This window comes from Hordeum vulgare, chromosome 1H (assembly GCF_904849725.1).
Source record: "Hordeum vulgare subsp. vulgare chromosome 1H, MorexV3_pseudomolecules_assembly, whole genome shotgun sequence".
Taxonomy (NCBI): Eukaryota; Viridiplantae; Streptophyta; class Magnoliopsida; order Poales; family Poaceae; genus Hordeum; species Hordeum vulgare.
The window spans coordinates 454965986-455032360 of NC_058518.1; the positions used below are offsets into that span (position 1 = coordinate 454965986).

The 66375-nt window shown below is 43.6% G+C and overlaps 1 protein-coding gene across 1 annotated transcript; it reads left to right on the top strand.

The window, feature by feature from the left end:
- Nucleotides 1–24091: 24091 nt before the first annotated feature.
- LOC123414084 lies at nt 24092–25400 on the top strand. The gene has a single exon (XM_045106637.1). It carries the CDS (start codon nt 24189–24191, stop codon nt 24873–24875), a length of 687 nt encoding a protein of 228 aa, XP_044962572.1. The 5' UTR covers nt 24092–24188; the 3' UTR covers nt 24876–25400.
- Nucleotides 25401–66375: the final 40975 nt, after the last annotated feature.

Below are 66375 nucleotides of genomic sequence, written 5' to 3' on the forward strand. Positions count from 1 at the left end.
TCTACTATAGCTTGCAACCCAGAGAGTTGAAAATAAGCGGAAGTGTTACGGTAGAGGGGAGCGGAAGTACCACCTAAGGGGTATTACCACTCGTGGGAGAGGTACTACCGCTTGAGGGATACTACCTCTTAAAGCAGTACTTCACGCCAAGCAAAACCGAAACCGTCTTAGCTTTTCCATATGGACTCTAAAATGAGGAAACTAAAGCTTGTTGGATAGATGACGACAAGTACTATCAAGCAATGGAGAATAAATGCCAATAGGATAAGGAAGATGACCTTCCAAGAATTATGCGGCAAAATCTCCAACATCGAAAACACAAACATGCTACATACGAAAACCGTTTTTGATGAGCTTGAGCTTATCACGATGAAGACCATAACCTCCCAAACTCCCAAAGTGAAAAGTTAAACAAGAACCAATAAAGTTGATGCAAGGATGCAAATGGTTTGAGCTCTCAAGGAACGATACGATCAAGCTTCTCACTTGAGATCCCCCCTTGATAGTACGACAATCAATCCTAAAACCCGATTTACCAATTACCACCATGAGACAGTTAAAAAACCCTATCAAGAGCAAGCCTTTGCCTTGCGCATAGTCAACTTGAGCTAGATGATGATGATATTGTCCTCCTCAAGATGGACCATCTTTCTTGATTGCGCCGGCTCGATGAAGAGTAGTAGATTTCTCCCTCATACTCCACTATGGTGAGCCACTCTTCGGCACATCTTAACACGTCCATTGTCACCCCAATGGACGACAATCTTCAAGCATGATCTCTTCGTGATGCTCCACTTGAACTTGCACACCGCAATCTTGATGACGATCACCACTTGATGTCATCCTCCATGGGTTGTATGACATCTTCCTATTGATGCAAGCCCATGGAAACATACCTAACCCCATATAGAACTCTCACGTAGACCATGGGTTAGTACACAAAATGTAATGGACAATGCTTACCATACCATGGGATCACTTGATCTCTCTCGGTACATCTTGTACGCTTTGTGTGTTTATCAATTTGATTCACTCTTTGACTTAGTCTTGATCAACCTAGTATCTTATCTTACCTCTCCATAAAGATGATATCTTGAAGGTAAACATGAATGCTCACACCATATTCTTCTTCAAGACATGCTTCAATAAGCTCAACTCTCACATGACCAATATTTGGATAAACATTGAATACCGCCTTCGTCACCATATAAACTTTTTGAAACCAACACATGGACTTCAAGAAGTGCATATGAACAAATCCTTCGAATATAACTCAAGGCAACCATTAGTGCATAGGGATTGTCATCAATTACCAAAACCACACATGAAGAAATGTGCTCTTAGAGAGGGGCATGAACTTGGAGTTCTCCTATGACAATGTCGGTAGCTGTGTGAAGCCTGGTAGAGGACCTGGTAGCATACAAGCATTCCTTCAGACATACCGAGAGATTGAGGATGCTAACACCCACTGTGTTTTCATTCATTTCACTTAATTCATCTGTGTTGAATTCATAACAATTCACTTCATTTGTATCATTGTTGTATTCACAACAATTTGTGTATTGAATTAATATTTTAATTCGGTAATTTTAAATTATTGTAATATATGATTTGGATAATTAAAAGATATTTATTTGATGTTATGTTTAATTCATAATTTTGTGTTCTATATGACATATGTATCAATTTCAGCAAATATCAATTGTTTCGCAGGCTGGCGCGGGCCACGGTACAACAGATCCCGCATCACAGAATTATAGAATATTCTCTTTTACAGTTCCGTCAAGCGGGGTCCGTTCTACCGTGGCCTGTGCGAGCCCGTAAAACACATTTTTTGGAAACTGTAAACGTACGGTACGGTTTCGCGATATAAGGGGTCTGCTCGAGTTGCTCTAAAGCTCTCCTAGAAAAGATGGGAATATAGTATGAATGCAAATATGGTTTGGTGTACGTGTTTTGATTTCACCCATAACTTTGACCCCCTCTTAGGCCCTCTTTCATTTGCAAGATTTCCAGAACGTGGAAATAATAAAAATACAAGATTTGAGTGATATGTTCATTTGAATTCAATAGGGTCAGCATAGGGTGTTTGATGCCAGAAAAAAGGAACTATTAAATGATGTTGGAGTGGATGCTTGATTTTTAATGAAATGTGTACACTTGATTCCGTAGTAAAAAGTTCTATAGGATTCAATTCTGTGAATCAGACGACCGATGTCAGAAAAATCCTAAGAATTCCATCCTTGTAAAATTCCTATTAGATTCTTTTGAACCAAAGAAGCCATTAATAGTACATTCTTCTTGCGACCCAACAAAAATGAAATCAACGGAAACACCATCTTGGTGCTTATCCTTTTACAGGGGAACAAAACACATACTCCATTCATTTGTAAATATAATACCTTTAATAAATCTCAATACAGTCTATATACAGATGTATATAAACACCTTTTAGAGTATCTATTTGGGCATTTTATTTCGTCTCTAGTTTATACTAAAATCTCTAAAAAGTCTTATATTTAGAAACGAAGGAAATACAATTTAGAGCATTGGTTATCAAGTTCAAGAAAGCATAAGTAGTTATTTATATTTCCAGCAAAAAAGTAATTATTTATATATAAAATATGGAGTAATCTCCAAACTATCTATTGTAATTGCTCCCTGGGAATAACTGAATTGAGTCAACCCTATCTAAGAACACTTGGATCTAAACATCTAGACTCATACGACCAAACATACATGAGATTTTTTTAATGGAATAGCTATCTATATCGACTGTTTGTTAAAAACAATCTAGTAATATTGACCAAGAAACAACTTATTTTTGGACAATCAATACAATGATATATTTACAGTAGCTAATTGTACATGATGAAAATACATGAGTTGACAAAAACAAATATAAAATAAAGTCAAAGAAACGAGCAAATCTTCGAGATCTTCAAACTCTTTCTTTTTTCATCACACAATCTTGTACTTTTCTGATGTTAGCTGTAGAAAAATAACAAAGATATCAAACCACAGGTTTGTAAATATCAACGAGGGTTCTTCCATAGTTTTAATTTGAGCTGCAATGTTAAGGCTGCGATGCACGCATGCAACCATTAAAAAGTAATCAACCAACATCGACAGGAGTATCAACACCGGTATTTCTGGTACTAAAAACCAAACAACCATATCGATATCGATCAGAGCCGAGAGTACAAGTCATCATTGTCGATGACATAACAACCGGGACAGATATTGCTAGGACAATCCTCCTCGTGGCGACCATGTGAAAAAAGTATCCAGAACCGATCGGGCGAAACAAGATCTAAAGAACAATACCTAAACAAATTTATTCTTCCAACAACATCATTGATGTCGGGAAGATCTCATGTCAAAATAAGGACCGAATATTACTTATTGTAGACGATGCCATCTTTGAAGAATAAGAAGACGACTACCAACACCCTGAACCAAGCTAATGGAAACACTATTATTATTAAAAAAACACCGCTCCCGACATCGACAAGGCCAGCTGGAGGAGGGGGGAACGATCTATGGTGGAGGCGGAGGTGGTGATGGCGATGAATAGGTTTTCTTCAGGGGGACCTTTCGTGGATTCCTAAACTTGCTGCGACTAAGAAACAACTGAATTCTAAATACATCGAGGCATATATGTCTCTTCTAATGCAAAGGTGCTTACATGGGGTGCTAAGCATATTAAATAGTAGGGTTATTTATATGTGTGTCCCTAACTCAAACCGACTACTTAAATTTGCCCCTAAATTCGAAGCCTGCTCAGATTTGCCCCTATGTCGTCAAGTGCACTTATAGAATTATCCTTCTATGCCATTCCCGTCCGGTCAACGGGCTTTGAGCATCTCGACAAACAGTAACTCAATTAATAGTAAATTCAAGAAAACAACAAAATAATTCAAATAAATCTAAAATTTTGAGGGATCAAAGATACTCGGGTGCGCAACGTGCTTGGAAATTATCGTGCTATTTGGACATTTAGTACCAAAGGAAAAATTACAACTATACGAATATGAATAGTAAATTTGAAAAAATAGGAGGAAAATTAAGAAAGAACTAAATTTTTTTGGCGCCCAAGATGCTCGGGTGCGCAAGGTGTGTGTAATTTTTTGTTGTGTTTGGACATTATAGGAGCTCGTGGAGAAAAAAAAATTGGCACGACAAAAAACTTAAAAAAAATGCATTATTTTGTTTATTTGCTAGAGCTCCTCGCATGCCATTTGATCACAAAAAAAATGCATGCACCTTGCGCACCCAAAAATCTTGGATGCCAAAATTTTTCAGATTTTTTGAATTTTCTTGCTATTTTTTTTGAATTTATTGTTCACAGGCGTACAATTTTAATTATTTTTCTTTTGATACGAGCTCCTGGAATGTCCAAATAGCATGAAAATTTGCGCGTACCTTGCGCACACCGAGTATCTTTGATCCCTCAAAATTTTAGATTTATTTGAATTATTTTGTCAGTTTTTTTGAATTTACTGTTTACCGAATTACTGTTTGCCGAGATGGTCAAAGCCCGTTGACGGGACAATAACGGCATTTATATAAAGGGACTTGATGGCAGAGGCAAATTTAAACATAGCTGAATATTAAGGATAAATCTGAATAGATGGTTCGACTTAGGGACAGAAATGCAAATGACCCTAAATAGTAAAGCAACTAAAGCCCTTAACGCATTGGTGCTTAACTTGATTGTTGCTAAACATCCTTCATTTAATAATTTTACTAGTTGCTTGCCCGTGCGTTGCCACGGAATAAAGAATACAATAATAATATACAATATTTTTTAGTTGAGGAACTACTGAATAACTAGACAAAGAAATGGATTAAGAGGTCGTTTCACCTCCACTTTGCAAAAAGATAAACATGTTCCACTCTTATTTTTGTAGACCGATATCCACCCTCTTCATCACCCTAGTGACATTATTGACAATGGTCGGCTTAACCTCCTTCCACTTGTTTTGACACAAGCACATGATTCGGAAATAATAGTCATCCTATTTCGTGAACACATTAGTCGAATGGCATACTACACATGTCCTCCCTCTAGTGATCTAAAACATCTTCTATTAGTTTGCAGAGGAAGTACTTTATAATTGTCATGCCTTGGCCGCACACATATGTCTTTGTTTACAAGGGGTCATCCTCCCTTTCAAAAAACAAGAAGCAAATAATGTGGTATGATTCATGGGTAATGGGTATCCATTGCCATCCCTTGGTATTAAGTCTCGTTAGATGACATGTAACACGTGACATGTTTAATCACATCAGCAATAGCATATATCATAAGCTAATTAATTTCTTTTTGTTATAATGAATAAGAAAAGTGATAGTAGAAACATATGATATTCAATAAAAAATACCATGTCCAGTGTTGTATATTTACATGGAAATTTTGTAGGAATATCCGTTCTAATAAAAAATTACTTAGAGCACTCACTACGAGTTACATTAGCCTACCCCAACTTGTTTGGAACTAAAGGCTTTGTTGTTGTTCTTGTTGTTGTACTGACTACGAGTTACATGAAAGTCGGTGCATGCCCTTTTAAATAACTCACCACCAAGTCCTAATCAGCAATGGAGTTTATTCCTTCCAACCAAAGAAGTGGTTTATGATCTGAAAAATAGAACCATAAACATTTAGTGAAGAGTAACCTAAAGTAGTAGCGAATGACAAGAGCATCCATATGTCCGAATATATGTGCAACACTACATGAACTGTAAATCATAGATATATGAACATCATGGTTTCCACTTTCCAAAAAAAAAAATCAAACACAAATTCAACCTGATTAGTACAGGCCGAGGTCTTTCATTTTTTCTTGAATTTATCTTACCTATTTTTATGTTCACTAATCATCTCAGATCTATTGGAACAACATACATTACTGGATTGTGTTCGTCTCCAATATAGTTACAGTGGAACAATCATAAGCACTCATCTGATGGGAAATAAGCCAAGCTTGAGAGGCATGAGACATATTTTACATATTGGGAAAAGCTTAGCTGATCACAAGGCACATCTGATACTTGCAAGTGGCACTACCTCACTGTAAAATGCTACAAATAGGCATATGCCAATATGCATTGGTTTACCGAAGAAAATCTAAAAATGCTTAGTTTTATTGTATTCAACATATTTTTTCAAACCCTTAAAATACTCCATCGATAATTATTATGATCAACTATATTTATGATGATCATTCTAAAATACATTTAAGAATTTTCTAGAACTAACGTATTATATAAATTTGAGAGCAACATCTTAATGATGGAATTACCAAGAAGGCGTGTACTACGTTGAGCATCATCTTAACTTTAGTGATCTAAAAGATCTTATATTATTTTACAGAGGGAGTAACATATAGATATTTATCTACTCTTAACTATTAGGTAGGTGTGTATAGAAAGCTCTCGACTAAAATATTTTAGTACATCATAGTACAAAAGGTTCAGCGATGTGGAGCTTACAAAGTCTTCCACCTTAGTTTATCCTACATTGCTACAACCTACATCTATTTACTTGCAAGAGTCCCGACAGAATTGTTGTTACATCACACAAATATGGCTATCAAAGAAAAACAGAAAGCAAGCTGCATTCTGTTGCAAAACCAGGGAATATCGCGTGACGTAGGAGTATTTTCAGCAAGAACCGTGTGTTGGGGAACGTAGTAATTTAAAAAATAATCCTACGCCACACAAGATCTATCTATGGAGAAACCAGCAAACGAGCAAAGGAGTAGAGCATCTTCATACCTTTGAAGAGCGCTAAGCGGAAGCGTTGCTAGAACGCGGTTGATGGAGTCGTACTCGCAGCGATTTAGATCGTGGTGGATTATGATCTATGCGTCGAACGACGGCGCCTTCGCGTTCAACACACGTGCAGCCCGGTGACGTCTCCAATGCCTTGATCCAGCAAGGAGGGAGGAGAGGTTGAGGGAGAGGTCCGGCAGCACGACAACATGGTGACGGTGGAGCTACGTGGCACTCCGACAAGGCTTCGCCAAGCACTACGGAGGAGGAGGAGGAGGAGAAGGGTTGCGTCATGGAGAGAGGCAATTGTGTCTCAAAACAGCCCCAAACCCTCCACTATATATATAGGAGGAGATGGAGGAGGGTGCCCACCCTTAGGGTTTCCACCCTAAGGCATGCAGCAGCCCATCTAGGGCAAGGGGCGGCGGCCAAGGGTGGAGGAGGCGCCCTACGGTGGGCCTTGGGCCCAAAGGTGCCCCTCCACGCCTAGGGTTTTGCCCCTCTCCACCCCTTGTGAGCCTTGGCCCCTTAGTAGTGGTGTACCAACCCACCTAGGGGCTGGTTCCCATCCACTTTTGGCCCATGTAGCACTTTGGGGCTGGTTGCCCTTCCTGGTGGACCCCCGGAACCCTTCTGGTGGTCCCGGTACATTACCGGTGTCGCCCAAAACACTCCGGCGATCAAATCCTCACTTCCTATATATGAATCCTTACTTCCAGACCATTTCGGAACTGCTCGTGATGCCCAAGATCTCATCCGGGACTCCAAACAACCTTCGGTAACCATGTACACTATTCCCATATAACCCTAGCGTCATCGAACCTTAAGTGTGTAGACCCTACGTGTTCGGGAAGCATGCAGACATGATCGAGACACCTCTCCGGTCAATAACCAACAACGGGGTCTGGATATCCATGTTGGTTCCAACATGTTCCACGATAATCTCATCGGATGAACCACGATGTCGGGGATTCGATCAATCCCGTATGCAATTCCCTTTGTCTATCGGTATGATACTTGACCGAGACTCGATCGTCGGTATACCTATACCTTGTTCAATGTCGTTACCGGCAAGTCTGTTTACTCGTTCCGTCACACATCATCCCATGCCTAACTCCTTAGTCACATTGAGCTCAATATGATGATGGATTACCGAGTGGGCCCAAAGATACCTCTCCGTCACACGGAGTGACAAATCCGAGTCTCGATTCGTACAACCCAACACATGCTTTCGAAGATACTTGTTGTTGAAAGTGCGTTATATCGATTAGAGGGGGGTGAATAGGCGATTTTTAAAATTTCATCACTGAGGAAATTCCTTTTGAGGAAATTCCTCACTAATGAATAACTTGCAGCGGAAACAACAACGGATAAAAAGTGCAAAGACTACAACAACAGTTTTCTCGATGAGGATTATGAAAAACAGTTTGCACAGTACGTAGGCATAGAGTAAGCAGGTGAGGATTAACGGGTGTGAAGAATTTGGGTTGAGGAAATTCAGAGAAAATTTTCAGCAAATTCTTCAAACAAAGACAATGAAAGTCTTCAACATACAATATTGAGAAATTGAAAGAGTTGAAGAAATAGAACCTGTATCACAGTGAAGACAATTGTTGATGACCGAGTTCCAACTGTTGTGATAGTCGTACGTCTCATTTGGAGCGGCTTGGTATTGAAGCCAAAGGACACACCGTCACTACCGTATTCTCCTTGAGCTAAAGACACACAGTCCTCGCCCCACACTCATGGTAAGTCTTCAGGGCAGACTTCCAAACCCTCACAAACTTGGTCACCCGGCGATCCACAATTGACTGCTGGATTGCTCTAGACCATGACATCTAACCGTCTGGAGGATGCACAGTCCTCAAAGGTAAAAGGCTTCAGTTCCACACATGAACAAATTCTTCAGTGATGCTCAACCACTTGGTTTTTGGTTTGTGGTTTGGTGTTTGGGGTATTTCCTCACTGATGATTTACTCTCGAAGACTCTCAGGAATTTGGGTTGCTCTAAATGACAAGTGTCAGTTTCTCGTGGAGCAGCGAACCAACTGATGGTTGTGGGGGTAGCTATTTATAGCGTGGGAGCATCCCGACATGATTTGACATAAATGCCCTTAAATATTATGACCGTTGATGTGGATAAGATCGGTTATGTGGCGCGAATCGCGACAACGGTCGGGACTCTCAACTGTGAGAGTCCTCATGTCTACAAAACGGAGGACTAACGCCCCATGAAGACTTTCACTTCTTGGCTGATGACGATGCGTGAGGATTCTTGGCGTCGGGCTTCTTCCTTGGTCCAGTAGCGGTGTCTTCTGGTTCTTCATCAGACTCTGCAGTGCGGAATGAAGAAAAAGAACCGTGGTCAGGAACTGGAATTGGCTTGAATTTCTTCTTGGGAGTCCACGACCAGTCAAAGTCCTGAGTAAACTCCGATTCATCAAGTTCCTCTTGAGTCTTCAAATGAGCCAAGGTGGCCCAGGTACGATCAAACACCTCATGAAGATAATAGTGATTTTTCCTCACTGCATCTGAGTCTTGTTGAGGGTTTTCACAATGGCACTGAATTGACGTTTTACCCATTTGTGATTGCGATCGACCTTCTGATGAAGACTGAGGAGTAGCTCTCTGTTATTCATCACTCTTGGGGCAACAGGGCTTGGTGGATCTTGGGTAGCAGTGTCATGATATGAAGAATATGACTCTGCTTCACGGAACTGGCCATCAAGGGGCCTTTTTCCTTCATCAATGCTAGATTTTCCTTTGCCTTCAACTGACTCAAATGTCTTCTTGATGACTCTGACACGCGGAGATACCCAACGTGGTTAGTAAAATCAGCAAGGTAGTTGATGCCTGACCTGCTTCTAATGAATCTCATGATCCAAGGAGCATAAATCTTCATGTCGAAGGGCGACATAGCATTATCAGCCAAAGTCCTCAGGAAGAAGTCATGAAGGTTTATTGGTATGCCATGGATGATGTTGAAGAGGATATTCTTCATGATGCCTACAACATCTTCTTCATCATCATGGCCTTTGATAGGGGCGATGACATTGCACAGGATTATGTAGACGGTTCGTGGTTCATACTTCAAGTCTTGAACCAGAAAGCTAGTCCTTGGAGGTTGATCCTTGGCCAAAGGCTTCATGAGGACTTCCATCAGCCTGTTGGGCAACTCCCGTTCATCATACATTAGCACTGCATTTTCTGAGGAAATTGAGACTGGCAGCGCACGAAGCAATTCAGTGGCAGGTGCTTTGTAGTGCATGTGCTGAGTCATCCAGTCCAACACCCAAGTGTTGACATCCTTCGGGTCTCCAGAGATATGCAAAGTAGCGTAAAACTTAAGAGCTAATGAATTATGTGCAGTCTCTGTCCTGGCAGTTTCCTCAGTTGAAGCATTTTCTTCAGCTGGAGCATTTTCATCAGCTGGAGCAGATTCATCAGCTGGAGTTTCTTGAGGCGTTTCCTCAACAACAGGTTCATCAACTTCATCTTCTTTAGTCAGCTAAACTGAATAGCTGGACTTAGGTAGCTTTTGCTGCACAGGAGGAGCAACCTTCTTGTTGTATTCATCAACTGCATCGGTTGCAAATTTGATGAAATTCACCTTGAGACTTTGACGATCAGATAGGTTCGTGTACTTGTGTGTCATAGTCTTCAGTTCAGCCTGGGTGGACACAAGAGCTTCACACGTCAGATTGAGGAGATTATGTCTGAGGAATTTCTCCTTCTTCAGTTTTGCAGCCTTTGCTTGCTTGGCTTGCTGCTCTTTCCATTTTGCCTCGTTGATGAATGTGGCAACCATGTGACTGAGACCAGGGGGAAGCTTCAAGTCATCAATGGGAGTGTTTGGGTGTTCATACCAGACATTGATGAAATCCAGCAGAACCTTGGGGTCCATGGCAAGAGGAATAGAGCTGCCTGAGGCTTTTGCAACTCATTCCTGCTTGTTTCTGATGATGGCTTGAAGAGTTTCATCATCATATTCCTCACTCCCTTCTGATGCAGAAGGGATGTTGATGACTTTGCGTGGGCTGGGCCTGATGCCTCTTCCAGCAGTCATTTTAGTCTTCAAAAGAGTTGGTGAAGACTTTGTTGCAGAGCTTGTGGCAGAAGGCACAGAGGAGCTAGAATGAGCAGGCTGATGCTTTTGTTCAGGCTTTGAGGCCTGTGGTGCTGTTGAAGGTTTTGGCGCTGGTGCAGCCTTCTGAAGCAATTGCTCTTTAGGCACTGAGGAATTTGGTTTCTTTGGCACAATCTTCATTTGAGGAATAACTGTACCAGAAGCTTCAACAGCAGAAGAGGTGGCTGGAGTGGCAGCAGCAGATTCCTCATTGAATTTCTTCACTGCAGCTTTTGCTTTCCTCTTCAGTTTAGACAAGTGTTTGTCTTTCTCCTCGGGGTAATCCTCAGCTGTTTTGACGCTTGAGGGATGTGCATCCTATTGATTACCAAGAGGAGGCCTCTTGCAAGGTGGCTTGAGGGCAAATTTCTTCGCATACTTTGGAGTGACATAGCGATATTCCTTCCACTCCTTAGTCCACCTGCGCTCTATTTTCTTAAGCCTTATTTTGCGCTTCGGCATGGGTTCTTTGCCATATATTTCCTCATTAGGTGCGCAGTAGTCAGCGTATATGTCATCAGGAATATCAACTGCAGTGTTCTGTTCAAGTTTCTTTCCTCCTTTCTTCTTTCTGTCATCTTCCATTTTCTTCAACTAAGGCTTTTGCTGAGGAATTTGCACTCTTGAAGATTCTGATGACCCTGGTAAAGTTTCTTCGAGGAACGCTGCAAATGATTTAAGTTGATGAGAACCTAGTGATTCATCAACTGAAATTTTGTTCCTGTGAACAGAGTATGGGTGCGAGGAAATTTGGATAGGTCATATGCGTTCTCAGAGTTGAAGAAATTGAAATTTTAGAAGTTGAGGAATTTGAGCAGTGGGTTGAGGAATTTGACTAACCATTCTGATCTTGGGTTCCACAGTTGTGCAGATTCGAGAATTTACACAATTGAGGAATCTCATGAAGAATTTTAGTGGCTTAGTGAAATTCATCAAGTGTTTGAGGAATTGAGTGTGCGAGGCTGACAGACACTGAGGAAAAACAGGTTTCACGAATCTAAAGTGAAATAGAAGATCAACATGGGCAGTAAAATAAGATTTAATTACCCTGAATGACGAACACGAAGAATAGAGGCAGTAAAAGTGAGAAGCTCTTTGGTTCAGGTCTGCTGCGCCCTAACTTGGCGGTAGAAGACAACTACGGTGGCGGTGGAGGAAGATATTCCGCTTCCGGCGTGAGTTCGGCGACGGTGAGGGCGAGGCAGTGAAGCTGTTCCTCACGGGCGACGAGATTGCTAGCGGTGGCGCTAGGTTTGAGATCGAGCGGAGAGATGATGAGAGGACGAAACTTTTTAACTAAGGGGGTAAGGACCTATTTATAGCTGAGGTGGAAAAACTGTTCGAGAGAATACTTCGGACTGAACTACCCTTGCATGTTCGTCTTCGCACGATGCGTGGAGCCTGAGATTAAAACGGTGGAGATCGTGCTTATCAGATCATGGAAGTGGGGTTCAGTTACTGTGTAACAATATAAAATTCATTTTTGAAGATTTGAGGATTTCGTTGCAAAATTCTCAACTCACAAGGACAGAGTGAGGATTTTGAACAAGTTTCAAGTAGAACGCATATGAAGAATTGAATAGACTCGGTTGAGTATAGCATAGAGGGGAGTCGGGTCTGATCACATTCACTTAGATGAAATATCAAATTGAAGAAATAGCTATAAGTGAATGATGTTGAGGACTTGAAATTTCAGTCTATATATATATATATATATATATATATATATATATATATATATATATATATATATATATATATATATATATAGGAAAATGAAAATCATCAAGTGTTTTGAAGATTTTGAAAAACTTGAGGATTTTGTGACAAAGCGTCAGGTTGATGACTTTCAACTTTGAAGAAAAAGAGCTTGAAGAATTTCAAAGTTGGGTGGTGGCGTAACCCACCGTATAAGAATGATGATTTCAGGCGCCGCGTACAATTGTCGTAAGGCCGTGAGAACCAAATTCTTCATTAATTGAAGAAAATCCTCACAATAAGAGTGATATTCTTCATTAATTTCCTCACAATAAGAGTGATATTCTTCATTGATTGAAGAAAATCGATTCTTCGTGTGTTGCACATCTAAGTCATCAATTTTGCATAAGTGTTAGGACGTGTGCATGTTTTCACAAAACATTTGAAGACTCTAAGATATTTAGTTCACACCTCAACTTGCAAAACCTCTTCTCATCCAAGGGCTTAGTGAAAATATCTGCGAGTTGATCGTCAGTCTTCACATGGTCGATGATGATATTGCCCTTGAGGACATGTTTGAGAAGACAATGATGACGAATCTGGATGTGCTTAGTCTTCGAGTGTTGTACTGGGTTGTATGGGATCTTGATTGCACTCTCATTGTCGCAGTAGAGAGGCACATTCTTAATGTTGATGCCGTAGTCCTTGAGGGTTTGCTTCATCCACAGTAGTTGAGCACAGCAGAATCCAACATCAATGTACTGAGCTTCGGCAGTGGAGAGAGAAACACAATTTTGCTTCATTGAGGACCAGCACACTAATGATCTTCCGAGGAAATGACAAGTGCGAGAAGTTGACTTCCGATCCACACGGTCACCAGCATAGTCAGAATCAGAATATCCCACGAGATGAAGATTTGAGCCCTTGGGGTACCATAATCCTAGTGTTGGTGTGTGAGCTAAGTATCGAAGAATATGCTTCACTCCCTTACGGTGTGATTCCTTCGGTTTTGCTTGAAAACGAGCACACATGCAAACACTAAGCATTATATATGTCCTAGATGCACATAGATACAATAAAGAACCAATCATCAAGCGATATACCTGTTGATCGAATTCTTTACCATTTTTTGTCAGTGCAGAGGTGGCCGTTGGTAGGCATGGGAGTCTTGGCGCCTTTGCATTCATGCATGTCGAATTTCCTCAGAACATCCTTGAGGTATTTCTCCTGTGATATGAACATGCCATTGTGTTGTTGACAAATTTGAAGACATAAGAAGAATTTCAACTCTCCCATCATAGACATCTGATATTCTTCACTCATCATGTAAGCAAATTCATCACTGTGACGTTTGTCAGTACAACCAAATATGATGTCATTGACATATATTTGGCACACAAATAGTTCCTTGTCATAGGATTTTGTGAAAAGAGTTGGATCAAGTGAACCAGGTTTGAAGCCTTTCTTCATGAGGAATTCCTTCAATGTATGATACCACGCCCGAGGACCTTGCTTGAGGCCATAGAGTGCCTTTTTGAGTCTGAAGACTTTGTCTCGATTCTTCGGATCCTCAAAACCTGGGGGCTGAGCAACATATACTTCTTCCTCAAGCTTACCATTGAGGAATGCACTTTTCACATCCATTTGATATAAAGTAATGTTATGATGATTAGCATAGGCAAGTAGAATTTGAATAGCTTCAAGTCTAGCAACAGGTGCAAAAGTTTTATCGAAATCAATTCCTTCAACCTAGGTGTAGCCTTGGGCTACAAGTTGTGCCTTATTCCTCACCACTTGACCATCCTCATCTTGCTTGTGTCGGAAAATGCACTTGGTGCCGATAATATTGTGCTTGCGAGGATATGGTCGTTTGACGAGCTCCCATACGTCATTTAGCTTGAATTGAAGAAGTTCATCTTGCATGAATTGAATCCACTCAGGTTCCATGAAAGCCTCAGTAACTTTTGAAGGTTCTGTGATAGACACAAAAGAGGAATGCCCATAAAAGTTAAATAAGTGTGAAGCTTTTGAGCGAGTGAGAGGACCTGGCGCGTTGATGTCATCGAGGATTTTGTCAAGTTCTACTTCATTTGCAATCCTCGGATGAGCTAGTTGAGGATTTCTTCTGGGCTGAGAAATTTGTTCTGGAGCAATTTCCTCAGGAGCATCTTCTTGAATTTCATCAGTGATGGGGATGATTTCTTCATCAATTTCCTCAGTAGGAACAATGTCTTTAGTAGCTTTGAACTTGATTGCTTCCTCAGGAGATAATTTATCTGGATCAGGAGGCAATTGCTCTCTTTGCGAGCCATTAGTTTCGTCAAACCACACATCTACAGTTTCAACAACCTTGTTGTGATAGGTGTTGAAGACTCTGTAGGTGTGCGAGTCCTTTCCGTAACCGAGCATAAAACCCTCATGTGCTTTAGGTGCAAGTTTTGAGCTATGGTGAGGATCTCTAATCCAGCATTTTGCACCGAAGACTTTGAAATAACTTACATTGGGTTTCTTGTCAGTGATGAGTTCATATGAGGTTTTCTTGAGGAATTTGTGAAGATATACCATGTTGATGATGTGGCAAGCAGTGTTGATTGCTTCAGGCCAGAAACGACGATGAGTCTGATATTCTTCAAGCATAGTCCATGCCATTTCAACCAGAGTCCTGTTCTTTCTTTCGACGATGACATTCTGTTGAGGAGTATAAGGAGCAGATAATTCGTGAGTAATACCAAGTTCATCAAGATAAGTATCAAGACCAGTGTTTTTGAATTATGTCCCATTATCACTCCTGATGTGTTTGATCTTGACGCCGAAGTTCGTCGAGTCCCTTGAGGAAAATCGTTTGAAGACTTCCTTCACTTCAATTTTATACAGAATGATATGCACCCAAGTATATCTGGAATAATCATCAACTATGACAAAGCCATATAAGGATGTTGCATTGGTTAGAGTAGCATAATGAGTTGGTCCAAATAGATCCATGTGAAGCAATTCAAATGGACGGGTAGTAGTCATGATAGTCTTCGAGGGGTGTTTGGATCTAGTCATTTTTCCAGACTCAAAAGCACCGCAGAGGTGGTCCTTGAGGAATTTGACTGATTCGATGCCAATGACATGCTTCTTCTTCGCTAGCGTGTGCAAGTTCCTCATGCCTGCATGACCAAGTCTTCGATGCCATAGCCAACCTTCTGAGGTTTTTGCTAGTAAGCATGTGGTTGGTTGAGGACCTGTAGAAAAGTCAACAATGTACAAATCTCCTCTTCTAACACCTTCGAAGACTTTGGATCTTTCACATTCCATGATGACTACACATCTATATTTTCCAAAGATAATAACCATATCAAGATCACAAAGCATTGAGACTGACATGAGGTTAAACCCAAGGGATTCGACAAGCATCACTTTGTCCATGTGCCTGTCCTTGGAAATAGCCACTTTGCCAAGTCCCAATACCTTGCTTTCACCTTTGTGTGCATAGGTGATTTGCTTCAGTGGTGATGGAGTCAGTGGCATATTCATGAGCAAGCTTTTATCACCAGTCATGTGTGTGTGCAGTCACTATCAAGAACCCACTCAGTACTCTTGGGTTTGTTATCCTACAGATGAATTAGTACAACTTACCATCCCATATGCTTCAGACTCGAAGAATATGATATCAATTTCATCAGATAGGAATTTCATCATAAACAGTAAATTTTAGGATGTGTGAAATGTTATCATTTCATCAATGTTAGCTTGCTTCCAATCAAGCATTTTCCTCAGGTCTCTAGGAAATTCTTTAGATGATGATTTTCACGTGGAGACGTGACCTGCAGAAGTGATTAGTTCAATTTCTTCACCACCGACATCTGAAGCGATGGCAAGAGTTCATCATCATGCGAGCACCATATGAGAAAGGAGGCATTGAAGCTAATGCACTTCTTTTCACAGTAGGGGGGTTAGAGTACTCAAATGAATAGGCAGAGAAATTCTTTGAGGATTTAGGAACATAATGATTTGAGGTATAATGCTCATATTCATATCCCTTATAATTTCCCTGCATATCAGAAGCATTGGCACGAGTACTAGCATAGTTTTGACCAGTTGAGGATTTTGATCCTCTTGAAGACTTTGGTTCTCCTGAGGAATTTGATATGGGGTTCAGATTCTTCACAGGTGGTGTCATGAGGACATTCACCTAAAGATTTTCAAGGCAACTTTTGGGGACTTAGATTTTCCTCAAGGGTGGTCCATTCCTATAGTTAGTTCCAACATATCGAGCAAATACTTCACCAGATTGATTTTTGAACAGTTTATAGTTGGATTCAAATGACTCATCCAAGGAATGGGATAATTCACATACAAAGCCTATTAGATTGGATGGATCAAAGGAGGTCCTTTAGCAGCAACCCATGAGGTTTTGGGATACTACTCAGGTTTCCAGTATGATCCATCAGCATTCAATTTCCTCTCAAAGGCAATTCCTTCTTTCCTCGGGTTCCTTTTCGATATGTGTTTTTTGAGCACATTGCAAAGTGTTTGATGCCCTTTGAGACTTTTGTACATGCCTGTCACATACAATTCCTTCAGCCCTGCATTTTTGTCAGTAACATTTGTGGTTTCCTCAAGTGAGGAATTTGATACCACATGAGCAGTTGAAGAATTTGTAGCAATAGAAGCATTGGATTATTCTGGTGAAGAATTGGCAGTTTCATGTTCGATGCATTTGAGACATGTGTAATGAATTCAACCTGAGCGACACTGATCTGTTGAGAAAGTAATGAATCGTTTTCCATTCGAAGATCATCATGAGACATCCTCAGCTTCTCAAGATCAAGTTTCCTTTGAAGAAATTTATAGGAAAGTTTCTGATGATCAACCAAGTGTGTGCCATGACAATCTTGAAGATTATCAAATCTGGACTGAAGACTTTTCATATCTTTAGTGAGGATTTGGGTAAGATTCATTTCATCATTCAACAGGTCATCGCTTCTGTCTAGCAATTTTTAAAGCTTTTCAAGGACAGATTGCTATTTAGTTGCAATGTTGGCAAGTTTACTGTAACTGGTTTTTTTTATAATCATAAGGTTCACAGTCAGTTGAATCAGAGGAGGAAGTGTCATTCGGTACCTTTGAACCTTTTGCCATGAAGCAATAGGTTGGAGCGAAATCATCAGCATAGTCATCAGTGTAGATGGCGTTGTCGTTTTCTTCAAGGTTGAAGATTGACTTGCTCACAAATGTGGTAGCGAGTGCAAGATTTGCCACACCAGACTCTGAGTCTTCCTCAGAATCCATTTCCTTGCCAATGAATGCCCGAGATTTTCTGAAACTAGTCCTCTTGTGCGATGAGGACTTTGAGGATGAGGATTTTGAAGATTACCTCGTATTCTTCGAGTCATCAGAACTTTCATCCTTGTATTTTTTCTTCTTTGATTCCTTCACCCAGGAAGGACAATGAGCAATATAGTGACCTGATTTCTTGCATTTGTGGCAGGTTCTTTTCTTGTAGTCCTCAGATGAAGATTCTGATTTCCTCATGTCTCTTCTTGAAGATTTATCAAACTGGCCACGTCTTGTAAACTTCTGGATTTTCTTCACGAGCATTGCAAGCTCTTGTCCAAGTTCTTCAGGATCACCAATGCTGTAATCTGATTCTTCTTCTTCAGATGAGAAAATAGCTTTAGCCTTCAGTGCACGAGGTCTAGAATAGCTTGGTACATACAGATATCTCTTTTCTTTCTGTTGGAATTCATGAGTATTGAGTCTTTCTCGTATATCAGCAGGATCAAGCATCTTATAGTCTGGTCTTTCTTGAATCATCAGAACCAAAGTATCAAATGATGAATCCAAATATGTTAGTAGTTTCTTCACAACTTCATGGTCAGTAATGTCGCGACCTCCCAGTGCTTGTAGTCCATTTGAGATGTCAGTGACGCGATCAAAGGTATCTTGGCAGCTTTCATTGTCAAGCCTCTTGAAGCAATTGAAGAGATTGCGAAGAACATCAACACGAGAGTCACGCTGAGTTGATATTCCTTCATTGACTTTGGACAACCTTTCCCAGATTTGTTTTGCTGATCCCAAAGCACTCACTCTACCATACTGACCTTTGCTCACATGGCCACAGATGGTATTCTTCGCTTGAGAATCAAGTTGCTTGAATTTCTTCACATCAACGACAGAGACAGTAGCAGCAATGGAGGGAACGCCATGTTCCACAATATACGAGAGATCATTGTCAATTGCTTGAATATGCATCCGCATCTTGCTCTTCTAGTAGGGGAAGTCCTTCCCTTCGAAGGTAGGACATCCTGCAGTAACCTTGATCATGTCTGCAGTCGACATAACTAATACTCCACGTGGTTAAACCAAAATCACACAGAACAAGGGAGTACATTGCTCTGATACCAATTGAAAGTGCATTATATCGACTAGAGGGGGGTGAATAGGTGATTTTTAGAATTTCATCACTGAGGAAATTCCTTTTGAGGAAATTCCTCACTGATGAATCACTTGCAGCGGAAACAACAACGAATCAGAAGTGCAAAGACTACAACAATAGTTTTCTCGATGAGGATTATGAAAAACAGTTTGCACAGTACGCAGGCACAGAGTAAGCAGGTGAGGATTAACGGGTGTGAAGAATTTGGGTTGAGGAAATTAAGAGAAAATCTTTAGCAAATTCTTCAAACAGAGACAATGAAAGTCTTCAACATACAGTATTGAGAAATTAAAAGAGTTGAAGAAATAGAACCCGAATCACAGTGAAGACAGTTGTTGATGACCCAGTTCCAACTGTTGTGACAGTCGTACGTCTGGTTTGGAGCGGCTTGGTATTGAAACCAAAGGACACACAGTCCTGGGACACACAGTCCCTACAATATTCTTCTTGAGCTAAGGACACACAATCCTCGCCCAACACTCGTGGTAAGACTTCAGGGCAGACTTCCAAACCCTCACAAACTCGGTCACCCGGCGATCCACAATTGACTGCTGGATTGCTCTAGACCATGACATCTAACCGTCTGGAGGATGCACAATCCTCAAAGGTAAAAGGCTTCAGTTCCACGCTGGAACAAATTCTTCCGTGATGCTCAATCACTTGGTTTTTGCCTTGTGGTTTGGTGTTTGGGGTATTTCCTCACTGATGATTTACTCTCGAAGACTCTCAGGAATTTGGGTTGCTCTAAATGACAAGTGTCAGTTTCTCGTGGAGCAGCCAACAAGCTAATGGTTGTGGGGGCGGCTATTTATAGCCTGGGAGCATCCCGACATGATTTGACATAAATGCCCTTAAATATTATGACCATTGGTGTGGATAAGATCGGTGATGTGGCACGAATCGTGGCAACGGTCGGTACTCTCAACCGTGAGAGTCCTCGTGTCTCTCATATTCCTCACTTGAGGCTTAGGATTGGGCTTGGGTTGAGCATCATGAGGAAATTCATTCCGTAGTATTAACTTGACCCCCTTTAACAGTACGGTGTTCCTATGACTCAAGAGTGAAGAAAATGAAACAGAAAGAATAAATCTTCACGCTTCAAAGTCTTCAGACTGATTTTCTTCAGGACACACCGAGTTCCTCATCTTTAGTATCTTCATGAGGAATATCAATTTCATCGCAATATCTTCGTGATCCAAATCTTCAGCATAAGACCAATTTCTTCAGCCGAAGATATACATTTTTAGGGGTCGATATTCATCGTATAACTCAAACTCCTCAGCGAATTATAGAGCCTGTGTACACTTATAAACATATTAGTTACTTAACCTATAAGTCTTCAAACCACCAAAATCACTAAGGGCACTAGATGCACTTACATTAGTGCACCTTTATAATCACCCATTTACGTTGTGACGTTTGATACACCCAAAGCACTCCTACGGTATCCGGGAGTTGTACAATCTCATGGTCTAAGGAAATGATACTTGACATTAGAAGAGCTTTAGCAGACGAACTACACGATCTTGTGGTATGCAAGGATTGGGTCTTGTCCATCACATCATTCCTCAATGATGTGATCCCGTTATCAATGACATCCAATGTCCATGATCAGGAAACCATGATCATCTATTGATCAACGAGCTAGCCAACTAGAGGCTCACTAGGGACACATTGTGATCTATATATTCACACATGTATTACAGTTTCTGGTTAATACAATTATAGCATGAATAATAGAAAATTATCATGAACTAGGAAATATAATAATAACCAATTTATTATTGCCTCTAGGGCATATTTCCAACACCATGATGTGCTACTACTCCTAGTTTCAGGAAACAAATAAGATAGATGCATCACTAACAAGATGTGGGATACTAAGCAAAAGAAAAACAATTGTCAGCGAGAAATATGAACTTAACTCTTAGTGCTCCTACAACCGTCCGTGTGACCTCATCGTTCTCCACCCCATCGGCCACGCTCTACTTTGATGGCTGACCCCACCCCTATCCATCACAATAAGAAGACTATTACACATACAGAATGGCATAACAAACACAACAAGACTATCAAATTTCAGTTATAAATGACGCAAAACTCTGACAATATTTACCGAACAAAAGAAAATACAATTTCTCCTAGACTACGTCTCAGCAATGATCCAATGACAGATTTACCTCTTCTTCACCCTGAAACTATTATCCCATTGCCATCTCCATTAAAAGTCCATGCCCGTACCTCTTCTCCATCCTCGAACTATTATCCCTCGTGGAACTATTATCCCATTCCCATCTCCATTCGAATTCCATGCTCGTACCTCTTCTTCATCCTCGAACTATTATCCCATTTCCATCTCCATTAGAAGTTGCTGCAAGAATATGTATCAAAAAAATATTGCATGTCATAACCAAGAAATCAAGCTCGAGCACAAGTTTTATATTACTAATGAGATCAAGGAGAGAACCGTACAAAATTTGAGGGAATATGTATATGTACTATTAGTGCAGACCATAACTAAGAAATGAAGATCGACTTTTTTACTCGAGTTCTCTATTAAGAATCAAACCAAGAAGAGAACCATACAAAATTTCCACACCTGCGCCAGCAGGCAACAAGTCGTCTGGCTCAGAATATCCAAGCGAGAGAGCTTTGGGAGCTAGCTAGTGGGTCCTAGGACCATCTGTAACTGTGTGCGCGAGTTGTGTACGATGAGTATGCCAAGATTAGTCTCTGAACTCTCTCTCCTTCTCTGAACCTCGGAACGAGATCCTCTAAGATTTCAAGAGAAGTCAAAGAGAGGTATAATTCCATAACATTGCTTGACTATGCATATACGAACAGTGATTCAAATACATGCTTATCTCGAGTAACTCGCTACAGTAAACACTTACATTATTTTTACTACAACGCTTGCTTTACTCTCTGACTTCCCTCCGTTGTTTTACACAAAGAACAAATGTAGCTTAAATGCCTTTGCTCGTGCAAGTCAGAGGAGTCGGCTCCCTGAATCTCACCCCGTGCTTCCTCATCCTCCCTGGTTTATCTCCAATTTCCCATCCCCAAACTCTCTTGTATGGCTGTATGGATGAAATAAATGATTTGTGAGATAAAAAAAATTATGAGAGGAAAAGGAAGAGAAATAGCTTACCGTGTGGTTGTACGTTCTATCCCAATTAGGCCCAAGCAAGATGCGTTGTCAACTCAGACGCGGAAGGCCTCGGAGGCAAGCGGGAACATCCCATCCGTCTTTCCTTCGCCTCTCCTTCGTCTTCAGCCACACACTTCATCACTACTCCGGTATCGCAGATTCATGCCCGTTGTTTGGGGAGAGTGATTGAAGGAGGGGAGGCAACGGGAGGAAGGGGAGAGGAGGCACCAAGACATTTGTGATGGCATCAGTTGAGGAGAATGGATCAGGAGCAGGGAAAAGCACGAGATCGGCAAGAGCCGCCGCTGCACTCCTCCCTCTCCCCTGTCCCTCTCTCTCTCTTCCACAGTGGGCGGGCGTCACGGGATGGGAGCCATCCCGTTCCTCTAGATCCACATAACACCCGCAGATTATCATGTGTGGGTTCCGGGGCGACGAGATTGGGGGTGAGGGGTTTGGACGTGCGACGTGCGACATGCGTGACTGCATTTTTTTAGGGGGATTGATTAACCGGTCGGTTTCCTTTTTTACTTTCCGCTGGTTAATTGGGAAAAGAACAATGGGAGGGAGCGAGGTGGGTGGAAGGATGTAAATAGCTAGCGACGGGCAGCTATCGAACGAGGGAGGGGATGGAAGCAGGTCGAACCATCACGATGACGACATATTCCCTTTTAACAATAGAGATAACTAAAAATGTTCATGTACTGATGGACTTCTTTTATTTAAGTGTTTTGCATACGTTCACACGTTTAACATTGTTTGTTTCGAAAGACACCACACTCATCTCTCTTCTGTTAATTAATTTATCACATTATATTTTTATCTATATGACAGTGTTAGCACCTGTCAGTGATGCATAGGAGTGACCTAATCGCTCTCTAATAATCGAACTGACTCGTCGTGCGTATGTATACCTAAACTTGAGAATGGTTTCATACTTGAATCATACTTGAACCATACCCATACATTTACCTCTCAAAACCATACTTAAACCACACCCATTTGATGTTATTTTCAGCCCAACCAAAACTAAACACATTATTTTTTCTACCCAAATCAACTTAAACCCAATACATAACCGTGGGTTTAAAGCCAATACATAACTATGGGTTTGCTTTAATGTACATATAATTGCATAAATTGACAAGTTAACAAGCAAATAAGGTAGAAAAGACATAAGTGCATCTACAACAATTTAAGAACAAAGTTATCCTTGAGATACAGTCAACACACAGCAAAAGGCAAAAAAATGCTCACGTCTGAATAGCTCACTAACAAGTGTATTAAAACAAAATTACTTAGCCAAAGCACAAGCAAACACTTCCGATTTTCATGTGGTATTTCCCCATAATACATAATTACACAGTGCACTACAACATGCATGCGGATCAAAGATATTCGTTCTCGGTCATCGTTGGTTATTGCACATAACCAATGCCTAGAAACAGGTTTGAACCGATAGTTTATAACCGTTTATAACCAAACTGTTTAAGGCCATAACCAACTACTCCCTCCGTCCTAAAATTATTGTCTTAGGTTTGTTTAGAAATGGATTTATCTAAATACTAAAACGTGACTAGATACATTCATATCTAGACAAATCTAAGACAAGAATTTTGGGATGGAGGGAGTAGATCCAAACTGGTTTATCCACATAACCAAATCAAAACCAAACTAAAAAAAGCTCGGTCTAATAAAACCTAAACCAATCAAACCCAAAGTAATAACCGAACCATTACGTCCGTTCCCAGGTTTACGTATACCCAGAAGCACCGTGCCAGCGTGTCATTCCCCGCAAGTGGACCGGAAAAAGTGTGTGAGTTGTTTGGATCGCAAGTGACCACCGAGCATGAGACCCTCCCGCATATAAAACGCGCGCGCCATCGGATCTCTCCACTTCTCGGATCGTTCGCGCTCCATTCCACTCTCCCACGCAGCGACCAGCGCCCTCCCCCATTCCATTCCATTCCATTCCGTCCACCACGCTACCTACCTAGAGTAGAGATCATACCATGAGAGGGCGAGAGACGCCGACGCCGAGCTGCCCGCAGAGCCCGCTCCGCATCACGCACGACGGCGAGTTCTACGCGCGGCTGCTCACCAAGGAGAGCTCCCTCGCCAACCCCTCCTTCCGCTACTACGGCGCCGGCCCCGCCGCCGTGCCCTTCGGCTGGGAGTCCCAGCCGGGCACGCCCAAGGACGCCTCCTGCAGGGCGCTCCCGGCCGCCGCCGTCGTCCCGGCCATCACCCCCCCGCCGTCGTACCACCTGCGGACCCCCGGGTCGTCGCGCAGGCACGGCGGCAGCGGCAGGCAGCATGGCCGCAGGAGCAAGGGCGCCCCCGCCCCCTCCGGCGACAAGAGCTGCAAGTGCTGCTGCGGCTACAAGAGGCCGCTCGAGTGGATCAAGCTCGGCTTCCTCGCCGCCGTGTTCCGCCGGATCGCGCTCGGCAGGTCCCGGGTGTCGACTTCGTCGCCGTCCTCGTCCGCGGCGTCGGTGCAGTCCTCCTCGTCGTCCACCCGCTGGCTCTTCTCCGGCGGCTCGAGCAGCTGCCTGGAAGAAACCGGTGCCCACCACTACCAGTACTACGAGGCGCCGGCCATGACGGGGATGCTCTGCCTCAGCGTCCGGCCGAGCCCGTGGATGGTGAAGTTCTGCGGCGGCCGGAGGGAGCCCGTCTGGGTGCAGGGCTGGCCGTAGGCCGGGCAGGCCTTCTACTCGCCGGCCGGTCGCCGTCATGCACGCCGTTCCAGTCCATGCAGCGGGTGGGCCACCATAATTGAAGCTGTCTACTATCTATATACGACTTGATCGATCGTTCCATTGGTTCCTACCCAATGGCCGTTCGATCCAGTGTCTCTATTTGCTGTGTCTGATAACTATAGTGATCCGACATAAGCGTATGGTTCGCTTTGGTCGTTTAGTGTTGGCGTGTTGTTATGGCTGCTAGCTGCCGGCCGGCAAATACGACACGGGCAGATCGACGTTTTACCCTTGGAACGTTTGTTGCTGTTGTCTAGTGGCACGTACGTGTGTGGACTATGAAGAAATAGAATGCTTGCTGTCGATCGCGACTAGATCCGACAGTTTCACGTGTCTCGAGACTCAGAACCTCGCCGTCTCGAAACTGATCCCACGTTTTGATCTCCGCTTGCATTTTGTTTTGGGTGTGCATGACCGTTGAGGACGTTTCCATGTTATGTTGCCTGGATTCTTGTCGGTGCGAGGGTGCTAACATCGACAGTGGGCTAATTTTACACAGCTTTCAGAGACTGATTCTTTCTGGTTGCGCAGCTGCGTGGTGGACTAGTAAACTAACTTCTCCAAATGTTCGAAATTCACTCAGTTGCTAAGACAACATCATACTCAATTTGGATCGGAGCTACCACATTTATCATGTACTCCCTCCGTTTTTAAATATAAGACCTTTTACAAATTGCACTATGAATTATATACGGATGTACATAGACATATTTTAAACTATACATTCATTCGTTTTGTTTCGTATGTAGTCTCTTAATAAAATCTTTAAAAGGTCTTATATTTTGGAATGGATGGAGTAACTTGGATGGCGAAGACGCGCAGTAGTAACTCGCCTACCTTCCGTCGGCGAGGACGCGGTCCGTAAGGGTATGAATAATGAACTATACACCGCGTGTACATCACATGGGGCTACGCTGTGTGAGTGTGTAACCAATTCCCACGGCCATCTGCTTATTGCTTTGTTTCGTCGACGCGTGGAGTATTATTACTGCTATGCTAGGGAGACCCCTCATTCATTACCAAAAAATTAGTACTACTAGTACTGGAATGCGCGCGGTCGATCCAGTACATTGATAGCGGAATTTCTTGTGCGTTATTACATGGTCGAAACTTGAGAGGGACTCGATCAGCTTTTCGAGTGTGGATCGATCGAATCGAAGTACGTACCTACCTCAAATCTGTGCGCATAGGATCTAACGTACAGATCCGCTAGGTGTCTAGCTAGAGGCCTGCACCGGTTGGTACTTGAAGACCTACTTATATGCCTGTCCCTACGTGCCCGAGGCACGTACGCTCTCTGAAATTTCTCGTGCAACGTCCCTGACGGAGTCAGTGTAGATCGATCGATCTACGCGGTTTAAGAGCATGCATGCACCGTCGGCAGGCCGGTTGCGCGCGCGTCCTCCCGCGGCGTCTCCACGTACGCATCAATGGCCCGATCCACCCGATCTCGATGAACAGTGAGCCACAGTACTCGTCGTCGTACTTCGCATCTATAGCATGCATGCAGCTCCCTTCACTCACCGGCACCGGCGGCAGATCCGACGCCCTGATCGATCGACCGATCGCGCCTGCGCGCGGCAACAACCACGCATCGGCACAGGCAGCCGACGCGCTTGTGTGTCGTGCCGTACCAATACCATTAGTCCATTATACGTACTACTATACGTGGTTGGTGGTGCACTTGCGTTGCACATCAATGCCGTTGCGGCAAGTACATGGCCCAGCGTCCTACCAGCAAGACACCGGGAGCAGAGCGGAGCCGGGTGGTGCCGCAGCTGCATGCAGACGAGCAAAGTCTCCCTTACTTTCAGCTCCGCTTTATACCAATCTCTTGGTTGGCAAGCAATCCTCTACGCCGTGAGTGTGTGCCTCCCGGTGCCATTAACAAGGAGAATCGGCATCGGATCATGCGAGCGGCGAGCGGCGAGCGGGCGGTGATGCCGATTGGTGGCGCGCTGCATGAAATTAAGAGACCGGCGACTCGCAAGTCGCTGCGACTACACTCGATCGTCGTGGATGGAGTGGCAACGACCAGAGGACTGCTCATGCTTTTTCTCCGAAAGAGACCGGCCATCGTAAGCCTGGAGCAGCTCTGCTGTGCGTGTGCAAGTGTAGTGTGGTGAGCTAACTAACTTCCTCTGCAGCAAACACCCGGCAAACGAGGATATCGACAGATGTAACTACTAATCCTTCCTACATGCTCCGTTTAGTATAGTGCGAATGAAGAAGTCAGGACTATGGCCGACGTAACTGACGAACCTCGTGTTCTCATCCCACAGGTCCATCTTCACGGAAATCTGTGGCGCTCTGTCGCATTTGGTCACTTGTTTCTATTCCATGTTGCAGCCACGTACTGGCTGTTCGATAACTGCTCCCGTGTTCTACGTTGGTTCAGCTTTATGCGGGCGTAAATCAGGAGACAGGTCACAGGTGGGTCTGAGTAGTTGCAGACTGTCTTGATGGTCGATCCAATCAACTCTCAAATGGTTGACTGAACTTCAGAGAGGACTAAAGCCGGGAACTTAAACTAATGATTTTACCTTTCCACTTTCCAATTGACTCTCGTAAAAGGCTATGTAAAAATTCATCAAAAGTACAAATCAACTCAAGCGTAATAAAAACTAAAACAAGATTCTAACATCATCGACCACTAACGTTGTCAGAACGATCAACCTACGCGCCGCTCCCCTATCGAAGCCATCTTGGCCTTATCGATTTCTTAAAATAGGCTTTCGTCCCGCTTTATAGATAAAACAACGTTTCATACAACCAACATACAAGTTTATTAGACAAAGGTTTTGGTTTGGATCGGCTCAACCCTCTAGGGGTGGCCTCGACATATATTTATATGGAGTACATAGTACAAATACAAGGTATATCTCAAAGCTATATATAGTAGTCTAAATACAAGTCTAACACCCTCCCTCAATCTCAACCTGTGTCACGAAGGTTGAGATTGCGCCAGCAAACCTCAAACAAAGGTAGTGGCAGCGGCTTTGTGAAGATGTCCGCTAGCTGATCCTTAGAAGAGATAAACTTGATCTGAAGTAGCTTCTGCGCAACACGTTTCCGGACAAAATGATAATCTACTTCGATGTGCTTTGTTCGTGCATGAAATACTGGATTAGAAGAAAGGTATGTAGCACCAATATTGTCACACCAAAGAATCGGTGACTCGCGTTGAGGGACCCTGAACTCACGAAGCAATGATCGTACCCATATAAGCTCTGCTGTCGCATTGGCTACAACTTTGTATTCAGCCTCAGTACTACTGCGAGAAACCGTAGCCTGCTTGTGAGCATTCCAAGCGATCAAGTTAGGGCCAAGGAATACAGCATATCCCCCCGTAGAGCGCCGGTAATCAGGATTACCTGCCCAGTCAGCATCTGAAAAAGCAGAGATAACACCAGACGGAGCAGGCTGAAGGTGCAAGCCATACGAGGCAGTAAAACGGACATAGCGAAGAATGCGTTTGACAGCAGACCAGTGAGAACCACGAGGTGAATGGAGGTACTGACAAACACGATTAACCGCAAAGGAAATGTCCGGCCTCATAATAGTCAAGTGTTGGAAATATGCCCTAGAGGCAATAATAAAATGGTTATTATCATATTTCCTTGTTCATGATAATCGTCTATTGTTCATGCTATAATTGTATTAATAGGAAACAGTAATACATGTGTGAATAAATAGATCACAATGTGTCCATAGCAAGCCTCTAGTTGGCTAGCTCGTTGATCGATAGATGATCATGGTTTCCTGATCATGGACATTAGATGCCATTGATAACGGGATCACATCATTGGGAGAATGATGTGATGGACAAGACCCAATCCTAAGCATAGCACTAGATCGTATTGTTCGTATACTAAAGCTTTTCTAATGTCAAGTGTCTTTTCCTTCGACCGTGAGATTGTGCAACTCCCGGATACCGTAGGAGTGCTTTGGGTGTATCAAACGTCACAACGTAACTGGGCTTCTATAAAGGTGCACTACGGGTACCTCTGAAAGTGTTTGTTGGGTTGGTACGAATCGAGATCGGGATTTGTCACTCCGTGTGACGGAGAGATATCTCTGGGCCCACTTGGTAGAACATCATCATGAGCTCAATGTGACTAAGGATTTAGTCACACGATGATGTGCTACGGAACGAGTAAAGAGACTTACCGGTAACGAGATTGAACAAGATATAGGTATATCGACGATCGAATCTCGGGCAAGTTCTATACCGAGAGACAAAGGGAATTGTATACGGGATTGATTGAATCCTTGACAACGTGGTTCATCCGATGAGATCATGGTGGAGCAAGTGTGAGCCATGGGTATCCAGACCCCGCTGATGGTTATTGGCCGGAGAGGTGTCTCGGTCATGTCTGCCTGTTTCTCGAACCCGTAGGGTCTACACACTTAAGGTTCGATGACGCTAGGGTTATAGGGAGTTGTTATACGAGGTTACCGAAAGTTGTTCGGAGTTCCGGATGAGATCCTGGACGTCACGAGGAGCTCTGGAATGGTCCGGAGGTAAAGATTGATATATAGGAGGGATGGTTTTGGACACCGGAAATGTTTCGGGCGTCACCAGTAGCGTATCGAGACCACCGGGACCACCAGAAATGGTCCCGGGGGTCCACCGGGAGGGGCTACCAGGCCCAATAGGTAGCATGGGCCAAAATGGGGAGGGCAACCAACCCAAAGTGGGCTGGTGCGCCTCCCACAAGAGGCCCAAGGCGCACGAGGGAGAGAAGGGGGGGGGGGAACCCTGGCGCTGGTGGGCCTAAGGCCCACCTAAGGGGTGCGCCACCCCCTCCCCCTTCCCTAGCCACCTGTGACAGCCCGATGCCGACGTCCGAGAAGATTCCCCTTCTATTCTGTTTTCGTCGTGTGTCTATTTTCTTTTGTCGCATCATCATCGCATCATGCGCATTGTCAGCATTGCATCGGCACCCCGTTGCCGCCAGTTTTCAAAACTTGCATCCGTTGTTAGTTGCCGATTCTCGTCGCTGTCCGTTCTGAGCCCGACCACACACGCACGCGCCGCGGCATCGTTTGAATCCTGTTTTTAAAAGTGTGTGTAAAATATTCTCGGATTGGGTCAAAACTTGGCGTGCGGTCTTATTTTAGTGTTGGTAAGCCGTCTCCTAAATTTTCATCGCAATCGGAACTCGTTTGATACCTGTACCGTTTATTATATAACGGCACTATAGCCGGTCATTTGTCGGACGTTTCGGTATTTTAAAACTCCGATTCCGGGTTGCCCATTTTCCCTCTCATCCCGCCTAGCCCCTCAGCACAGTGCACCGACCTGCCCGCGACATAGCCCGAAACTCCCCCCGGACCCGAAAGTACGCTCATGACCGTGGGGTTCGGATCAACCCCGTTTTACCGCAAACTGTCTTCGGTTTGTCAATTGGATCTCCCTAGCCTAATTTTTTTGGACCGTCCGATTACAATCGGAAGGATCAGATGACCCCTAACTAGCTATATCTTTAGATCCTAGTCTAAACCAATCCAAGCCCTATTTGGCTCGGCCTTTCTAGCCTGGTGTTTTGTTCCACCTTTGCCCCCTTAGTTTCGGCTACCGGTGTTATGTTCCATAATTGAGCGCTCCTAACAGGATCGGGGTTGTTATGGGGACCCCCTTGATAATTCGTTTAGATTAAAGCTGGTCTGGCAAGGCCCAACTTTGGTACTACATTTGCCTAATAACCTAGTAATAATGCATAGGGACCCGCCGGCACCCGCGAAGTAATTTAATCAACCCCCGGGCCAGTGCTCCTCATGAGTGTTGGTCCCACCTGAGCGATGTCCGGTGCCCCTCTGGTCACCCGGAGGTTTAGCGATCCCGACGTCTAGCTCATCCGTCGTGTCCTGAGAACGAGGTACGCGACTCCTATCGGGATCGTCGACACGTCGGGCGGCCTTTCTGGATTAGTTTTACCTTTGACGAAATATCTTGTGCATCGGGATTCCGGTGATGCTTTGGGTAATCTCAGAGTCGAGGTTTTCCACTAGGGAATCCGACGAGATCGCGAGCTTCGTGATTGAGGATTTCTATGCGGCTTGTGGTAATTTGTGATGGACTAGTTGGAGCACCCCTGCAGGGTTAAATCTTTCGGAAAGGCATGCCCGCGGTTATGTGGCAACGTGGAAACTTTGTTTAACACTGGTTCTAGATAACTTGAAGTTAACTTAAATAAAATATGCCAACTGTGTGCGTAACCGTGACTGTCTCTTTCGTGAGTTCCTTCTCCGATCGAGGACACGGTGGGGTTATGTTTGACGTTGGTAGGTGTTTAGGATCATTCATTTGATCATCAGAAGTTCACGTCCATTATGCGTAGATCATCCCCCTCTTATTTCTTGTATTCGTAAGTTTAGCCACCAAATATATGCTTAGCCGCTGCTGCAACCTCACCACTTAACCATGCCTCACCCATTAAGCTTTGCTAGTCTTGATACCTTTGGAAATGAGATTGCTAAGTCCCATGTGGCTCACAGATTACTACAACACTAGTTGCAGGTACAGGTAAAGGGTACTTGACGCGAGCGCGTTGACTGTTCATTTGGAGTTGCTTCTTCTTCTTCTTCTTCATCGATCTAGGATGGGTTCCAGGCCGGCAGCCTGGGATAGCAAGGATGGACGTCGTTCTTCTTTTCTCGTTTGTTTTCGTCCGTAGTCGGACCCTGCTCTTCTTCACGATGATTATGTATTGTACTGCTGTGACTCTGATGTAGCTTGTGGCGAGTGTAAGCCAATTCTTTATATATATCTCTTCTTTTCAGTACATGTACTTGTTACGATGTCCATTCTTGCGACACGACGAGATGCGCTTCTATCCCTGACGAGGTCCTCGTGCCAAATTGAGGATAGGGTCGCATCTTGGGCGTGATAAGTTGGTATCAGAGCCAAGTTCTGACCTAGGAGCCCCCTTGATTGATCGAACTTGGCCGAGTCGGGTCTAGTGAAAAATTGATTTGAGTCTAGTTATATATCGGAGAGTAGGATTCTTTTTTCTCCTCTTCTATTCTCTGGTGAGGAATCTTGACCTAATATTTTAGTTCTACTCCTCTTCTCACTCAAATTTTTTTTAGGATCACGCAGATATTTTTGGAATCTATATGATTCCGATATGACGGAGTTCTGTCTTGGTGCCTCCTATCTGCTTTGAGTTTCAGGAGAGTTGAGCTCCACGGGATTCTTGAGCACATCGTTATCATTCAGATTTCTTAGTATCTCAGAACGAAGGATGTTCGTAATTGCTTCAATATTAGTAGTGGCGAGATAACCCCGATGTCCCCAGTACTGGTGCAGATTGTTCGGGAGTAATGCCATACTTTGTATCGTTGTGATCACGAGGGTCTGTAGTAGACGAAGGTCCGAGATTCTGGTCGTGTGTTGACGGATGTGATACAGGTGACGGGTTAGTATAGGAGTTGTGTGATATTACTCCTTGTATCCGTGTACCAGATTGCATGACCAGATCTTTCGGGAATTCATAGGTGGGAATTCTAGTAGTTGCTTATAGGACATTCTTCCAACAAATGCATGATGTTAGGTTGGGGTTCGACATCTAGTGGATTCCTATCCACGAAAATATCGAACGAAATCTTTCTCATGAGTTTGTTCTGGCTTGTTTCATAAGCCTCATCCTTTGTGTTGTTGAATTTGGTAATTCAAGTTGCTTCGGTGTCAAGTGATGATTTCAGATCTTTTCTAAGAGGTGTTCTCATATTTTTATGAGAGTATTAATTCTTTTGCTCTATCAATTGTCTTATCAATTCCTTTCATCCGGAGTCATCGTATCAATTCCATTCAACCGGTGTGCTTCTCTTCAAGTGTAGTCTATGCTCTCTAATTTTGCAAGACCGTTCTCTCATTTCATCCGGAGTTCGTCTCATCTGTCTCAAGTCGTCTTTGTTTTTCCCTGCCCTCCCGCCCTTTTTCTTTGGTGATTGGATTTCATCCAAGCGCATTCATTTCATTGTGCTTCCGCTATCTCTTCTTCCTTTCGTAGCCGGTGATTCATTGTGAAGATTCTCAGGAGATTCGTGTCATATTTGTTCATTCTTGTCATCTTTTCCGGTGAATTTAATTTAATTATCCGTGTTCATTGTATCCTATTCATCCTTGTAATTTTTCCCATGTTGGAAATTCTTGTTAGTCTTCTTGTTATTCATTCCTCTCTTTTCTATCCGGAGCGTTGAAGCTATCTTAGAAGTTCTTGTTTCCAATATTTTAATTATTTCGAGGTTCTCAACCTCATCTAGTTCTATTCATACCGGTGCAATATCTCTCTTCTAAGCAATCTTTTCTAATGGTGATTTCTTTGAGTGGGCCCATAACCCACAGGTTTTTTCCCAGGATCTTTCTGGCTCTTTTAATCTTTTCCCGGAGATCATTAATTCTTTTCAGCTATGACGTAAGTATGGATTTCATCAGTCATATCCCTTCTCCAAGGCCTATTTGAATTAATTCTCATATTTGGCTAAATCTTGCATTCTTCTTTATTCCGGAGTGTCTCAATTATTCATGGTGGTGTTCTCCTCGTCATTTTCAGCTTCAAGACCGAAGGAGTGTTTTTCTCAATCTTGGTCCATTCTCTTCATGATTCATCGTTTCAGCCTTCTCGCATCGTCTTGAATTATTCCCAATCATGAGTATCCCTTTCTTGCGATCCGGTGCATTTCTGAATTGTTTTCATTCTCGATCCTCCGAAGGCCATCATTTCAGAAGATTCTTCGTTCTCAGCTTTCAGCTTTCATCCTCAATTCTTCTCCATTGTTGTCTCTTCGTTCGTCTCTCGTTTATCCGGTGCCTTGTTCTAGTTTTCTCTCAGGTGGCTCCTGATCTCTTCATTCTCATGTATCTCCATTATTCATGGTTGCCTCATTCATTTCAATTCTCACTGGTGTTTCTTGCAACAATTCTTCTAGTGTGTGCTCATATCTCTCCTCAATCATTTCTAGAATAATAAGTTGTATGCTAAATCCGTTGCTTGTCATCAATTTAATTTGATGAAGGATGAGCATAACATAATTCTTATTCTTGTTCAAGTGATTCCAATTCTTCTTCCGGAGCGGCTCATGATTTCAATTCATTCTGAAGTGTTCTTCAAGATTCCTGTTGGAGTACCTCAAGTATTCTTTCTCCTGCATTTCCAATGCGTTTATTCTCCTTTTTCCTTTGAGGTGGTATTATAGCATTCTTGTTAGTGTAGGAGCCTTGAAGAGATTTCCTTTCAAGAATGAGATAATTAAATTTACCAATCCTTTGGTCATGAGATATTTCAACCCATGATTGCTTCATTGAGCTATCTTGGTTTGGATTTCACCTAAAGCTTTTCCTATGGATTGTTGCTATTATGGTGATTATCGTTGATCCAAGTTCTTAATGTATCCTCTTGGTGGGAGAAAATTTTCATATCTTGTTTCTCCCAATCTTTCCTTGTTTCTTTTAGTGGTTGGTTGTCACCTCATAAATGTGAGATGATTTTTATAAGCCCACTACTATCTTGTTCTTTTCGTTGTTGTTCTTCCAACAACTCCGTTCAATTCTTCCTGCAAGGATGCTTGCCAAGTTCATTTGAGATAGTAGTTGTCATTCTTTTCTTCATTCTTTTCTTCCGTATGGGCTAGTTCCTATTCTATTGTTCCGGAGGCCTTGTGATGTTGCTCTTTTGGGTCAATCATGTTGTTCTATCAAGATCATGGTGTTTCCTTGCTCTATTTAGTTGTTGGTTGTGAATATTTTCTATTTCTTCCATCTTACCGAAAATTTTGTCCCATTTTCCTACCGAAGTGCTGCCGAAATTTTCCGTGAATTCTTCCTTCTTTCTCATATCATTCCTCATCTCTTTGCAACCTTCAAGGATCGTTGGTTTCACTCGTTTGTCAAAGAAGCGACGAAATTCTTACCTCTTGTTCTTTCTCATCCTCTCCCCCTTTCATTCTTGGATCTCGGGGCGACATCCTCTTGTAGTGTAGGAGAGTTGTGACAGCCCAATGCCGACGTCCCAGAAGATTCCCCTTCTATCCCATTTTCGTCGTGTGTCTATTTTCTTTTGTCGCATCATCATCGCATCATGCGCATTATCAGCATTGCATCGGCACCCCGTTGCCGCCAGTTTTCAAAACTTGCATCCGTTGTTAGTTGCCGGTACTCGTCGTTGTCCGTTCTGAGCCCGACCACACATGCACGCGCCGCGGCATTATTTGAATCCTGTTTTTAAAAGTGTGTGTAAAATATTCTCGGATTGGGTTGAAACTTGACGTGCGGTCTTATTTTAGTGTTGGTAAGCCGCCTACTAAATTTTCGTCGAAATCGGAGCTCGTTTGATACCTGTACCGTTTATTATATAACGACACTATAGCCGGTCATTTGTGGGACGTTTCGGTATTTTAAAACTCCGATTCCGGGTTGCCCATTTTCCCTCTCATCCCGCCTAGCCCCTCAGCACAGTGCACCGACCTGCCCGCGACATAGCCCGAAACTCCCCCCGGACCCGAAAGTAAGCGCGTGACCGTGGGGTCCGGATCAACCCCGTTTTACTGCAAACTGTCTTCGGTTTGTCAATTGGATCTCCCTAGCCTAATTTTTCTGGACCGTCCGATTACAATCGAAAGGATCAGATGACCCCTAACTAGCTATATCTTTAGATCCTAGTATAAATCAATCCAAGCCCTATTTTCTAGGGATCCTCCCCTGTCCCATGCATCAATCCTGCAGCGCTGCCGCATACCACCTGGTCTCCTCCTTCCTCGGTTTGTAGATCCAGCCAGCCAGCGAGCTCCCTTGTGCCGAGCCAACCCAATTCAGCAGCATCCACCCATGAAGACCGCGTTGCCTCCGCCGAAGCACCACCATAGGTGAGATGCCATCGGCCTCTTCTTCTCCTCCCCTGTTTCTCTTTGCTTCCTCTCATCTCTCTCCCTTCCTCTCGTTTTTTTCTGCAGGGAGACCCATAGAGCGTGAAGCTGCAACTACAACAAGTGACCAACGCCTCCGCAGCTTCGTGGGCCAGATCCACCCAGCTCCGTTGGTGCACCACTCGCCGTTGACCTGCAGAGAACCCCTTCTTCCTTCCTCCTCCTCTCTCCCTCCCTCTGAATCTCATCCTCTCCTCTCTGTTTCGTTTTCCCTGTCAGGATCGATCGGGAGACACCATCCCATGGAGCTCCGCCACCGGGATATTTTGTGCCCCAAGGGCCGGATCCGTTCGTCCCCAAGCAGCCTCGCGTGGATCCCGTCTTCCCAGGCCCGCTCTGCACCCCGCCGGCCTCCACAACTGCAGCAACTGCTGCTGTTGACTTCCTGTTGGGGAACGTCGCATGGGAAACAAAAATTTTCCTACGCGCACGAAGACCTATCATGGTGATGTCCATCTACGAGAGGGGATGTGTGATCTACGTACCCTTGTAGACCGTACAGCAGAAGCGTTAGTGAACGCGGTTGATGTAGTGGAACGTCCTCACTTCACTCGATCCGCCCCGCGAACCGTCCCGCGATCAGTCCCACGATCTAGTGCCAAACGGACGGCACCTCCGCGTTCAGCACACGTACAACTCGACGATGATCTCGGCCTTCTTGATCCAGCAAGAGAGACGGAGAGGTAGAAGAGTTCTCCGGCAGCATGACGGCGCTCCGGAGGTTGGTGGTGATCTTATCTCAGCAGGGCTCCGCCCGAGCTCCGTAGAAACGCGATCTAGAGGAAAAACCATGGAGGTATGTGGTCGGGCTGCCGTGGAAAAGTCGTCTCAAATCAGCCCTAAAACCTCTGTATATATAGGGGGAGGAGGGGGAGCCTTGCCTTGGGGTCCAAGGACTCCCAAGGGGGTCGGCCGAGCCTAAGGGGGAACCCTCCCCTTCCAAACCGAGTCCAACTAGGTTTGGAAGGAGGAGTCCTTCCCCCTTTTTCCACCTCCTCTTTTTTTTTCTTTTCTCTTTGATTTTCTTCCTATGGCGCATAGGGCCTTCTTGGGCTGTCCCACCAGCCCACTAAGGGCTGGTGCGCCACCCCCAAGGCCTATGGGCTTCCCCGGGGTGGGTTGCCCCCCCCCCCGGTGAACTCCCGGAACCCATTCGTCATTCCCGGTACATTCCCGGTAACTTCAAAAACCTTCCGGTAATCAAATGAGGTCATCCTATATATCAATCTTCGTTTCCGGACCATTCCGGAAACCCTTGTGACATCCGTGATCTCATCCGAGACTCCGAACAACATTCGGTAACCAACCATATAACTCAAATACGCATAAAACAACGTCGAACCTTAAGTGTGCAGACCCTGCGGGTTCGAGAACTATGTAGACATGACCCGAGAGACTCCTCGGTCAATATCCAATAGCGGGACCTGGATGCCCATATTGGATCCTACATATTCTACGAAGATATTATCATTTGAACCTCAGTGCCAAGGATTCATATAATCCCGTATGTCATTCCCTTTGTCCTTCGGTATGTTACTTGCCCGAGATTCGATCGTCAGTATCCGTATATCTATTTCAATCTCGTTTACCGGCAAGTCTCTTTACTCGTTCCGTAATACAAGATCCCGCAACTTACATTAAGTCACATTGCTTGCCAGGCTTGTGTGTGATGTTGTATTACCGAGTGGGCCCCGAGATACCTCTCCGTCACACGGAGTGACAAATCCCAGTCTCGATCCATACTAACTCAACGAACACCTTCGGAGATACCTGTAGAGCATCTTTATAGTCACCCAGTTACGTTGCGACGTTTGATACACACAAAGTATTCCTCCGGTGTCAGTGAGTTATATGATCTCATGGTCATAGGAACAAATACTTGAGACGCAGAAAACAGTAGCAACAAAATGACACGATCAACATGCTACGTCTATTAGTTTGGGTCTAGTCCATCACGTGATTCTCCTAATGACGTGATCCAGTTATCAAGCAACAACACCTTGTTCATAATCAGAAGACACTAACTATCTTTGATCAACTGGCTAGCCAACTAGAGGCTTGCTAGGGACAGTGTTTTGTCTATGTATCCACACATGTATTTAAGTCTTCATTCAATACAATTATAGCATGGATAATAAACGATTATCTTGATACAAGAATTATAATAATAACTATATTTATTATTGCCTCTAGGGCATAATTCCAACACTTCCGTCACGGCCATGTTTTTCCCGAGTTCATGGTGAGAAAGGCAGGCCTCACCGTTGATCTACTTTAATAACGCAGCGCCCTAACTTTAGCACGAGCACGAGTAGTAGCGCAGCTGTAGAAGTCACTGCACGCATTGCAGCGGCTGGGCTTAGAGTTCATTACATTCAACTCTTGATGTTTCTATTCGCAAGCACATGTGCAGCTGAGCTGGTAGCTAATCCTCGCCATGAACCATTGGGTCTGGGTTTCGAATCCCAGCTTTGCCCCCATATTTGTTTCCCCTGTCATTTTTTTGCTGCACTAGGATTTTTGATAATCTTCAGAAAAATCACACATTTTCAAATGCCCGTAGTTTCTAATCCGTGCATCGGATTGCGATGAGTTTTATATGCTACTTGGCTAGAATTTTGCGTAGAGTACTATTTTCCAACTCTCATGCATAATTAGAAATGTTTAGTGTGCTGTTTGCATCGGTTTGCGTGTCGACTTGTTGAAAACGGTTTAGGTCGTAGTTATTTAACCGGAGCTCCATTGCAGATGTGCCATGTATGTAAATGGAACAGAACGACGAGTAGAATCACGTGAACCACTTTGTTTTGCCATTTAACAAACCTAAAATGTGATTAGGACAAATCTGGACAGAATTAAGATTTAACACGTGGGGTCATTTCGGAGATGCTATATGTCGTTTCCGGTCTCATTTAAAGTGCCTAGCTAGGTAGATTAATTGCGCTTCACCTCTTGCCATGTTTAATCACATTTGATATTACCGAGTACCTAATCGGGATAGAACTAAATAACTCGTATGTGGAGTTTCGTCAATATGCAACTCGTTCCATATTGAACTTCACTTAATGTGTAGTGTTTGATTGTCGTGAATTGTCATGCCGTGTCTTGCCTGTGTTCAACTGCTCATGCATCATATGTGTTGTGCATCGTGTGGTGAATTTCATGTGTTGATTTGTGTTTCTGGTTTGCTTCATCTCGATAGAGTTCCGCAGTGTGCCGGATTGTGAGGACCCGTTCGACTATGTCGGTTCGTCTGCTTCACGGAGGCATTCTTCTTCAAGGCGGGATCTCAAGCAAGATGACCATTTCCTTAGATACCATTACTATCATTGGCATGCTAGTTATTTCGATGCTATCGTTTATGTCTCGTTGCCTACCACATGTTAAATATCATCCCCTCAACAATGCCATGAAAACCATCAACCTGTTCACAACCTAGCAAACCACTGATTGGCTATGTTACTGCTTGCTTAACCATGTTGTTAGCGTTGATAGTTGCAAGTGCAGTTGCTTCCATGTGAAAACATGGGTACCTTGTTATATCACCCTATTAAATGCTATTTAATTTAATGCACCTATATACTTGGTAAAAGGTGGAAGGCTCGGCCTTTCTAGCCTGGTGTTTTGTTCCACCTTTGTCCCCTTAGTTTCGGCTACCGGTGTTATGTTCCATAATTGAGCGCTCCTAACACGATCGGGGTTGTTATGGGGACCCCCTTGATAATTCGTTTTAGATTAAAGCTGGTCTGGCAAGGCCCAACTTTGGTACTACATTTGCCTAATAACCTAATAATAATGCATAGGGACCCGCCGGCACCCGCGGAGTAATTTAATCAACCCCCGGGCCAGTGCTCCTCATGAGTGTTGGTCCCACCTGAGCGATGTCCGGCGCCCCTCTGGTCACCCGGAGGTTTAGCGATCCCGACGTCTAGCTCATCCGTCGTGTCCTGAGAACGAGGTACACGACTCCTATCGGGATCGTCGACACGTCGGGCGGCCTTGCTGGATTAGTTTTACCTTTGACGAAATATCTTGTGCATCGGGATTCCGGTGATGCTTTGGGTAATCTCAGAGTTGAGGTTTTCCACTAGGGAATCCGACGAGATCGCGAGCTTCATGATTGAGGATTTCTATGCGGCTTGTGGTAATTTGTGATGGACTAGTTGGAGCACCCCTACAGGGTTAAATCTTTCGGAAAGCCGTGCCCGCGGTTATGTGGCAACGTGGAAACTTTGTTTAACACTGGTTCTAGATAACTTGAAGTTAACTTAATTAAAATATGCCAACTGTGTGCGTAACCGTGACTGTCTCTTTCGTGAGTTCCTTCTCCAATCGAGGACACGGTGGGGTTATGTCTGACGTTGGTAGGTGTTCAGGATCATTCATTTGATCATCAGAAGTCCACGTCCGTTATGCGTAGATCATCCCCTCTTATTTCTTGTATTCGTAAGTTTAGCCACCAAATATATGCTTAGCCGCTGCTGCAACCTCACCACTTAACCATGCCTCACCCATTAAGCTTTGCTAGTCTTGATACCTTTGGAAATGAGATTGCTGAGTCCCCTGTGGCTCACAGTTACTACAACACTAGTTGTAGGTACAGGTAAAGGGTACTTGACGCGAGCGCGTTGACTGTTCATTTGGAGTTGCTTCTTCTTCTTCTTCTTCATCGATCTAGGATGGGTTCCAGGCCGGCAGCCTGGGATAGCAAGGATGGACGTCGTTCTTCTTTTCTCGTTTGTTTTTGTTCGTAGTCGGACCCTGCTCTTCTTCATGATGATTATGTATTGTACTGCTGTGACTCTGATGTAGCTTGTGGCGAGTGTAAGCCAATTCTTTATATATATCTCTTCTTTTCAGTACATGTACTTGTAACGATATCCATTCTTGCGACACGACGAGATGCACTTCTATCCTTGACGAGGTCCTCGTGCCAAATTGAGGATAGGGTCGCATCTTGGGCGTGACACCACCACACCTCCCATCTATGGGGGCTGCCACACCACCTAGGGGGGAAACCCTAGGGGTGGCACCCCTCCCCTCCTCCTATAAATAGAGAAGGGTTTGGGGCTGTTTTGCACATGATTTTCTCTCCTCTCAGCGCAGCTCTACCCCCTCCTTCCTCCTCCTCTCGCGGTGCTTGGCGAAGCCGTGCCGGGAGACCTCGTCTCTCCATCGACACCACGCCGTCGTGCTACCGGAGATCTTCCCCAACCTCTCTCTCCTCCTTGATGGATCAAGGTGCGGGAGACATCACCGGGCTGCACGTGTGTTGAATGCGGAGGTGTCGTGGTTCGGCACTAGATCGGAATCTCACCGCGATCTGAATCGCCGCGAGTACGACTCCATCAACCGCGTTCTAGCAACGTTTCCGCTTAGCGATCTTCAAAGGTATGAAGATGCACTCACCCCTCTCTCGTTGCTGGTCTCTCCATAGGAAGATCTGAATATGCGTAGGAAGTTTTTTGAATTTATGCTACGTTACCCAACAGTGGTATCAGAGCCAGGTTTTCTATGCGTAGATTCTATGCACGAGTAGAACACAAAAGGTTGTGGGCGATGATTTTTCAATTGCTTGCCGCTACTAGTCTTATTCTTTTCCGGCGGTATTGTGGGATGAAGCGGCCCGGACCGACCTTACATGTACGCATATGTGAGACTGGTTCCACCAACAGACATGCACACCGTGCATAAAGGTGGCTAGCGGGTGTTTGTCTCTCCTACTCTAGTCGGATTGGATTTGATGAAAAGGGTCCTTATGAAGGGTAAATAGCTTTGGCATATCATCGTTGTGGCTGTCACGTAGGTAAGAAGGCGTTCTTGCTAGAAACCCAAATCAGCCACGTAAAACTTGCAACACAATTAGAGGACGTCTAACTTGTTTTTGCAGGGTTTGACATGTGATGTGATATGGCCAAAGTTGTGATGTTGCATGTATGATGTATGAGATGATCATGTTCTTGTAATAGGTTTCACGACTTGCATGTCGATGAGTATGACAACCGGCAGGAGCCATAGGAGTTGTCTTAAATTATTGTATGAGATGCAACGCCATGTGCTTACTACTTTTACTTCATTGCTAACGGTTAGCTATAGTAGTAGTGATAGTAGTAGTTGGCGTGACGACTTCACGGAGACACAATGATGGAGATCGTGATGATGGAGATCATGGTGTCACGCCGGTGACAATGATGATCATGCGATGCCTGAAGATGGAGATCGAAAGAGCAAAGATGATAATGGCCATATCATGTAACTATATGATTGCATTGTGATGTTTATCATGTTTTTCATCTTATTGCTTAGAACGATGGTAGCATAATAAGATGATCCCTCTTAAATTTTTTGAGAACGTATTCCCCTAAGTGTGCACCGTTGCGAAGGATCGTTGTCTCGAAGCACCACGTGATGATCGGGTGTGATAGATTCTAACGTTCGCATACAACATGTGAAAGGTCGGACATGAGTTGTATGGTTGAATACGATCAGCATGAAATTGCTCACCATGATGACTAGTCCGTCTCACGTGATGATCGGACACGGGTTAGTCAACATGGATCATGTATCACTTAGATGACTAGAGGGATGTCGATTTAAATGGGAGTTCATACTTAATTTGATTAAGTGAACTTAATTCTCATGAACTTAGTCTAAAAGTTGTCTTTATAAATATTGTAGATGGCCAACGTCAACCTCAATTTCAACGCATTCCTAGAGAAACACAAGCTGAAAGATGATGGTAGCAACTATGCGGACTGGGTTTGCAACTTGAAGCTCATCCTTGAAGCAGCTAAAAAGGCTTATGTCCTTGATGCGCCGCTAGGTGACCCTCCCACTCCCGCAGCAGCCCAGGACATTTTGAACGTCTGGCAAACGCGGAGTGATGACTACTCTCTGGTTAGGTGTGGCATGTTATACAGTTTGGAAACGGGGCTCCAAAGGTGTTTTGAGCAACACGGTGCATATGAGATGTTCCAAGAGCTGAAACTAGTTTTTCAAGCTCATGCCCGTGTCGAGAGATATGAAGTCTCCCACAAGTTCTTTAGTTGTAAGATGGAGGAGAACTGTTCTGTCAGTGAGCACATACTCAAAATGTCTGGGTTACACGGTCGTCTGACTTCACTTGGAGTCGAACTTCCGGATGATGCTATAATTGACAGAATCCTCGAGTCTCTCCCACCAAGCTACAAAGGTTTTGTGCTAAACTACAACATGCAAGGGATGGAGAAGACCATTCCCGAGTTGTACTCGATGCTCAAGTCTGCAGAAGTAGAAATCAAGAAAGAGCATCAAGTGTTGATGGTCAACAAGACCACTAGTTTCAAGAAGGGCAAGGGTAAGAAGAACTTCAAGAAAGACGGCAAAGTCGTTGCCGCGCCCGGTAAGCCAGATGCCGGGAAGAAGAAAAAGAATGGACCCAAGCCTGAGACTGAGTGCTTCTATTGCAAGGGAAAAGGTCACTGGAAGCGGAACTGCCCCAATTACTTAGCGGACAAGAAGGCCGGCAACGTTAAAGGTATATGTGATATACATGTTATTGATGTGTACCTTACCAGCGCTCGTAGTAGCTCCTGGGTATTTGATACCGGTGTTGTTGCTCACATTTGCAACACAAAGCAGGAACTGCGTAATAAGCGAAGACTGGCCAAGGATGAGGTGACGATGCGCGTCGGGAATGGCTCCAAGGTCGATGTGATCGCCGTCGGCACGCTACCTCTACATCTACCGTCGGGATTAGTTTTAAACCTTAATTATTGTTATTTAGTACCAGCTTTGAGCATGAATATTGCATCAGGGTCTTGCTTAATGCGAGACGGCTACTCACTTAAGTCAGAGAATAATGGTTGTTATATTTATATGAGTGATATGTTTTATGGTCATGCTCCGCTGGTGAATGGTTTATTCTTGATGAATCTTGATCGTGATGTTACACATATTCATTGTGTTAGTACCAAAAGATGTAAAGTTGATAATGATAGTCCCACATACTTGTGGCACTGCCGCCTTGGTCATATCGGTGTTAAGCGCATGAAGAAGCTCCATACTGATGGACTATTAGAGTCTCTTGACTTTGAATCATTTGACACATGCGAACCATGCCTCATGGGCAAGATGACTAAGACTCCATTCTCAGGTATAATGGAGAGAGCGACCGACTTATTGGAAATAATACATACTGATGTGTGTGGTCCAATGAACGTTGAAGCTCGCGGTGGCTACCGTTATGTTCTCACTCTCACCGATGATTTGAGTAGGTATGGGTATATCTACTTGATGAAGCACAAACCTGAGACGTTTGAAAAGTTCAAGGAGTTTCAGAGTGAGGTTGAGAATCAATGTGACAGAAAAATTAAGTGTCTACGACCTGATCGTGGAGGAGAATATTAGAGTCACGAGTTTGGCACACACCTAAGGAAGTGTGGAATCGTTTCACAACTGACGCCGCCTGGCACACCGCAACGCAACAGAGTGTCTGAATGCCGTAATCGCACTTTATTAGATATGGTACGATCTATGATCTCTCTTACCGACTTACTGCTATCATTTTGGGGATACGCAATAGAAACTGCAGCATTCACTTTAAATAGGGCACCGTCTAAATCCGTTGAGACGACACCGTATGAACTATGGTTTGGCAAGAAACCTAAGTTGTCATTTCTTAAAGTTTGGGGTTGCGATGCTTGTGTGAAGAAACTTCAACCAGAGAAGCTCGAACCCAAAGCGGAGAAATGTGTATTCATAGGATACCCTAAGGAAACTATTGGGTATACCTTCTATCTTAGATCCGAAGGTAAAACCTTTGTTGCCAAGAACGGATCCTTTCTAGAGAAAGAGTTTCTCTCGAAAGAAGTAAGTGGGAGGAAAGTAGAACTTGATCAGGTAATTACACCCCCTCTCGAACAGGAAAGTAGCGCAGCGCAGGAAATTGTTCCTGTAGCGCCTACACCAACTGAAGAGGAAGTTAATGATAATGATCATGAAGCTTCAGATCAAGTTACTACTGAACCGCGAAGGTCCACAAGGGCACGCTCTGCACCAGAGTGGTACGACAACCCTGTGATGGAAATCCTGTTGTTAGACAACGGTGAACCTTCGAACTATGAAGAAACAATGGCGGGCCTGGATTCCAACAAATGTCTTGAGGCTATGAAATCCGAGATAGGATCCATGTATGAGAACAAAGTATGGACTTTGGTGGACTTGCCCGATGACCGGCGAGCCATAGAAAATAAATGGATCTTCAAGAAGAAGAGTGATGCAAACGGTAATGTGACCGTTTATAAAGCTCGACTTGTCGCAAAGGGTTTTCGACAAATTCAAGGAGTTGACTACGAAGAGACTTTCTCTCCCCTAGCGAAGCTGAAATCAGTCTGAATCATGTTAGCAATTGCCGCTTTTTACGATTATGAAATTTGGCAAAGGGACGTCAAAACAGCGTTCCTTAACGGGAATCTTAAGGAAGAGTTGTATATGATGCAACCAGAAGGTTTTGTCGACCCTAAGGGTGCTAACAAAGTGTGCAAGCTCCAGCGCTCCATCTATGGGTTGGTGCAAGCATCTCGGAGTTGGAACATTCGCTTCAATGAGGTGATTAAAGCGTTTGGGTTCATACAGGTTTACGGAGAAGCCTGTCTGTACAAGAAAGTGAGTGGGAGCTCTGTAGCTTTCCTCATAGTGTATGTGGATGACATATTATTGATGGGGAATAATATAGAGATGTTGGAGAGCATAAGGCCTATTTGAGCAAGAGTTTTCGGTGAAGGACCTTGGAGAAGCTGCATACATATTAGGCATCAAGATCTATAGAGATAGATCGAGACGCCTCATAGGTCTTTCACAAAGTACATACCTTGACAAGATATTGAAGAAGTTCAATATGGAAAACTCAAAGAAAGGGTTCTTGCTAGTTTTGCAAGGTATGAGATTGAGTAAGACTCAGTCACCGACCACGGCAGCAGATAGAGAGAAGATGAGTACTGTCCCCTACGCTTTAGCCGTAGTCTCTCTAATGTATACCATGCTGTGTACCAGACCTAATATAAACCTTGCCATAAGTTTGGTAGGGAGGTACCAAAGTGATCCCGGTATGGAACACTGGACAACGGTCAAGAATATCCTTAAGTACCTGAAGAGGACTAAGGAGATGTTTCTCGTTTATGGAGGTGACGAAGAGCTCGTCATAAAGGGTTACGTCAACGCTAGCTTCGACACAGATCCGGATGACTCTAAGCAGGACCATGTCCAGATCCGGATGACACAAAGCACATCAAACGCCGCTACAACTCCACCCAGGACCATGTCTAGAGTGGAGTAATAGAGATTTGTAAAGTACATACGGATCTGAATGTTGCAGACCCGTTGACTAAACCTCTTCCTCGAGAAAAACATGATCAACACCGTAATGCTATGGGTGTTCGATACATCACAATGTAACTAGATTATTGACTCTAGTGCAAGTGGGAGACTGATACGTCCATTTTGCATCATGTTTTCATGTTGTTATTTATCGCTTCTTTTGCTGTTATTTCACTTCACCATACTATTCTTATGCCTTTTCTCTCCTATTTTGCAAGGTTTACATAAAGAGGGAGAATACCGGCAACTGGAATTCTGGCCTGAAAGCGGAGCAAAGTTGAGATACCTATTCTGCGCAACTCCAAACGCCGTGAAAATCAACGGAGATTTTTTACCGAATATATAAAATATACTGGGCCGAAGAAGCGCGAGAGGACCGCCAGGGGGTGGCCACAAGCCTGCACGGCGCGACCACCCACCCAGGCCGCGCCATGGGGGCTTGTGGGCACCCTGCTGGCCCACTTGCCCCCTCTTTTGCTATATGCAGGGTTTCGTCTAGGAAAAAAATAAGACGGAAGCTTTTTCATGGTTTCGCCGCCGCCACGAGGCGGAACTTGAGCAGAACCAATCTAGAGCTCTGGCAGGACGATCCTGCCGGGGAAGTTCCCTCTCGGAGGGGAAATCGTCATCATCGTCATCACCAACACTCCTCTAATCGGAGGGGGCTCATCACCATCAACATCTTCATCAGCACCATCTCATCCAAACCCTAGTTCATCACTTGTAACCAATCTCCATCTCGCGACTCCGATTGGTACTTGTAAGGTTGCTAGTAGTGTTGATTACTCTTTGTAGTTGATGCTAGTTGGATTATTTGGTGGAAGAGTTTATGTTCAGATCCTTGATGCTACTCATTACACCTCTAATCATGATTATGATTATGCTTTGTGAGTAGTTACTTTTGTTCCTGAGGACATGGGATAAGTCATGCTAATAATAGTCATGTGAATTTGGTATTCGTTCGGTATTTTGATATGTTGTATGTTGTTTTTCCTCTAGTGGTGCTATGTGAACGATGACTACATAACACTTTACCATTATTGGAGCCTAGAGGAAGGCATTGGGAAGTAGTAAGTAGATGATGGGTTGCTAGAGTGACAGAAGCTTAAACCCTAGTTTATGCGTTGCTTCGTATGGGGCTGATTTGGATCCACTAGTTTAATGCTATAGTTAGACTTTCTCTTAATTCTTATTTCGTAGTTGCGGATGCTTGCGAGAGGGGTTAATCATAAGTGGGATGCTTGTCCAAGTAAGGGCAGAACCCAAGCGCCGGTCCACCCACATATCAAACTATCAAAGTAACGAACGCGAATCATATGAACATGATGAAACTAGCATGACAGAAATTCCCGTGTGTCGTCGGGGGCGTTTTTCCTCCTATAATACTTTGTCCAGGCTTGTCCCTTGCTACAAAAGGGATTGGGCCACTTGCTGCACCGTTGCTACTTTTGTTACTTGTTGCTTGCTACGAATCTTCTCACCACACAATCACTTGTTACCGACAATTTCAGTGCGTGCAGATTTTACCTTACTGAAAACCACTTGTTAGATCCTTCTGCTCCTCGTTGGGTTCGACACTCTTACTTATCAAAAGGACTACGATTGATCCCCTATACTTGTGGGTCATCAAGACTCTTTTCTGGCGCCGTCGTCGGGGAGCGAAGCGCCTCTGGTAAGTGGAACTTGGTAAGGAAACATTCATATAGTGTGCTGAAATTTATTGTCACTTGTCACTATGGATACTAATCCTTTGATGGGCTTGTTCGTGGTATCTTCACCTCGAACGGAAGCACGAATGGTTGCTCCTCAACCTTCTGCACCTACTGAAAATATTTTCTTTGAATTTCCTTCGGGTATGCTTGAGAAACTGCTAGCTGATCCTTTTACAGGAGATGGAATATCACATCCAGATTTGCATCTAATCTATGTAGATGAAGTTTGTGGTTTATTTAAGCTTGCAGGTGTGCCCGAGGATGAGGTCAAGAAGAAGGTCTTTCCTTTATCTTTGAAGGATAAGGCGTTGACATGGTATAGGCTATGTGATGATACTGGATCATGGGACTACCATCGGTTGAAATTGGAATTTCATCAAAAGTTTTATCCTATGCATTTAGTACATCGTGATCGAAATTATATTTACAATATTTGGCCTCGTGACAGAGAAAGCATCGCTCAAGCTTGGGGGAGGCTTAAATCAATGCTATATTCATGCCCCAATCATGATCTCTCGAGAGAAATTATCATTCAGAACTTCTATGCTCGGCTTTCTCACGATGATCGCACCATGCTTGACACTTCTTGTACCGGTTCTTTTATGAAGAGAGATATTGACTTCAAATGGAATTTATTGGAGAGAATTAAATGCAACTCTGAAGATTGGGATCTTGAAGAAGGTAAGGAGTCAGGTATGAATTTCACGTTTGATTGCGTTAAATCCTTTGTTGAGACAAATACCTTTAGTGATTTTAGCGCTAAGTATGGACTTGACTCTCAGATAGTAGCTTCATTGTGTGAATCATTTGCTGCTCATATTGATCTCCCCAAAGAGAAGTGGTTTAAATATCATCCTCCTTTAGATGTCAATTTAGTTAAACCCACTCCAGTTGAAGAGAAAGTCATTGCCTATAATGATCCTGTTGTTCCGAGTGCTTACATTGAGAAACCACCTTTCCCTGTTAGGATAAATGATCATTCTAAAGGTTCAACTGTGATACGTAGAGGCTATATTAGAACACCTACACACCCTTATCAAATTAGAGTTGAACCTAGCATTGCTATTATCAAAGATCTTTTGTCTGAAGAAGTTGAGGGACATAATATTCAATTTTGTGAAGATGCTGCTAGAATTGCTAAACCTCATGCCAGAGACAAACATAGGCCTGTTGTTGGCATGCCTGTTGTTTCTGTTAAGATAGGAGATCATTGTTATCATGGCTTATGTGACGTGGGTGCTAGTGTTAGTGCAATACCTCAATCCTTATATGATGAAATCAAAGATGAGATTGCACCTGTTGAGATAGAACCTATTGATATCACTATTCAGCTTGCCAATAGAGATACTATGTGCCCTGTGGGAATTATTAAGGATGTTGAAGTCTTGTGTGGTAAAACGAAGTATCCTGCTGATTTCCTCGTTCTTGCTACTGCACAAGATAGCTTTTGTCCCATCATATTTGGTAGACCCTTTCTCAATACTGTCAATGCTCATATTGATTGTGAGAAGCAAACTGTCACTGTTGGCTTTGAAGGAGTGTCGCATGAGTTCAATTTCTCTAAGTTTGGTAGACAACCACATGAAAAGGAGTTGCCTAGTAGGGATGAAACTATTGCCTTAGCCTCTATTGTCGTGCCTCCCACTGATCCCTTAGAGCAATACTTGCTTGAGCATGAAAATGATATGCATATGGATGAAAGGGATGATATAGATAGAGTTGTCTTAGAACAATATCCTATCCTTAAGAATAATCTGCCTTTTGAACTGCCTGGGGATCCACCCCCACCAAAGGGTGATCCTGTGTTCGAGCTTAAACAGTTGCCTGATACTCTTAAGTATGCCTATCTTGATGAAAAGGAGATATATCCTGTTATTATTAGTGCTAGCCTCTCAGAGCAGGAAGAAAAGAAGTTAGTAAAAACTCCGAGGAAGCACCGTGCTGCTATAGGATATACTCTTGATGATCTTAAGGGCATTAGTCCCACTCTATGCCAGCACAAGATCAAAACTGATCCTGAATTCAAACCAGTTGCTGATCATCAAAGGAGATTGAATCCTAAGATGAAAGAAGTAGTTAGAAATGAAATACTAAAGCTCCTGGAAGCGGGTATTATCTATCCTGTTGCTCATAGCGATTGTGTGAGTCCGGTCCATTGCATTCCTAAGAAGGGAGGCATTATTGTTGTCCCTAATGATAAGGATGAATTGATCCCACAGAGGATTATTACTGGCTATAGGATGGTGATCAATTTTAGGAAATTGAATAAAGACACTAGGAAAGATCATTACCCTTTTCCTTTTATCGACCAAATGCTAGAAAGACTGTCCAAACACACACACTTCTGCTTTCTAGACGGTTATTCTGGTTTCTCCCAAATACCAGTTGCACAATCTGATCAGGAGAAAACCACTTTCACCTGCCCTTTCGATACCTTTGCTTATAGACGTATGTCTTTTGGCTTATGTAATGCACCTGCCACCTTTCAAAGATGTATGATGGCTATATTCTCTGACTTTTGTGAAAAGATCGTCGAGGTTTTCATGGATGACTTCTCCGTTTACGGGTCTTCCTTTGATGATTGCCTCAGCAACCTTGATCGAGTCTTGCAGAGATGTAAAGAAACCAATCTTGTCTTGAATTGGGAGAAGTGCCACTTTATGGTGAATGAAGGTATCGTCTTAGGACATAAAAGTTCCGAAAGAGGTATTGAAGTCGATAAGGCTAAGGTTGATGCAATTGAGAAAATGCCATACCCCACAAATATCAGAGGAATAAGAAGTTTCCTTGGTCATGATGGTTTCTAGAGAAGGTTCATTAAGGACTTATCTAAGATTTCTAGGCATCTTACCAATCTCTTGCAAAAGGATATTCCTTTTGTCTTTGACGATGATTGTGCGGAAGCCTTCGAAATACTTAAGAGGGCTTTGATAACTGCACCTATTGTTCAACCACCTGATTGGAACTTGCCTTTTGAGATCATGTGTGGTGCTAGCAATTATGCTGTTGGTGATGTTCTAGGGCAAAGAGTTGACAAGAAGTTGAATGTTATTCACTACGCCAATAAAACTCTAGATAGTGCCCACAGAAACTATGCCACTACGGAGAAGGAATTTTTAGCAGCCGTGTTTGCATGTGAAAAGTTCAGGTCTTACATAGTTGATTCCAAAGTCACTATTCACACTCATCATGCTGCTATTAAGTACCTAATGGAGAAGAAGGACGCTAAACCTAGACTTATCAGATGGGTTCTCTTGGCACAAGAATTTGATTTGCATGTTGTCGATAGAAAGGGTGTTGATAACCCCGTAGCAGATAACTTGTCTTGGTTGGAGAACGTTCTTGATGACCCACAACCTATTGATGATAACTTTCCTGATGAGCAACTGAATGTCATCAATGCTTCACGTAGTGCACCGTGGTATGCTGATTATGCAAACTATATCGTTGCCAAATACATACCACCTAGTTTCACGTACCAGCAAAAGAAGAAATTCTTCTTTGACTTGAGACATTACTTCTGGGATGATCCTCACCTTTATAAGGAAGGAGTAGATGGTGTTATTAGACGTTGTGTACCTGAACATGAACAGGGACAGATCCTACAAAAATGTCACTCCGAGGCCTATGGAGGACACCATGCGGGAGATAGAACTGCACACAAGGTATTGCAATCAGGTTTTTATTGGCTCACTCTCTTCAAGGATGCACGTAAGTTTGTCGTGTCTTGTGACGAATGTCAAAGAATAGGTAATATTAGCAAACGTCAGGAAATGCCTATGAACTATTCACTTGTCATTGAACCATTTGACGTCTGGGGTTTTGATTATATGGGACCTTTTCCAAAATCCAACGGGTATACGCTTATCTTAGTTGATGTTGATTATGTCACTAAGTGGGTAAAAGCTATCCCCACTAGTAGTGCTGATCACAACACCTCTATCAAGATGCTGAAAGAAGTTATCTTCCCTAGATTTGGAGTCCCTAGATATCTAATGACCGACGGTGGTTCACACTTCATTCATGGTGCTTTCCGTAAAACGCTTGCTAAGTACGATGTCAACCATAGAATTGCGTCTCCCTATCACCCTCAGTCCAGTGGTCAAGTAGAGCTAAGCAATAGAGAGATTAAACTGATTTTGACTGTCAACAGGTCTAGAAAGAATTGCTCTAAGAAGCTCGATGATGCACTGTGGGCTTATAGAACTACCTATAAGAATCCCATGGGCATGTCTCCGTACAAAATGGTGTATGGGAAAGCATGTCACTTACCTCTTGAGCTAGAGCATAAAGCTTATTGGGCAATCAAGGATCTCAACTTTGATTTCAAACTTGCCGGTGAGAAGAGGTTATTTGACATTGGCTTGCTTGATGCGTGGAGAACTCACGCATATGAGAATGCCAAGCTCTTCAAAGAGAAGGTTAAGAGGTGGCATGATAAGAGGATACAAAAGTGTGAGTTCAATGTAGGTGATTATGTCTTGCTATATAACTCTCGTTTAAGATTCTTTGCAGACAAACTTCTCTCCAAATGGGAAGGTCCCTATGTTGTTGAGGAAGTATATCGTTCCGGTGCCATCAAGATCAACAACACGGAAGGTAATTGTCCGAGAGTGGTAAATGGGCAGAGAATCAAGCATTATATCTCAGGTACTCCCATAAATGTTGAAAGCAATATCATCAATACCATAACTCCTGAAGAATACCTAAGGGAAATTTACCAGCCTGTTTCAGACTCCGAGAACAAAGAGGTATGAGATTTGGTAAGAAAACAGAGTCCAAAACGTTCCCCATAGGATATTTTCTCCGTTTTGGAATTTTTGAAAAAATACAAAAATTGGAAGTAGTCCGGAAAGTGCGCGAGGAGGCGAGAAGCCTACACGGCGCGGGGCCACCCCCTGGCCACGCCGTGAGGGCTTGTGGCCACCTCGTGCGCCTCCCGGACTCCGTTTTCGTGCTGGGGACTCCTTCTGGTCTGAAAAAAATATCATTATATATACTTCCGTTTGGTCTAACCCCTGCATCACGCAGATTTCCTCTGTTTTTCGTTTCGAGCCTGTTTCTGTTGCAGATCTAGATCCCTATGACTTCCCCAAAAGCTCCGAAGGACAAGATCTTCGAGAAGGTCATCAATCCCTACCTCACGGAAGTGCTGCAAGACCCTCAATCTATCGAGATGCATGAGGGGATGTTGCACATCCGTGATGTTGAGGGGCCTAAGAAGACCGGAAGCATGGAGACGAGGCTCGAAGCAATGGAGCAACAAGTCTTCAAGTGCCAAGGGATGGTGGAGCGTGGACTCACCGCCAACCACATGATGATCACGGAGTTCACCAACAAGCACAAGATTGATGCCAATGACATTGGGAAGCACCTCTCCAGGCTCTATGACAGGGTTGATCAACTCCAGGGCCAGATCTATGACCTGCAGAACCAAAACTGTGAGTATGAGTATAGATTTAAATCAATAAAGTTGGCTGCAGATTTGAGGATTCCGGAGACTCATTCATCTTTCCATGGTGGAGCACCTATGTCTTGTAAGATGGAGGATCAAACTCATGTTGCAACAACTCCACCACCATCACCACCAAAGGAAGACAACTGAGCATTGGTATGGGCAATCCCCTTGGCTTTTGCCAAGCTTGGGGGAGTTGCCCCGGTATCGTATCACCATCACATCTTTTGCCTTTACCTTTGTTTTAGTTTTCCTTTTCAGTTTTCTTTTTGTCTAGTAGTTTAAAACTCTTAGTGTTTTAGTCTTGAGTTTTGCTTTGTGTCACCCCCGATGTATTCCTGCTCGTGAGCCATATAATAAAGAGTGTCTTAGTTGAAGGGCTTTGCCTCTTGCCATGATCAAAAGAGTGAGAATAGAACTAGAGCATGAAAGATCATGTAATGATCTTATGGGAAGTGATGGCTTCACATATAAAAAGGATGATGATTGAAACTTGTTGAGGGTAGGCAAACGTAGACCTTGGTCATTGTTGCAATTAACAGGAAGTAATAAAGAAGGAGAGGTTCACATATAAATATATCATCTCTGACACCATCTACGATTGTGAACACTCACCAAACTATTGCATGCCTAGAAGTAGATGTTGGACAAGGAAGACAACATAATGAATTGTGTTTGCTTGGCTCTAAACAATGTTATATGATTAGAGATCCCTTAGCATGTGACGATTGCTTCCACCTCATATTAGCCAAAACTCCCGCACTAAGTAGAGATACTACTTGTGCAACCATAAACCTTCAAACCAGTTTTGCCATGACTGTCCACCATACCTACCTATGGATTGAATAAGATCCCTCAAGTAAGTTGTCATCGGTGCAAGCAATAAAAATTGCTCTCTATTATGTATGATCTATTAGTGTGTGGAAAATAAGCTTTGTAAGAACCTGCGATGAGGAAGACATAAAAGCGACAAACTGCATAATAAAGTTCTTTATCACAGGAGGCAATTTAAAGTGACGTTCCTCCGCACTAAGAGGATGATACGTCTCAAACGTATCTATAATTTTTGATGGTTTCACCCTGTTATCTTGTCTTCTTTGGATGTTTATGTACCTTTTATATCTTTTTTTGAGACTAACTTATTAATTCAGTGCCAAGTGCCAGTTCCTGTTTTTCTATGTTTTTGACTCTTTTCAGATTGATTTTGGAACGGAGTCCAAACGGAAGAAAAACCCCGAAATGATTTTTTTTTTCCGAACGGAAGAAGATCAGGGGGCCTTTGGGCCAAGCCAGGTGGGCTCCAGGGAGCCCACAAGCCCCCACTCCGCCACCAGGGGGGAGGCGGCGGTGGCAGGGATTGTGGCCTCCCTGGCCGCCCCCTAACCTAGATATTTGGACTATATATTCCCAAATATTCAGCAAAAAATCGGGGAGCCTCGAAAATACTTTTTCGCTGCCGCAAGCTTCCGTTTCCACGAGATCTCATCTGGAGACCCTTCACGGCGCCCTGCCGGAGGGGACTTTGGAGTTGGAGGGCTTCTTCATCATCATCATCGCCCCTCCAATAACTCGTGAGTAGTTCACTTCAGACCTACGGGTTCGTAGTTAGTAGCTTGATGTCTTCTTCTCTCTCTTGGATCTTCAATACAAAGTTCTCCATGATCTTCATGGAGATCTATCCGATGTAATCTTCTTTGGCGGTGTGTTTGTCGAGATTCGATGAATTGTGGATTTGTGATCAGATTATCTATGATATATATTTGAGTCTTTGCTGATTTCTTATATGCATGATTTGATATCCTTGTAAGTCTCTCCGAGTCTTGGGTTTTGTTTGGCCAACTAGATCTTTGATTCTTGCAATGGGAGAAGTGCTTGGTTTTGGGTTCTACCATGTGGTGACCTTTCCCAGTGACAGTAGGGGCAGCAAGGCACACATCAAGTAGTTGCCATCAAGGGTAAAAAGATGGGGTTTTTATCATTGGTTTGAGATTATCCCTCTACATCATGTCATCTTGCTTAAGGCGTTACTCTGTTCTTATGGACTTAATACACTAGATGCATGCTGGATAGCGGTCGACGTGTGGAGTAATAGTAGTAGATGCAGACAGTATCGGTCTACTTGTTTTGGACGTGATGCCTATAGATATAATCATTGCATAGATATCGTCACGACTTTGTGCGGTTCTATCAATTTCTCGACAGTAATTTGTTCACCCACTGTCTACTTGCTTTCATGAGAGAAGCCACTAGTAAACACTACGACCCCGGGTCTATTCACATCCATCGTTTACACCTACGCTTTTACTTTGCTTTGTTACTTTTTTGCTTTCAGTTCTCACTTGGCAAACAATCTATAAGGGATTGACAACCCCTTCATTGCATTGGGAGCAAGCTTTTGTGTTTGTGCAGGATCTTGAGATACTCCTCCACTGGATTGATACCTTGGTTCTCAAACTGAGGGAAATACTTACCACCGCTGTGCTACATCACCCTTTCCGCTTCGGGAACACCAACGCAAGGTTCCAAGGCCACGGGGGAAATCCTTTGCATACTTGCCTAGGAACTCCCTTAAGGCGTAGCCGCAGCTGAAGGATTCCTGGTGCCGTCGACACGACAAATTCTTGGCGCCGTTGCAAGGGAAGCACATCTGACATCAGAAGTATTTCTGGCGCCGTTGCCGGGGAGGAGAAATCAAGATCTATCCAAGTAGGTCTCACAAACTCATCTCTTGCATTTACTTTTGTTGCCAGTTGCCTCTCGTTTTCCTCTCCCCCACTTCACATTTGCCATTTTCATTTGCCTTTCTCCTTCGCGACTTCTCGAGAACTAATAATAATGATATTATTAGTACTCCGATTGCTCCTTCCACTAGTGCGGAATCGTATGAAATCAACGCAGCTGTGCTGAATCTTGTTATGAAAGAGCAATTCTCTGGCCTTCCTAGTGAAGATGCCGCATCCCATCTCAATACCTTCATTGAGCTTTGTGATATGCAAAAGAAAAGAGATGTGGATAATGACGTGATTAAGTTGAAATTTTTTCATTTCTCATTGCGAGATCGCACAAAAACTTGGTTTTCTTCTTTGCCTAAAATAGTATCGATTCTTGGGATAAGTGCAAAGATGCTTACATATCCAAGTATTTTCCGCCGGCTAAGATCATCTACTTACGTAACGATATCATGAATTTGAAGCAACTTGATCATGAACACGTTGCACAATCTTGGGAGAGGATGAAACTTATGATTAGAAATTGTCCCGCTCATGGCTTGAGTTTGTGGATGATTATACAAATCTTTTACCCTGGCTTGAATTTCGCTTCTCGCAATATCTTGGACTCCGCCTCAGGTGGAACGTTCATGGAAATCACGTTAGGAGACGCTACAAAACTCCAAGACAATATCATGACCAACTACTCTCAGTGGCACACCGAAAGGTCGCCTGCTAGCAAAAAGGTGCACGCTATAGAAGAAATTAACTCGCTTAGTGCTAAGATGGACGAGTTGATGAATTTGGTTGCTAGTAGAAATGCTACCGTAGATCCTAATGACACGGCACTATCTTCTTTGATTGAGAGTAGCAACGCTAGTTTGGACGTGAATTTTGTTGGTAGGAACAATTTTCGCAATAATAATGCTTTTAGAGGAAACTATGTTCCTAGGCCTTTTCCTAGTAACTCCTCTAACAATTATGGCAATTCCTACAGCAACACTTATGGAAATCACAACAAATTACCCTCTGATCTAGAGAGTAATATCAAAGAGTTCATCAACTCTCAAAATATTTTCAATGCGTCCATAAAGGAAAAACTACTCAAAATAGACGATTTGGCTAAGAGCGTTGATAGGATGTCTTGTGATATTGATGCTTTGGAAGTTAGATGCGCTCCTCCCAAGGTCATGATGAAACTTTGAAAGCTATGCGTATCTCCATGAATGAGAGCAAAGAAAGAACCGCCCAAATTCGCGCTAGACATGAATGGTTTAAAAGGGTGCGTTCTAGTGATGCAAATCACGAAGATCTTAAAGTGCTTGGTGTGTATCCTCTTGAATCTTTGTTTTCGCGTGTCAAACCTACTTATGGAGGGGCTGGATATGAATCCACTTTGGTTGAAAAACGCCCCAATGATTCGGAGTCCACCTATCTTGATGATGAAGGTGGGGAGAGTGGAGTAGAAGAAGTCAAAATTTTGGGTAGTAATGAAACTCCCACTTTGGATTTCAAGGAATTCAATTATGATAATTGCTCCTTGTTTGAATGCATTTCTTTGATGCAATTCATTGCAAACTCTCCACATGCTTATAGCCAAAGCAAAGCCTTTACCGCGCATATCGTAGATGCTATGATGAAATCTCTTGAAGAGAAGCTCGAACTAGAAGTCTCTATACCTAGAAAACTTCATGATGAGTGGGAACCTACTATCAAAATCAAGATCAAAAGCTATGAGCGCAATGCTTTGTGTGATTTGGGTGCTAGTGTTTCCGCGATTCCAAAGTCTTTATGTGAAATTCTTGGTTTTCATGAGATTGAAGAGTGTTCTCTTAATTTGCATCTTGCGGATTCTACTGTCAAGAAACCCATGGGGAGGATCGATGATGTTCTTATTGTTGCAAATAAGAACTATGTACCCGTGGATTTCGTTGTACTTGACATACATTGCAATCCTTCATGTCCCATTATTCTTGATAGACCTTTCCTAAGGACTATTGGTGCTATCATCGATATGAAGGAAGGGAATATTAGATTTCAATTTCCTTTAAAGAAGGGCATGGAGCACTTTCCTAGAAAGAAAATAAGATTGCCTTATGAATCTATGATGAGGGCTACCTATGGTTTGAGCACCAAAGATGACTATACGTGATTCCATCACTTTTTGCCTAGCTAAGGGCGTTATACAAAAGCGCTTGTTGGGAGGCAACCCAACGAATCTATCCTTTTTCTTTATGCTTTGTGTTTTCCACACTTTCATAATTCTGTTATGATTGTGTTTTTTGTGTTTCTTTTTGCGTTCGTGCCAAGCAAAACCGTTATGTTTAGTCTTGGGGATGACCGTTTGGTCATGCTGGAAAAGACAGGAACTTTCTTCTCACGAAAAGAATTTTCATTTTTTTTTCCTGTAAGAGCTTTTGAGTTGATTCTTTCTGATGCTGATTTCTATGCAAATTATTCAGACTGCCGTAATTTTTCAGAATTTTTGAAGTACCAGAGGTATGCGAAATATACATATTCCTACAGACTGGTCTGTTGTTAACAGATTCTGTTGTTGTTGTGTTGGTTGCTTATTTTGATGAAACTATGGATAGTATCGGGGGGTATTAGCCATGGATGATTGAAAGTACAGTAACCCAACACAGCACAAGTATAATTAAGGTTGCTACAGTACCTAAGGAAGTGGTGGTTTGCTTTCTTGTGCTATCATGAGTTTCTGTTTAAGTTTCGTGTTGTGAAGTTTTCAAGTTTTGGGTGAAGTTCTTATGGACAAAAAGATAAAGAGTGGCAAGAGCTCAAGATTGGGGATGCCCAAGGCACCCCAATAGATTCAAGGATACTATAAAATCCTAAGCTTGGGGATGCCCCGGGAAGGCATCCCCTCTCCCGTCTTCAATCCATCGATAACGTTACTTGGGGCTATATTTTTATTCACCACATGTTATGTGTTTTTGCTTGGAGCGTCTTCTATCGTAGGAGTCTTTTATTTTTGTTGTGTCACAATCATCCTTGCTGCACACCTAGAGAGAGAGACATGCACTCACCGTGATTTTGTCGAGCTTCACTTATATCTTTTGGTAGACAATTCAGCTCACATGTGCTTCACTTATATCTTTTGAGCTAGATACTCTTGCTCTATGTGCTTCACTTATATCTTTTAGAGCGCAGCGGTGCATGGCTTGGTAGTTGATCTATGCTTTGAAAGTAGTCTCAAAAGGGGTAGTTATCCAAAGGGATACGAAAACTTCCACCTTCATGTGCATTGAATAGTTAGAGAAGTTTGATTCATCTCAATTAGTTTTGAGTTGTGGTTATGGTAATATTGAAGTCATGCTAGTAAGCTGTTGTGGATCTAGAAATACTTGTGTTGAAGTTAGTGATTCCCGTAGCATGCACGTATGGTGAACCGCTATGTGATGAAATCTGAGCATGATTAGTATATTGACTGTCATCCTTTGCGTGGCGGTCGGGATCGCGCGATGGTTTATACCTACCAACCCTTCCCCTAGGAGTATGCATTGAATGCTTTGTTTCGATTACTAATAAAACTTTTGCAACAAGTATATGAGTTCTTCATGACTAATGTTGAGTCCATGGTTTAGATGCACTTTCACCTTCCACCATCACCATCTTCTTAGTATCGTGCAACTTTCGCCGGTGCACAAAACCACCAATAGCCTCCCTCAAAACAGCCACCATACCTACCTACTATGGCTTTTTCAAAGCCATTCCGAGATATATTGCCATGCAACTACCGCCATGACATGTGCCACCACGTCTACATTGCCTTTGCATGATCGTAAGATAGCTAGCATGATGTTTCCATTGATGTCTATGCCATGCTAGATCATTGCCACGGTACACTACCGAAGGCATTCCATATAGAGTCATTGTTGCTCTAAGTTTTGAGTTGAAAGTGTGATGATCATCATTAATGGAGAATTGTCCCATGTGAGGAAATAAAAGAGGCCAAAGAAGCCCACCAAAAAAAAGAGGCCAAAGAGCCCACCAAAAAAAATAAAAAAATAAAAAAATGAGAGAAAAAGAGAGAAGGGACAATGCTACCACTTTTTCCACACTTGTGCATATTAAGCACCATGATCTTCATGATTGAGAGTCTCTCGTTTTGTCACCACCATATAGCTAGTGGGAAATTTTCATTATATAACTTGGCTTGTATATTCCAATGATAGGCTTCCTCAAAATTGCCTTAGGTCTTTGTGAGCAAGCAAGTTGGATGCACACCCACTAGTTTTCTTTAAGAGCTTTCACATACTCGTAGCTCTAGTGCATCATTTGTATGGCAATCCCTACTCATTCACATTGATATCTATTGATGAGAATCTCCACAACTCATTGATATGCCTAGTCAATGTGACTATCTTCTCCTTTTTGTCTTGCAACCTCCACCACACTCCACACCATCTATAGTGCTATAACCATGGCTCACGCTCATGTATTGCGTGAGAGTTGAAAATGTTTGAGAAAGTAAAGGTGCGAAACAATTACTTGGCCAATACCGGGGTTGTGCATGATTTAAATTCGTTGTGCAATGATGATAGAGAATATCCAGACTATATGCTTTTGTAGGGATAACTTTCTTTTGGCCTTGTTATTTTGAAAGTTCATGATTACCTTGCTAGTTTGCTTGAATTATTATTGTTTCCACGTCAATAGAAAACTATTGTTTTGAATCTAATGGATCTGAACATTCACGTCACATAAGAGGAATTACAAAGGACACCAATGCTAGGTAGCATGAAAGCATCAAAAAATCATTCTTTATCACTTCCCTACTCGAGGATGAGCAGGAGTTAAGCTTAGGGATGCTTCATACGTCTCAAACGTATCTATAATTTTTGATGGTTTCACGCTGTTATCTTGTCTTCTTTGGATGTTTTATGTACCTTTTATATCTTTTTTTGGGACTAACTTATTAATTCAGTGCCAAGTGCGAGTTCCTGTTTTTTCTATGTTTTTGACTCTTTTCAGATCTGATTTTGGAACGGAGTCCAAACGGAAGAAAAACCCCGAAATGATTTTTTTCCGAGCAGAAGAAGATCAGGGGCCTTTGGGCCAAGCCAGGTGGGCTCCAGGGAGCCCACAAGCCCTGACTTCGCCACCAGGGGGAGGCGGCGGTGGCAGGGCTTGTGGCCTCCCTGGCCGCCCCTTGACCTAGATCTTTGGCCTATATATTCCCAAATATTCAGCAAAAAATCGTGGGAGCCTCGAAAATACTTTTCCGCCGCCGCAAGCTTCCGTTTCCGCGAGATCTCATCTGGAGACCCTTCCTGGCGCCCTGCCGGAGGGGACTTTGGAGTTGGAGGGCTTCTTCATCATCATCATCGCCCCTCCAATGACTCGTGAGTAGTTCACTTCAGACCTACGGGTCCGTAGTTAGTAGCTAGATGGCTTCTTCTCTCTCTTGGATCTTCAATACAAAGTTCTCCATTATCTTCATGGAGATCTATCCGATGTAATCTTCTTTGGCGGTGTGTTTGTAGAGATCCGATGAATTGTGGATTTGTGATCAGATTATCTATGATATATATTTGAGTCTTTGCTGATTTCTTACATGCATGATTTGATATCCTTGTAAGTCTCTCCGAGTCTTGGGTTTTGTTTGGCCAACTAGATCTAGGATTCTTGCAATGGGAGAAGTGCTTGGTTTTGGGTTCTACCATCTGGTGACCTTTCCCAGTGACAGTAGGGGCAGCAAGGCACACATCAAGTAGTTGCCATCAAGGGTAAAAAGATGGGGTTTTTATCATTGGTTTGAGATTATCCCTCTACATCATGTCATCTTGCTTAAGGCGTTACTCTGTTCTTATGGACTTAATACACTAGATGCATGCAGGATAGCGGTCGACGTGTGGAGTAATAGTAGTAGATGCAGACAATATCGGTCTACTTGTTTTAGACGTGATGCCTATATATATAATCATTGCATAGATATCGTCACGACTTTGCGCGGTTCTATCAATTGCTCGACAGTAATTTGTTCACCCACCGTCTACTTGCTTTCATGAGACAAGCCACTAGTAAACACTACGGCCCCCGGGTCTATTCACATCCATCATTTACACCTCCGCTTTTACTTTGCTTTGTTACTTTGTTGCTTTCAGTTCTCACTTGGCAAACAATCTATAAGGGATTGACAACCCCTTCATAGCGTTGGGAGAAAGCTTTTGTGTTTGTGCAAGATCTTGAGATACTCCTCCACCGGATTGATACCTTGGTTCTCAAAGTGAGGGAAATACTTACCACCGTTGTGCTACATCACCCTTTCCGCTTCGAGGGAACACCAACGCAAGGCTCCAAGGCCACGGGGGAAATCCTTTGCATACTTGCCTAGGAAGTCCCTTAAGGCATAGCCGCAGCTAAAGGATTCCTGGTGCCGTCGACACGACAAATTCTTGGCGCCGTTGCAAGGGAAGCACAACTGACATCAGAAGACACGCATCCAAACCTAAAAGCGCATGACAACCTCTACTTCCCTGTGCGAAGGGCCTATCTTGCACCTTTACTTTTGTCCCTGAAAGAGTCATGGTGATCTTCACCAATTCCATATTTTGCCTTTGTCTTGGCTACCGTCACATGCTTGGGAAAGATCTATATTCATATGTCAACTTGGAGGTAGGTATCCATGAATCATTATTGTTGACATTACCCTTGAGGTGAGTAGTTGGGAGGCAAAACTGTAAGCCCCTATCTTTCACTGTGTCCAGGTGAAACTTTGATCTCATGAGTACCACGTGAGTTGTAGCAATTGTAGAGAACGAAAGAATGATTGAGTATGTGGATTTGCTTTACAAGCTCTTATTTTACTCTTTCTGATGTTGTGATAAATTGCAATTTCTTCAATGACTAAAGGCTATCGGTTGTTACTTCTCGGTAAGGTTCTTGATCCATGCTTTACTTTGTGAAGGAATTATCACTTTAGCATGAGAGATTATATGTTGGTATTGCTGTTCTGAGCTTGATCATGATGCATGCATGTTCGTATCTTGTTTTGTCGACACCTCTCTCCCTAAACATGTGGACATATTTATGGAGTTAGGCTTTCACTTGAGGACAAGCGAGGTCTAAGCTTGGGGGAGTTGATACGTCCATTTTGCATCATCTTTTCATGTTGTTATTTATCGCTTCTTTTGCTGTTATTTCACTTCACGGTACTATTCTTATGCCATTTCTCTCCTATTTTGCAAGGTTTACAAGAAGAGGGAGAATACCGACAACTGGAATTCTGGCCTGAAAGTGGAGCAAAGTTGAGATACCTATTCTGCGCAACTCCAAACGCCGTGAAAATCAACGGAGATTTTTTTCCGAATATATAAAAAATACTGGGCCGAAGAAGCGCCTGAGGGCCGCCAGGGGGTGGCCACAAGCCTGCACGGCGCGGCCACCACCCAGGCCGCGCCATGGGGGCTTGTGGGCACCCTGCTGGCCCACTTGCCCCCCTCTTTTGCTATATGGAGGGTTTCATCCAGGAAAAAATCAGACGGAAGCTTTTTCGTGGTTTTGCCACCGCCACGAGGCGAAACTTGAGCAAAACCAATCTAGAGCTCCGGCAGGACGATCCTGCCGGGGAAACTTCCCTCTCGGAGGATGAAATCATCGTCATCGTCATGACCAACACTCCTCCCATCGGAGGGGACTTGTCACCATCAACATCTTCATCAGCACCATCTCATCTCCAAACCCTAGTTCATCACTTGTAACCAATCTCCATCTCGCGACTCCGATTGGTACTTGTAAGGTTGCTAGTAGTGTTGATTACTCTTTGTAGTTGATGCTAGTTGGATTATTTGGTGGAAGAGTTTATGTTCAGATCCTTGATGCTACTCATTACACCTCTGATCATGATTATGATTATTCTTTGTGAGTAGTTACTTGTGTTCCTCAGGACATGGGATAAGTCATGCTAATAATAGTTATGTGAATTTGGTATTCGTTCGGTATTTTGATATGTTGTATGTTGTTTTTCCTCTAGTGGTGTTATGTGAACGTCGACTACATAACACTTGACCATTCTTTGGGCCTAGAGGAAGGCATTGGGAAGTAGTAAGTAGATGATGGGTTGCTAGAGTGACAGCAGTTTAAACCCTAGTTTATGCGTTGCTTCGTAAGGGGCTAATTTGGATCCACTAGTTTAATGCTATGGTTAGACTTTGTCTTAATTCTTCTTTCGTAGTTGCGGATGCTTGCGAGAGGGGTTAATCATAAGTGGGATGCTTGTCCAAGTAAGGGCAGTACCCAAGCACCGGTCCACCCACATATCAAACTATCAAAGTAACGAATGCGAATCATATGAACATGATGAAACTAACATGACAGAAATTCCCATGTGTCCTCGGGAGCGTTTTTCCTCCTATAAGACTTTGTCCAGGCTTGTCCCTTGCTACAAAAGGGATTGGGCCACTTGCTGCACCGTTGCTACTTTTGTTACTTGTTGCTTGCTACGAATCATCTCATCACACAATCACTTGTTACCGACAATTTCAGTGCGTGCAGATTTTACCTTGCTGAAAACCACTTGTCAGATCCTTCTGCTCCTCGTTAGGTTCGACACTCTTACTTATCGAAAGGACTACGATTGATCCCCTATACTTGTGGGTCATTAGAGACTGTTGGAACTATGCCCTAGAGGCAATAATAAATTGGTTATTATCATATTTCCTTGTTCATGATAATAGTCTATTGTTCATGATATAATTGTATTAACACGAAACAATAATACATGTGTGAATAAATAGATCACAATGTGTCCCTAGCAAGCCTCTAGTAGGCTAGCTCATAAATCGATAGATGATCATGGTTTCCTGATCATGGACATTAGATGTCATTGATAACGGGATCACATCATTGGGAGAATGATATGATGGACAAGACCCAATCCTAAGCATAACACTAGATCGTATTGTTCGTATGCTAAAGCTTTTGTAATGTCAAGTGTGTTTTCCTTCGACTGTGAGATTGTGCAACTCCCAGATACCGTAGGAGTGCTTTGGGTGTATCAAACGTCACAACGTAACTGGGTGACTATAAAGGTGCACTACGGGTATCTCTGGAAGTGTCTGTTGGGTTGGTACGAATCGAGATCGGGATTTGTCACTCCGTGTGACGGAGAGGTATCTATGGGCCCACTCGGTAGAACATCATCATGAGCTCAATGTGACTAAGGATTTAGTCACACGATGATGTGCTACGGAACGAGTAAAGAGACTTACCAGTAACGAGATTGAACAAGATATAGGTATACCGACGGTCGAATCTCGGGCAAGTTCTATACCGACAGACAAACGGAATTGTATATGGGATTGATTGAATCCTTGACATCGTGGTTCATCCGATGAGATCATCATGGAGCAAGTGGGATCCACCATGGGTATCCAGACCCCGCTGATGGTTATTGGTCGGAGAGCTGTCTCGGTCATGTCTGCCTGTTTCCCGAACTCGTAGGGTCTACAGACTTAAGGTTCGATGACGCTAGGGTTATAGGGAATTGTTATACGAGGTTACCGAAAGTTGTTCGGAGTCCCGGATGAGATCTCGGACGTCACGAGGAGCTCCGGAATGGTCCAGAGGTAAAGATTGATATATAGGATGGATGGTTTTGGACACCGGAAATGTTTCGGGCGTCACCAGTAGCGTACCGAGACCACCGGGACCACCGGAAATGGTCCCGGGGGTCCATCGGGAGGGGCCACCAAGCCCAAGAGGTAGCATGGGACAAAAGGGGGAGGGCAACCAGCCCAAAGTGGGCTGGTGCGCCTCCCACAAGAGGCCCAAGGCGCGGGAGGGAGAGAAGGGGGCGTGAACCCTGGCGCTGGTGGGCCTAAGGCCCACCTAAGGGGTGTGCCACCCCTCCCCCTGCCCAAGCCACCACACCTCCCATCTGGGGGGGGGGGCTGCCGCACCACCTAGGGGGGAAACCCTAGGGGTGTCACCCCCTCCCCTCCTATAAATAGAGAGGGGTTTGGGGCTGTTTTGCACACGGTTTTCTTTCCTCTCGGTAGCAGCCCTGGCCCCCTCCTTCCTCCTCCTCTCGCGGTGCTTGGCGAAGCCCTGCCAGGAGACCTCGTCTCTCCATTGACACCACGCCGTCGTGCTGCCGGAGATCTTCCCCAACCTCTCCCTCCTCCTTGCTGGATCAAGGTGCGGGAGACGTCACCGGGTTGCACGTGTGTTGAACGCAGAGGTGCCGTGGTTCGGCACTAGATCGGAATCTCACCACGATCTGAATCGCCGCGAGTACGACTCCATCAACCGTGTTT

Coding starts and splice junctions, on each gene's coding strand:
- LOC123414084 (XM_045106637.1), top strand. CDS start 24,189: ATGAGAGGGCGAGAGACGCCGACGCCGAGCTGCCCGCAGAGCCCGCTC.